Below are 59,366 nucleotides of genomic sequence, written 5' to 3'. Positions count from 1 at the left end.
TTGCAAAAAGGATGAATGTTTTGGAATATTTTTATTCTGTACAGGCTTCCTTTTTTCACTCTGTCAATTAGGTTAGGGTTGTGGGGTAACTACAATGTTATTGATCCATCCTCAGTTTTCTCCTAACACAGTCATTAAGCTCTGTAAATGTTTATTAAAGTCACCATTGGCCTCATGGTGAAATCCCTGAGCGGTTCGCTTCCTCTCCAGCAACTCAATTAGAAAGGATGCCTGTATCTTTGTGGTGACTGGGTGTATTAATACACCATTCAAAGTGTAATTAATGACTTCACCATGCTCAAAGGAATATTCAACGTCTGTTTCTTTGTTGTTGCCATCTACCAGTTGGTGCCCTTATTTGCGAGGCATTAGAAAACCTTTGTGGTTGAATCTGTGTTTGAAATTCACTGCTCAACTTGAGGGACTTTACAGATAATTGAATGTGTGGTCGATTTAATTAGCATAATACAAAAAGACTCGTTTGAAGGTCCTCCGTACCAGTTGAAAAAGTTATGGAAGCACATATGGAGACTATTTAGTGCCAAAAATAAGGAGTTAAATGTTTCCTGATCCTTCTTATATCTCTCAAATATAGAACAGACACTTCAGAACAAACTTATTGTTGCACACAGTGTGTCCGTGCTTATTATGTGACTTGTTAAGCACATTTTTTCCTGAACTTATTTAGGCTTGCCATAACAAAGGGTTTGAATACTTATTGACTCAAGACATTTCAGCTTACATTTTTTTCTTGATTTGTAAACATTTCGAGAAACATAATTCCACTTTGACATTATGGGGTATTGTGTAATCCAATGGGGTATTGTGTAATGACAAATGTAATCCATTTTAAATTCAGGCTGTAACACAACAAAATGTGGAAAAAGTCAAAGGGTGTGAATACTTTCTGAAGGCAATATAGGTTGATGGGGCCTCAGAACACTCTGGATCCAGAGATCAGAAATACTTCTGAATATTTCACCATGTTCCCTCTCTCAGCCTCTGTGGCAGAAACTCTGGAGCATAATTTAGTGCTTTTAATATGCTGTCCGACAGTTCCAGGCCCGCCTTCTGTTTCAGAAGAGAAGCCACAGAAATGATTCAATATGAAATATTTTGCCAACTGAGTTTGAGAAGCTGGTACTGGTGTATGGTTTTGATTTCTAACCATGAATTATACTGGTCTGATGTAAGTAATGGGTGTGTAGGAAAGGGGGGAGAGTTGTGATGGAATTGAAGGATACTCATTCTGACATTGATTAGGAATCTGCACGGCTCTAAACAACTCTTAGACGTACATTTGTTTTCATCATTTTATCTGCTGATCTTTTTCTCAAGAGGAAAGGAATCCTACTCCTACCATAACCATACAATTTTATGACTGATAAACCTATATGAACATGTTCATTTCCACTATTTAAATAATTAATGACAATGTAGTTACACTTCTCTCCATTTTTAAAACAGTCATGCTTTTTCGGTCTTACGTATCATAATGTTGAACACAAAACCATGGAGTCATGGCTCTCATTCTCTTCCAGCCATAGAAATGAAAGCAGGCCTGAACTACACCTTCCATTCATCTCCTTGTAAACCCTCCTATCCCACTCTGACTGTGACTCATCCTGGACAGTAAACCACCTGGTCTCTGTTACTAGCCATGATGTTCTCCTCCTCTATAACACACACACCTGTTGGACTTATGTCATCCGCCTGTCAATGCACTTATGTTTGGATCGCATTTAGCCAATCAGACATGAGCTCACCTATGAATTTCCCCTTGAGCACTAGAGCAAGAGGATGATGTCATGTACCATGGTACACTTGCAGAATAACACAAACACATATACACTGACACAAATGTTCACCATTATACAGACACACACACCTGTGTGACTCAACCTTTGCTCACCTCTCATTCGAGGACAAAGCCTGTTCCTGTGCATGTCATCGTGTGACAACTATAGGATCCCAAATCAACATCTCACCATCACCTCCTTACTCTCCCTCGAATTAAGCAAACAGCTGGAGGCAGGGCTTTCTCCTATAGAGCTCAATTTTTATGGAATGGTCTGCCTATCCATGTGAGAGACGCAGGTCTCAACCTTTAAGTCTTTATTGAAAGCTCATCTCTTCAGTAGGTCCTATGATTAAGTTTAGTCTAGCCCAGGAGTGTGAAGGTGAACGGAAAGGCACTGGAGAAACGATCCATCCTTGCTGTCTCTGCCTGGCCGGTTCCCCTCTTTCCACTGGGATTCTCTGCCTCTAACCCTATTACAGGGGCTGAGTCACTGGCTTACTGGTGCTCTTCCATGCCGTCCCTGGGAGAGGTGTGTCACTTGAGTGGGTTGAGTCTCTGACGTGACCTTCCTGTCTGGGTTGGCGCCCCCCCCCCCCCCCCTTGGGTTTGTGCAGTGGGGTAGATCTTCGTGGGCTATACTCGTCCTTGTCTCAGGATGGTAAGTTGGTGGTTGAAGATATCCCTCTAGTGGTGTGGAGGCTGTGCTTTGGCAAAGTGGGTGGGGTTATATCCTGCCTGTTTGGCTCTGTCCGGGGGTATCGTCGGACGGGTTCACAGTGTCTCCCGACCCCTCCTGTCTCAGCCTCCAGTATATATGCTGCAATAGTTTGTGTCGGGGGCTAGGGTCAGTCTGTTATATCTGGAGTATTTATCCTGTCTTATCCGGTGTCATGTGTGATTTTAAGTATTTTCTCTCTCTCTCTGAGGACCACCTGGCCTGATGACTCCTTGCTGTCCCCAGTCCACCTGGTCGTGCTGCTGCTCCAGTTTCAACTGTTCTGCCTGCGGCTATGGAACCCTGACCTGCTGTTTTCAACTCTCTAGAGACAGCAGGAGAGAGAGAGATACTCTGAATGATCAGCTATGAAAAGCCAACTGACATTTACTCCTGAGGTGCTGACCTGTTGCACCCTCTAAAACCACTGTGGTTATTATTATTATTTGACCCTGCTGGTCATCTATGAACATTTGAACATCCTGGCCATGTTCTGTTATAATCTCCACCCAGCACAGCCAGAAGAGGACTGGCCACCCCCCATAGCCTGGTTCCTCTCTAGGTTTCTTCCTAGGTTCTGGCCTTTCTAGGGAGTTTTTCCTAGCCACTGTGCTTCTACACCTGCATTGCTTGCTGTTTGGGGTTTTAGGCTGGGTTTCTGTACAGCAGCACTTTGTGACATCAGCTGATGTAAGAAGGGCTTTATAAATACATTTGATTGATTGATTGATTGATCACAAAATACTGAGTCACAATGCTCACTTCACCCCCTACTGGAGACTGAATAGGCTGTAGGGCCAACCATTGCAGGACAATTACAAGGTTTAGTCTATCAGGTTTGGTCTCCAATGTTCACATCATGTCCACAATTCTTGATTTGTTCTGATCAGCAGACAATAATCCAGATAGTTAATTGAGAATTGTCCTGAGGCATGTTGGTGACAGAAACCTGTTGCACAAGTTTAGATGGGCCTATAATGAGCAGTAGGCACACAAACAGTAATCTGATCACTCACTCGTGAAGCATTGATACCACTGGAGAGGGAGAGATTGTTTATTTCACTTTTGTTTATCCATTTTACTTGCTTTGGCAGTATAAACATGTTTCCCATGCCAAAAAAGCCAATTGACTTGAGAGAGAGTGAGATAGATCTATTCCAATTATTAATATTACCCAGATTAATACAGTAGTTATTGTATGAGTTCTGATTACTGCGTTCAGTAGGCTGTGTTTCTGTCACGACACGCTTGTGATGCTGCAAGACCTATTTCCTTAACAGGGATGATTAAGTGCTCATATCCAACCTAATGACGAGTGACTGATGACACACCAAGACCCGTGGCAATTCTCCACAGTAGTCAGTAGATCAGGAGCTTTTCTCAACATGTGAAAGTATAATTTATATGGACATGAGATGACTGAGTAATTAACTATTGTCTGGTCTGAGGAGGAATCAGGAGGTTGCTCCTCACAGAGGATGTTATGGACTAAGGATGATTTAATGTTTCAATGAGCACCTAGTCCTTGAAGTGCTCCCCCCCCCCCCCTTTCTTCACTCATACATTGCTGTCAGCTTGATTAATAAAGGTTTAGTTCACAACATTTTTTCCTTACAAAAATTACAAAATAATCTTTAAATGTTGATTTATCCTGGGGTTCTTCGGTACCTTCAGCACTCCTGCTTCCCGTGGCTATGTCTCTCTCTTCATTTCTCACTGTCTCTTCCACCCACCCCCACCCAGCCTCTCATTATTGTGTAGTTGCAATGGGCAGTCAAAGGGTTTGGAAATATCTACTGTATCCTTCATAAGGCATTTGAATCCTTGGGCTCTGACTTTTGGGTTCTTTAGTGAAACATGTAAAGCATCATGAGAGAGATGAGGAACGCCTTAAAGTATATTTAACCTCTGTTAAGTAAGGGGCCAGGTCAGCCTGGACTGGAAGGGACAGTGAAGAGAGCCGGCACATAGGGCCACACACCCGCTGTGTACAGTACATCTGGCTCTGTGGGGACTGTGCACTACTCTGCGTAGAACAGGAAACAGACCAGAAAATAACGTGTGTGTGGGGGGGGGGGGTGTGTGCGTGTGTTGGGGGGAGGAGCGTGTGTGGGGGGGGGGGGGGGGTGTGTGCGTGTGTGTGTGTGGGGGGGGGGTGGGTGGGGGGGAGGAGTGTGTGTGTGTGGGGGGGGGGGGGGGGAGTGTATGAGGGAGGAGCAGAGTGGAGTAGCCAGGACTTTCCTTGGGAAAGGGAGAACAAGAGAAAGAGAGAGGGACAGCGGAGGATGGGCAGGTCCAGGCTCTCAGTTCCACAGGCGGAGAGAGGAAAGGCCTCCCACAGGAAACCACAGCTCAACTAGGCATGTCCTTTTATGGTAAAAAGCTACCCAAAAAGATGGTCAACTGGGGAATAGAGGTAAGATATAGCTGGATTTAAAGCTACAGAGTCACAGTAAAGTGAGGGCAGAGTGTATTACTGAGGGATAAAACAGGGCTTGAACTGTAACACTGCTACAATGAACATGGTAGTCTCAAAGTATTTTTAGCGTAGATAAGATACTCTTAAAGACCAAAAATGTAAATGTTAAGTAGCAGACAATACCCAAGTAGTCACTGGCTTCATAAATAAGTGCATCGATGTGCATCTGTGACGTTGTCGCTCCAGTGACCGTACGTACATACCCCAACCAGAAGCCATGGATTACAGGCAACATCCGCACTGAGCTAAAGGGTAGAGCTGCCGCTTTCGACTCTAACTCGGACGCTTATAAAAGATCCCTCTATGCCCTCCGACGAACCATCAAATAGTCAAAGCATCAATACAGGACTAAGATTGAATCCTACTACAACAGCTCCGACAAGCTCTGCAAACTATTACGGACTACAAAGGGAAGCACAGCCGCGAGCTGCCCAGTGATGAGCAAAACTACTTCTATGAGTGCTTTGAGGCAAGCAATACTGTAGCATGCATGAGAGCACGAGCTGTTCCGGACGACTGTGGGATCTCGCTCTCTGTAGCCATTGTGAGCAAGACCTTTAAACAGGTCAACATTCACAAGGCCGCAGGGCCTGAAGGATTACCAGGATGTGTACTCCGAGCATGCGCTGACCAACTGGCAAGTGTCTTCACTGACATTTTCAACCTCTCCCTGACCGAGTCTGTAATACCAACATGTTTCAAGCAGACCACCATAGTCCCTGTGCCCAAGAACACCAAGGTAACCTGCCTAAATGACTACCAACCCTTAGCACTCACGTCTTTAGCCATGAAGTGCTTTGAAAGGCTGGTCATGGCTCACATCAACACCGTTATCCCATAAACCCGAGACCCACTCCAATTTGCATACCACCCAACAGATCCACAGATCACGCAATCTCTATTGCACTCCACACTGCCCTTTCCCATCTGGACAAAAGGAACACCTATGTGAGAACTCTGTTAATTGACTACAGCTCAGCGTTCAACACCATAGTGCCCTCAAAGCTCATCACTAAGCTAAGGACCCTGGGACTAAACACCTCCCTCTGCAACTGGATCCTGGACTTCCTGGCGGACCGCCCCCAGGTAGTAAGGGTAGGTAACAACACATTTTCCACACTGATCCTAAACACGGGGGCCCCTAAGGGGTGCATGCTCAGTCCCCTCCTGTACTCCCTGTTCACCCATCATTGCATGGCCAAGCACGACTCCAACACAATCATTAAGTTTGTCGACGACACAACAGTGGTAGGCCTGATCACCGACAACGACGAGACAACCTATAGGGAAGAGGTCAGAGGCCTGGCAGTGTGGTGCCAGGATAACAACCTCTCCTTCAACGTGATCAAGACAAAGGAGATGATCATGGACTACAGGAAATGGAGGGCCGTGCACTCCCCCATTCTCTTCGACGGGGCTGTAGTGGAGCAGATTGAGAGCTTCAAGTTTCTCGGTGTCCACATCACCAACAAACTATCATGGTCCAAACACACCAAGACAGTCATGAAGAGGGCATGACAACGCCTATTCCCCCTTAGGTGACTGAAAAGATTTGCCATGTAACCGATGTGAAATGGCTAGCTAGTTAGCGGGGTGTGCGTTAATAGTGTTTCTATAGGTGCCATCAGTCACTCTGAGACCTTGAAGTAGTTGTTCACCTTGCTTTTGCAAGGGCCGCGGCTATTGTGGAGCGATGGGTAACGATGCTTCGTGGGAGGCAGTTGTTGATGTGTGCAGAGGGTCCCTGGATCGAGCCCATGTGAGGAGAGGGACAGAAGCTATGCTGTTACATTGATGCTGTTGACCCGGATCACTGGTTTCTGCGGAAAAGCAGGAGGTCAAAAGGGGCGTGAGTGTAACCGATGTGAAACCATAAGACTCCTGAACAGCTAATCAAATGACTATCCGGACTATTTGCATTGACCCCCTCCGCCCTTTTTACCATGCTGCTACTCTCTGTTTATTATCTAAGCATAGTCACTTTACCTGCATGTACATATTACCTTGATTACCTTGACTAACCTGTTCCCCTGCACATTGGCTCTGTACTGGTACCCCGTGTATATGGCCTCGTTACTGTTATTTTATTGTTGCTCTTTAATTATTTGTTATTTTCAATTTCTTCTTTATTTTTTATTTTTTTACTTCAGTTTATTTTAGTAAATACTTTTTAAAAACATTTTTCTTAAAACTGCATTGTTGGTTAAGGGCTTGTAAGTAAGCATTTCACTGTAAGTACAATTTGATTTAGAACACCAGTAGCATTTGCTTACTTTCTCTTGCTATCCTTCGTGAAGATACTGCACCTAGTTTACAGTTTTATGAGTTGGTTCACGTCACGGTCTCCTACAGTAATATCTGCAAAAACACCATAGTAAATAGTACAGTATACTACAGTCCACAAAAACACTACTGTTTAACTATAGTAATACTACAGTATTTGTACTATAGTAAACTGTAAATACTATACTGCCCTACCAAGTAAAAAGGCAGTAACAGCTCATAGTGTGGAACTGAGAAAAATGGCTTTTATTTACCTTGGTTTCACAGTAACTTTTTGCAGTTACTGCTAACATGACCCCCATTTTCTCAAAAACACAATACAATAGAGGCAGGAGCAGTGAGCAGTTACTGCCTTTTTGCTTGGTAAGGCAGTATAGTATACTACAGTAATATAAGCAAAACACTATAGTAAATACTACAGTATAATAACGTCTGCAAAAACATTACCATTTTTTAACTATGGTAATACTACCCTATTTATACTATAGTAAACTATAGTATTTTTTCATGTGGGCTCTCACATATGACACATTTTCATAACCTTTCACTATCGAAGCATTTATGTGCAGGGCACACATGAAGCTCAGACATTTCTGTTTCCTTTATTTTGTAATACAAGCTAATGAGTCTTGGTACTGAGGACGTATTCTAAACATTCCTCTCTGTGTTGTCCTCTCCAGACGTTTACAGTACTGTATGACTCACAGGCAGCAATGTGGGAAAGAGACCAGGCACAGGCAGGTCAGGGACCCCAGCTCTTGACCATGGGAAATGTGTCATAATTACAAAGTAAGAGTAAACATGGAACATGTCCACAAAACACAGTTGATCAGTGAAAAAAACATAAAATAGGACCCTTGTGTCTGTTTCGCCTCCATGTTCCCCGTTTGGCCTCTCGTGACCAGCGATTTGCCTCCAACACTCTTTTCATCAATAACATTTACCCTCCATGCCCTCTCTATTCTGACTTGAATTATACTGTGAGAGCTGTGTTCATGGTACTGCATGAGGTTACAATAACACGGATAACTCAACTCTGACTCCCTCTTTATTGCTCTCGCCATCATTAGAGCACGTCATCAGGTAGGCACCCTACAGGGCAGTAAAAGGTTTGGGAAGAAGGCAGTCTTTCTCCATACAAAGAGCTAGCTGTATCAGTCTATATTTTACTGCTGAATCATCATATCCTGTCATGCCCTGCACTGTTATCTGCCCTTACATTTGCCTCTGGCTGTTCAACGAGACAGGGTATAAATAAATTGCTCAGTATATTTACAATGTTTATCAATTTATTACATTCATTCATAAATGGCTGCCACAAGTGGCACAAAGGCTTGGTGTTGAAAAGGAAGGATAATACATTAGAGTAGTAACATGGATGAGACATGAGTGAGACCAGGCCAACAGAATGTTTGTGCACAGCAAATTCTCCAGTGTTAAATCAACAGGGGCGGCAGGTAGCCTAGTGGTTAGAGCCTGCAGAGCGTTTGCCCAGTAACTGAAAGGTTGCTGGATCGAATCCCTGTCGCTCTAAAAATCTGTCGTTCGGCCCCTGAACAAGGCAGTTAACCCACTGTTCCCCGGTAGGCCGTCATTGTAAATAAGAATTTGTTCTTAATTGGCTTGCCTAGTTAAATAAAACTTTTTTTAAAACAGTGTTAAATGTAACACGTCCAGTGTCTATACAGTTCCACACATTTCAGAGTTAAATTAAGCCTTATTAGCAGAAGTTTACATACACTTGGTTGGAGTCATTCTTATGGATAGGGGGGCAGTATTTGGAGGTTTGGATGAATGAGGTGCCCAAAGCCCAGAAGCTAGGATATGCATATAATTGTAGTATTGGATAGAAAACACTCTAACGTTTCCAAAACTGTTAAAATAATGTCTGTGAGTATAACAGAACTGATATGGCAGGCAAAGAACCGAGGAGAATCCACCCGGGGAATTTTTGTTGTTGTTGAGCTCACCACTCTTTATAATGGCTGTCTATGGGAATATGAATGGACTTCCTCCCAGATTGCAGTTCCTATGGCTTCCAGTAGATGTCAACAGTCTTTAGAAAGAGTTTCAGGCTTGTTTTTTGAAAAATGAGCTAGAATTTGTAGTTTTTCTAATTTTGTCTGTACTATTAACTTCGTTATTTATCTTTGGTAATGAACATATTATACTCGGTCTTAAATTTGATCGTTTATTTACATATTACGGTACCTGAGGATTGATTAGAAATATTATTTGACTTGTTTGGAGGAAGTTTATTGGTAACTTTCGGGATTAATTTGTATGCGTTTTGAACGAGGGAAAACGGTGGATTACTGAGTAAGCGCGCCAACTAAACTTACTTTTTTGGGATATAAAGAAGGACTTTATCAAACAAAAGGACAATTTGCTATGTAGCTGGGACCCTTGTGATTACAACCAGAGGAAGATCTTCAAAGGTAAGTTATTTATTTTATCGCTATTTCTGACTTTCGTGACGCCTCTAATTGGTTGGAAAATGTTTGTAATGCTTTGTATGCGGAGTGCTGTCCTCAGATAATCGCATGGTGTGCTTTCGCCGTGAAGCCTTTTTGAAATCTGACAAAGCGGCTGGATTAACAAGAAGTTAAGCTTTGAAACGATGTAAGACACTTGTATTTTCATAAATGTTTAATATTACGAATTTTGTATTTTGAATTTCGCTCTCTGCAATTTCACTGGATGTTGTCAAGGTGGGGTACTAGCAGCATGCCTATCCCAAAGAGGTTTTAATACCTCTTAAGGATCCACCCCTTTTTTTCAATTTTCGCCTGGATTTTTGCCACTAGATGGCAGCAGTGTATGTGCAAAGTTTTAGACTGATCAAATGAACCATTGCAATTCCGTTAAACATTTTAGACTGCCCAAATGTGCCTAATGTTTATTAATAACTTGTCATGTTCAAAATTGTGCACTCTCAAACAATAGCATGGTATTCTTTCACTATAATGGCTACTGTAAATTGGACCGTGCAGTTAGATTAACAAGAATTTAATATTTTTGCCAATATAAGATGTGTCTATGTCCTAGGAAATGTTCTTGTTACTTACCACCTCATGCTAATCGCATTAGCCTACGTTAGCTCAACTGTCCCGTGGACAGGACAGTGATCCCGACGAAGTTGGGCTCTGACACACACAGTGAGTTGTATTGCTGAAGTTATCTGGGTAACGCTTAAGAGCCCAGGAACAATGCATGACAATATCGGCCTGCCATTCCACTGACAGGCCAGCCGCAGACAGAGTAGCCATGTTAAGTGCACCGTGAGCTGTTGAAACATAGGTAGACTGGGTTCATGGACACAGGTCACTGCGTGAGTAATCAACACTTCGACTGAAGTGTGCAGAGAGCAGTTAAGAGAGGAGGCCATCAAAATGAATCACTGTCCAAATAATTGTAATTCAATCAAACTCACAATGCAGCAACGTAAAACTGAAGGAAAATAATGTTGCTTGATTCATAGTAAGAAGGCATGTTTAAGGTAAAGAAATTCCAGATTTAGAGTTTGCAAAGATTAAATGACAATACACTGCAGCTTTCATTGAATTCAGCTCCGAGATCATCATAGGCATTCCGGGAGACCAAAGCAGTAGAACGAAAACTTGTTGTCTGCTTTTCCATTGGAGCACATTTTTCCCCCCGCCTCATTTCCATTCTCTTAGAAGCCAGTTCAGCACAACATAGCTTTGATATTCAGATGAGTTTATCCGCCCTGTCTTTTTTTCTCTGTCCTGCCCCAGCCAGCATCTCCAGAGCTGAATAAGATGTCAGTGTGTCCACTGAATCACAATCAAATCAAATGTATTTATATTGCCCTTCTTACATCAGCTGATATCTCAAAGTGCTGTACAGAAACCCAGCCTAAAACCCCAAACAGCAAGCAATGCAGGTGTGGAAGCACGGTGAAGTCCTGGATTACTCTCCAAAACAGCACAACCCAGACCTCTGTTTTACTCTTGACAGTCAAAACTGACACCTTACTGAAGACACACGTAGACTAGTCTTTTCATGATTAGTTCCATATAGGTCTGTATAAATAAATTCTCTGGAAGAGAAAACACACAGGTCCAGGAGTGAGAGGATATAGGGCTAATTTCTCAGTGTGCTACAGTAGGATAAGGGTCAGTATGTTATGGTGATGTGGGGAGTCTCAGAGGGATACATAACATAGAGCACATGCACACCCCACAGTCATCTGAACCTCAGAACTCATAAGCCATTTCCTGGCTTTGGTATTGTACAGAATTGACAACCAGGTCCTCAATCAACATTAGTCACATTCTCTTTTGTCATCATTTGGATTTTAAAATCCATGAACAGCAATACTTATTGTAATTCTGTAATCCATCGGTGTCTCAGTGTGCTTTCCTCTCTGGCCCCTATGGCCAAGTCTATTACTTTAACCACGACTCTAACAGATCAAAGGATTGTGTGTGTGTCTGTGTGTGTCTGTGTTTACAGTTCCCTGAGGTAAATCAGATTTCCTGGCCAATGGTAGTAATTGTCTGTCTATGCATCGCTGGGATTCTGTGAAGATTACAGCCTCACTAAATAGATGTCACTTGTCCTCAGCATTCCACAAGCACACAAAGAAACAACCACATTGTACAGTGACTAGCTCCAAATCAGACCTTGCCCTTACGTACAGATCTAGGATCAGCTTACCCTTCGCAAATTCTAACCTGAACCATTGATAAAAAACTATTAAAAATATAGATCAGTTTCTAGCAGCAACGTCGTCCTAATTCACCATAGTCTGTAGCCACAATGGGTTGTGAGTGTTAGTACCTCTCTCTGCTGGGGACATCTTTGGAGTTTGTTACACTGACTTAGACAGGAACTCAATGTTAAGAGTACAAGTATATCTTATGATTTATAATACTGTGGTACCCTCTAGTGGTTTATATTCAGAGGAACAGTGTCTTAAATTCCAAACACTTCACATCTCAGCATTAGTGTCCCATTCCCAATGTGTTTAAACTGGTGACAAAAATGGTGACAAATGGTGACAAATTATGGCTACCTATGTAAGTTTATTACTAATGATAATTTCTGAACAGAAGACCCATCTTGCAAACTAAACTACATTGTGAGACAGCAAAAACAATTTTGGTGAAAGGCTATTGGAAAGCAATTAATTCGTATTCACTAGACACAAAAAGGAAGCAAATGGGCCGAAATAGAGAAGGACTACCCAAACTTGTCTGTGCAAAACATTTTGCTACGGTTTGCTAAGTGTGCACTAATTAATACACCCCCTGATCTTGTGGATAGTCCAACCACCTACCTAAACCAGCAGAGAGTGCAATAGTACTGCTCATAAGAGATTGAAAAGTGTAGTTATTTTACAATGGTACATTTCCCACTTCTCCAAGAGTTTACAACTATTCAAATGACCTGTTAGCCTTGGTATGATAGGCTTACTACACAGCAGGAACCATTCAACTAGGGAATGTGACTCTGAATAAGAGTATCTGTTAAATGACTAAATAAAGGTTAAGTACAAATTTAAATAATAAATCTGCTAAATGACTAAATGTAAATCTAGGCGGGATATCAAAACCTTTAGCTTATCTCTTCAGTTCCATGAGTGAACTTTCACATTTGTCTCTCTTTACTGTGGTTAAGGGTCAGAAACTAAACTCAAAACAGACTCACTCAAAAACAAAATGACCCAATAAGATGCACTTTCCTTAGAACTCATTACTTCAGTTGCCTCAGAACCTTTAACATATGTGGATTTTTCTTTTACTGAGTCATTAACTCGTCTGAGCTCTGATGGCTCCCTGTGTGCAAAACCATTAGCAAAGTACAGTATTCAATACAAATTCCTGTAGCCATCCCCTGCACACACACCGTGGTCAAACAGCAGCTGTAAATCCCCTCAAACATAACACATGTACCTGTCAGCTGTGTATTTTCCATTTGCATCTATCCTCTACCCATCTCCTCCCGTTCCATGTCTGAACCTGCTAAAACACCAGCCATGACCAGCATCTTGGACCCTCTACATCCGTGTGTGCAGTAAGATTATAGCTACTGTATGGTTCCTTTACCTCATCCCTGAGCAACTATCATCCCAAAAGGCTCTCCGGATGGAGGGCATCTGGTCTAAAGTCAACACAACCACTCCAATACAACCTAACGGTACAGAGTGGAAGCGCGCTTGTAGACCTGGTGACAGACAACCAGCCCAAGTCAGAGGCTCCAGTCTGTACACATAATGCAGGTCCGTGTCACCCACCCACACAGCAACATCACATCACTCATCCACATTATATGGCTTTGGAAATAGTTTTGCTTATTGTTTCTGTTGATGAGTGTTTTGGACCTGAGCTTATACACACGCAGGTCTAACTAGGCCAACATCAGGACCTGCACATGTAGGCAGTCTGAGGACGCTGCACTCTGAGATGCACCGCTCTCCTGACATGCTTCGTCTAGCTCCATCTTTCCAAAACAACCACCACACCAGATGTCTGAGTCACAAGGCTCTTCCCAGAACTATCCCCCTCTCTCTCTAAGGTATAAAAGAAAGTAGGACAACATCCACGATAGAGTTCATAATCAGATTTTTTTGCCATCCATTTATTATTGATACTATTTACATCTTTCTTGTTCATAATACTAATTAATAATTCATAATACTAATTTTGGTGGTTCATTGACATTTTACATAGTTCATAATATTATGATGCCGCAGGTACCTGAGCCCCACCTGATCACAGCAGTGTGTCAGATTCATGGATACAACAGCAAAACATGGGGGGTTCTGGAAAACAGAAAGTGGAGTTGTGACGTGTTTGTTTGTAACAGTATCCATGTGTTTTCCCTATGATGTAGTGTGAAGCCAACTATTTCTACAATTTCTCTTCTTAAAATTAGATTTTCAACTTAAACCTAACATTAACCACAGTGCTAACGTTATGCCTAACCGTAACCTTACATTTTTACAATATAGGCAATTGCCTTTGTGGCTGTGGTAACTAGTGGAAACCATAGTGTTACACTACAATTGAGACCCAGATTTCTTCCTGGTCAAGTCATGAACAAGTCCTAGCCTTAATTATGATTGGTCCAAACTGAGGTGCGAGACACATCTGTATTGCCGCTGTTACGGGGCACATGAACAGCATCCACAAGCCAGAGGATGAGAAGCAGGAGGTGAAGGAGTTGAAGAGGAGAGGGGCCAACCAAAGGCCTCGCTCTGTAGATAGGTCAGGACCCTCCCTTGACAGAAGAAAGAAAGTAAAGCTGTGACAACATCTTTATTATCACTTCATGTAATTCAAGCTCAGCTACATAACTGGAGCTCCGGGGAGGCAGCATTCAGGACCATAAAGGAGACTGTCTCTGTGGTACAACAAGAGGAAGGGGAATGAAAGAGTGGTGATGGAATTGATCAACAAGGCTGATCGCCAAGAACAATAAAAGAAGCCCCAACAAACACATACAGATATATTCACATACATATGTACTCTCTTAAAAAAAATAACTTAAAAGGGTTCTTCGGCTGTCCCCATAGGCGAACCCTTTGAAGAACCCTTTTTGGTTCCAGGTAGAACCCTTATGGTTCCAAGCAGAACCCTTTTGGGTTCCATGTAGAACTCTTGTCACAGAGGGTTCTCCATGGAACCCGAAAGGATTTTACCCATGGAACCAGAAAGGGTTATCCCATGGGGAAAGCCGAAAAACTAGGCCATCCATGTAAATAAGAATTTGTTCTTAACTGACATACAGTGCCTTGCGAAAGTATTCGGCCCCCTTGAACTTTGCGACCTTTTGCCACATTTCAGGCTTCAAACATAAAGATATAAAACTGTATTTTTTGTGAAGAATCAACAACAAGTGGGACACAATCATGAAGTGGAATGACATTTATTGGATATTTCAAACTTTTTTAACAAATCAAAAACTGAAAAATTTTACAACTAGAGGCAAAAAAACTATAGATCACCTTTACTCCACACACATATCTGGCCATAACTCTATCCTCCTGATTCCTGCTTACAAGCAAAAACTCAAACATGAAATACCAGTGACACGCTCAATATGGAAGTGATCCGATGAAGTGGCTACAGCACTGTTTCGCTAGCACAGACTGGATTATGTTCCATCCGATTAATCCGAAGGCATTAATGAGTTTACCACACCAGTAACTGGCTTCATTAATAGTGCATCGACGTCGTCCCCACAGTGACTGTACGTATATGTCCCAACCAGAAGCCATGGATTACAGGAGCTAAAGGCTAGTTCAAGGCTAGAGTTGCCACTTTCAAGGAGTGGGATGCTAATCCGGATGCTTATAAAATATAAGAAATCCCACTACGCTCTCCGACGAACCATCAAATAGGCAAGCGTCAATACAGGACTAAGATCAAATCCTACTACACCGGCTCTGACACTCGTCAGATGTGGCAGGGCTTACAAACTATCAAGGATGTGAGCCTACCAGATGAGCTGAAAGCCTGCTATGCTCCCTTCAAGGCTAGCAACACTGAACCATGCATGAGAGCACCAGCTGTTCCGGACACTCTCCGTAGCCGACGTCAGTAAGACCTTTAAACAGGTAAACATTCACAAGGTTGCAGGGCCAGACAGATTACCAGGACGCATACTCAGAGCATGTGCTGACCAGTTGGTAAGTGTCTTCACTGACATTTTCAACTTCTACCTGACCAAGTCTGTAATACCTAAATGTTTCAAGAAGACCACCATAGTCCCTAATGCCATGGTAACCTGTCTAAAAGACTATCGCCCCGTAGCACTCACATCTGTAGCCATGAAATGCTTTGAAAGGCTGGTCATGGCTCACATCAACACCATCATCCTAGATACCCTGGACCCACTCCAATTTGCATACCGCACCAACAAATCCACAGATGGTGCAATCTCTATTGCACTCCACACTGCCCTTTCCCACCTGGAGAAAAGGTGAGAATGCTGTTCATTGATACAGCTCATCGTTCAACACCATAGTGCCCTCCACATCCATCACTAAGCTAAGGACCTTGGGACTGAACACCATCCTCTGCAACTGGTTCCTGCACTTCCTGGCGGTGCCGCCCCAGGTGGTCAGGGTAGGCAACCACACATCCGCTGACCCTCCACACGGGGGCCCCTCTGGGGTGCATGCTTAGTCCCATCCTGTACTACCTGTTCACCCATGATTGCGTGGCCGCTCACAACTCCAACACCATCATAAAGTTTGCCAACGAGACGACTTTGGTAGGCCTGATCACCAACAACAATGTGACATCCTATAGGGAGGTCAGAGACCTGGCAGTGTGGTGCCAGGACAACAACCTATCCCTCAATGTCAGCAAGACAAAGGAGATGATCGTGGACTACAGAAAACGGAGGGCCAAGCACGCCCCTATTCATCGACGCGGCTGTAGTGGAGTGGGTCGAGAGCTTCAAGTTCCTCGTGTCCACATCACTAAAACCTATCATGGTCTAAACACACCAACACAGTCATGAAGAGGGCACGACAACGTCTCGTCCACTTCAGGAGGCTGAAAAGATTTGTCATGGGCCCTCAGATCCTCAACAGCTGCACCATTAAGAGCATCTTGACTGGCTGCATCACTGCTTGGTATGGCAACTGCTTGGCATCCAAACGTAAGGCGCTACAGAGGGTCTCCAGCCACCCAAGTCATAGACTGTTCAAGTCTGGGACCAAAAGGCTCCTGAACAGCTTCTACCCCCAACTCCTGAGACTGCTGAACAGATAATCATATGGCTACCCTGACTATTTGCATTGACCCCCTTTTTATTTGCACTGACTGTCTTGCATCATCAACTTACTGGACTCTACCCACATACTCATACATACACACACACACACACACACACACACACACACACACACACACACACACACACACACACACACACACATATTGACGCTACACACACACTCACACATAGACACACTTTCACACTTCACCTATGCTGCTGCTACTCTGTTTATTATCAATCCTTATCGCCTAGTGACTTTTACCCTTACCTGCATTACTTCAACTACCTCGTACCTCTGCACATTCACTCGGTACCGGTACTCCAATGTGTATTTTCTCGTTATTGTCATTTTATTGTGATACTATTTCCTTTTTTGCTCTTTTTTTGTACTTTTTACCTCTGCATTATTGTGAAAGGGCATGTAAGTACGATTTTAACAGTATAGTCTACACCTGTTGTATTTGGTGCATGTGACAAATACATTTGATTTGATTTAAAATATGAGTAGTGTTTAGATTAAGACCATCGATCGTCCAGTTTAGGGGAGGGTTTGGCCGGCCGGATGTCCTTGTCCCATCGCATTCTAGCGAATCCTTGTGGCGGCTGGGCGCATGCACGCTGGCTTTGGTTGCCAGCTGTACGGTGTTTCCTCCGACACGTCAGTGTGGCTGGCTTCTGGGTTAAGCCAGCAGTATGTCAAGAAGCAGTGTGACTTGGCGGGGTCGTGTTTCAGAGGATGCATGGCTCTCGACCTTCGTCTCTCCCGAGTCCGCACGGGAGTTATAGCGATGGGACTACCAATAGACTGTAACTACCAATCGGATATCACGAAAAAGGGGTATAAAATAAAATCCTGTCATATTAACTTAAATATCTCAAAGGTACCCTTTTTGATTTAGTTTATTTTCAGACATATTGTTTGGAACAATATACTCTTAAAACACCTCAAATTTCCAGAATGATCTTTCTGGTACTTTTTAAGATACGACCCATTTTATACATAGAAGTTTACATTATAGACCATTAATCAATCACTGTTCTTGTGAATGTGAATTGCACATTCAGCAAATCACCAGCAGATGGAGTTCCCTTTGAATCCATGTGTTGGTGGTGCTCATAACTTCAAAAGTAGCAAACAGCCCGCTCTGGAAATTTGATATACTTATATAGTACATTGTTTAAAACAAAATGTCTCAAAAAGAATAACATCTAAAAGAGTACTTTTGAGATATTTATGTTTATACTTTTTACTATCCCAAAATTAATATAAATAACTTGTATTCTTAAATCTAAACAGTCATATTTCAGAACCCACGGTAAGGGTTCAGATCACATCACCACTTGGCTTTGTAGCATCTACAGACTCATCGTTGTAGTCAGTGTTTAGGCAAAAACTAAATGTTACAACTTGAACTAGTTATTTCTCAATAATTATTTTGGATACAGATTTCAAAAGGTATGCCAACCATCCTTCCCCCAAAGGGGAATTCATTTCCTGAATTCATTTCAGGAAAATCCACAACATCATGTATATGATATTAAATAACGTTGGGCCATCCTGGCATGGAATTGCCCCATTGTGAAATGGGTTAGCTGAGTGCAGGGTTGGCATGCCTCTGTCCCCTGGGCCTGGGTGGATGGGTAGATGTGATGAGTTGTGAAAGGCTGTTTCACAGTGGAGGCTGGCTGACTGGCTGCTGTGCATGGAGTCTGCTGGCTGGAGCTGCCTGAGATGGATTCCATGGCCAGTCAGCTTCCTGGGTGTACACAACATTATCCTGGTGGGTCACTCTCCATTCCCCACATAACTGACTGACAGCAATTCCTCTTACACACGCACGCGTGCGCACACACGCACACCCACACGCACACACACACACACACAAATGAATACATTAGCACTTTCATGCCTAAACTGACTTGAGCAGCATAGGTGCTAGTTTTACAGTAACGCTTATGACTTCCAGTGACAGTTTACAACAGACAGTGGAGTGGTCCTATACAAGTAGAGTTGTATAGGACCTGAGCACTGAGACGTGTGGGAATGTGGGAAACACTGCCCTGGGATCTGTAAAATTGAGATGAGGTTTAGTAAAAGGACATGGAATACCTTTGCCCTCATGAAGTCCCTCTTTGTTTTATACCAGTTACGAAGGCATGTCTCCTACACAGAGGGAGCACATGTGGCAAAACAGATGTGGCATTCAGCACATACGTTTCCCCTTTCTAAGAATGTGTATGCATTTGTATGCATGTGTGTGGGTGCGTGCATGCTTGTGTGTGTGTGTGTGTGTGTGTGTGTGCATGTCGGGGGGGGGGGGGGGGTTATATACCAAGACGGAAACTGAGTGGGGGAGGTAGCGGACATCGGCATGTAGATTGTAGAATAAGGTTTCACCTATATAACTGCAGCTGTACTGTAGTTGTCTCACCAGTCATAACTAACTCCTAAGGACTGTCCATTCAGCTCACTGTGGACTGAACACATCACTGGTTTACACCACTGGTTTACATTGTGTAAGTGGAATGAGGATGAGGCGGAGTGGACTTACAGAACAGTCTGGTTCTTATTAGAGGCCGAACTGGTTCCCCCCTGCAAGGCTCAATGTCCCTGCACTTTACCTACTCTTCCTACACTATAAAGGGGAAACCATACATTTAGAGACATATACACACACACGTGTATGTATATATATATATATATATATATATATATATATATATATATATATATATATACATACACACACACACACACACACACACACACACACACACACACACACACACACACACACATTTAGACACAGACACACACGGTGTCACTCCATACAGTCTCCATAGAGTACACAGCCTGAGGACAGAACATGATAATTTCCTTCATGTCATTTCAGGATGGAGGGAGGAAATAGGAGAGTCATTTTCTTTCTTTCTCGCTCCAATGTTTCTCCATATAAAGGCTTCACAATTCATAAAGGTCATGTTAACTGACTGATATTATCTCATAGAACAAAACGTGAAATAAGGCCACCAATTAGTAAGGAACTCCCCTCACTTGGTTGTCTAGGTCTTAATTGAAAGAAGGAAAAAAAACGTGCAGACACTGGGCCCTACATGGAATGAGTTCGACACCCCTGGTTTAAATGGTGACTCGTGTTTTTTACATTCCAACTCAGCATTCCAACTCAAGGCCTTAGCAGCACCTCAATATTTTCCTATTGTGTCTTGGTCATTGTGATACGGAGAGCGGCTGGAAATACTACAAACCCACTTTCAGATAAAGAAATCAGCATGCAGGACACATCTGCAAAACAATTATGCTATGTGACCATTTTCACTCAGCAATCAAACCTCACTGTTTTGTGCAGGGATTTCTACTGTAAGAGTCCCTCTCCTCTACCCTCCCTCCCTCGTTCAAGGTCAAGGTCCAGGGCAGAGGGACAACATGTGTTGGTGTTGTGCCATACTAGGACAGGCAGGCAGGGGTCCCTAGCAGATGGATATAATGGTCGGGGGGCTGGGGTGAGGTGGCAGGTTTAATGTAGGCTGTTTAACGTAGAGGGTTCTACATGGAACCCAACATCTTTCCACCTGGATCCAAAAAGGGTTCTCCTATGGGGACAGCCGAAGAACTCTTTAGGAACTCTTTTTCCTAAGAGTGTAGTGTGGAAAAATGCTGAATCCACTGCAGTACATCACAGACAGTTGACTTATTACACATCATAAGACCAAAGAGCATGGACATACAGCTTGGCCCACAGCTAAAGCAAAGAAGAGATAGAGTACAGTCCCTTCACGTGGAAAGCAAAGTCCTGCAGCCATACAGCGCTGTACACACCTTCCTGCTGGCTTCCTCCTGAAACGTATTTGTGTTACGTCGTGCTAAGTAATTAAGACACATTTTTACTTGTTGACAGTTTTCCCACAGCGTATCCAATCTGTGAGTAATCAGATGGGGGTTTAGCATGAGGATGCTGGACACCTTGGCAGTGGGGTGTTTGATGCATTTGGTTCTTTTGAAAAGGGTTGAACAGTTCTTTTAAACAATGGACTGACTGCAAACTCAGCTGGAGGACCCATGTGCATTTGTGTGGTGCAGAGAGAGAGAGGAGACCAGATGGAGCAGCATTCACTACCTATAAATGTTTACAATTAAGTATTTATTACTCATGTAAATGTTAGTAATTAATGCTGACATAGCTCGTTGACCTCCTTGACAGAGCTGCAGGCTTTTTAGACTGGAGTTTCTAGCATGGCCATGGCTGCAGTCAAACTATACAGAATAATGTCACAGAATGGTTTGTTGTTGTAGGTCACGCATGCTGTTTTCATGCATGCAAAGAGAACTATTTGCTCTATTCTGGATGTCCGGCTTTTTGGACACAAACGGACAGGAAATTGATCTGTTTTGTCCAGATGCTGTGAACTCACAATGAGCTTTTAATTTCCTCAGCAGAACTCACGGTCAAAGCCAAGCTAATAAGAGACAAAGGACTGCATGACACCAAACTGTGATATTAGACCTGTACAGACTCCAATACGCCCCCAGCTATCTGGCACTATGTTTGTCTGACTGCTTAGCTCTATATCTGACTGGCTGGCTGGCTGCTTGGTTCTCTCTGTCTGTCTGTTAGCTTGCCTGTATGTTACTGTCTGCCTTCCTGTCTGTCTGTTCTCTCTCTCACGCTCTCTCTGTGTCTCTGTCAATTCAATTCAATTTAAGGGGATTTATTGGCATGGAAAACATATGTTTACATTGCCAAAGCAACTGAAATGGATAAACAAAAGTGAAATAAACAATAAAACGCGAACAGTAAATATTACACTCACACAAGGTCCAAAAGAATAAAGACATTTCAAATGGCATATTATGTCTGTCTACATACAATGTTGTAGCGATGTGCAAATAGTTAAAGTACAAAAGAGAAAATAAATAAATATCTCTTCCTCTTTCCAGCTGTCTTCACATGGTGCGACTGCCATTATTTATCCTCTCTGAAGTGGTTGTTGGGAAATGTGGGTCTCCATGTTAATCATACCAATGGAGACACAAGTAGACTTATCCTCAGTGTTGTCAGGAAACCCCAGAGGTGTGTATTGTGTATTGCACAGTCATGCTTATATTTCTGCCTTATCTTCTATCAATATGCTTCCCCTTGGGCAAAGATGACAACCACAGTGGATAGTCTGTCTGAGATTAGGGAGATATAGGGGGAGCACAGCCAATAGGCATCCTTCTCCTTAATTACAACGTGTCTTCAGTGGGTTAGACATCACAGATCAAGGCTAGGCATCACTCCCATCTAAAACACTGGGTTGGGCACATTGGTAGCCCTAAGCATCAATTACCTTAGTTAGTCATGCACATAACCAGAGAAAATTCAAAGAAACAGTGTGCTATATTTGTAATGAGAAAGCTTATTGAATGATTACCAGAAAAAGTGTAGTTTATCAGTGGTTTGTATTTGGCCAGCAATGGTGTATTTGCACTCGGAAAATGTCACATCTAAATACAATATGCATTCCTAAGTACAGAGTTGATATTTCTCCACACATCTCAGTTTTACTGGTTACATAAGGTGATCTGTATACAGGGCCAGTCCTAGCCTTTTTTGGGCCCTAAGCACCTCATGGGCAAAACATTTTAATGGCCCCACTTTTAAAAGCAGAGAGAAGAAAAGTTTTAAAACAGGTTTGCTGCAATTCTACACATTTTGTCATAGGGTGGAGAGAAATGTTTGTAGTTTTAAAGATAATTTCCTTCAATTCTACACATTTTTCCATGAATTATGCCATGTCCTTTATTCCTCGAACAGTGGGGTCACGGCCAGGGTGTGCCATTATCAACAGCAACCCTGGAGCAATTAGGATTAAATGCCTTGCTCAAGTGCACATCGGCACATTTTTTACCTTGCCCCTGGGTAAGTGCCTTGTGTGCCTGGTATTAATTGATTACTACAAGTTTAGATAGCCGGCTAAACTAATTTACCAATCTAGAAATGTTTTGCTGACATGGGCCAATTGAGTGACTGTCAGTAACTGCCATAACAAGAGAACAACAGATGTGTGCTTATGCACAACCAAATTGCACCATGTGTATTCTGCTTTTATAGCTCAACAGTAAATTGAAAATTAATTTATTTTTGGGTCTGGGGCTCCCTTGCTCTATGGGGCCCCAAGTGGTCACTTATCTCACTTATGCCTTGGGCCGGCCCTGTCTGTATAAGTTACTGCACACATTAGATACACAGATCCTCCTTAAAGGTCAACTTAGATTCATATGTGGGTACTTTTGTAGCGAGGGCAAAGCACAAAGCCTCCCTGATAAATAGTACTGTACATGTTCATACATACTACTCTGACTGCGGGTTTAATCTATTTTATGACATTTTTTTCCTACAGATTCTAAGATTTAGTGAAACAATATTCCTCCAGAGTGAGATCCAGGTTTTACATGTTCTCTATTCAGTGGACAGGCTATAGATCAATAATATGACATTATATACAATCAAACAGTACATGTTATTGTTCTCTCATCAAGTTCTGTCAAGTTGACCCTCAGGTTAATAGGTTTTGCCTGATGTACCAGACAAATGTGGAGGAGAAGACAATTGGCATGCATCACTCTCTGTCCAGACATGAGTTATATACTCTCTGTTCATAACACCAGTCATACTGGTCACACAAATTTCCCACCCACACCACTGCCTCTCCCACAGTGTAATTTCAATCTCATAATTTATTTTACATGCAAAAAAAGTTGAAGTTAATAGAACCTTAAAACTGTTCAGCTGCCAACATACTATATGAATTGTGTTTTAAACATCTGGTTTTCATAGTCCAATTAAATTAGTTATTTGTTGGAGTATGCCAACCCAGTGGGTACAAACATCAAAACAATGTCTATTCCATGTTGGTTCAAGTTATTTCATTGAAATTACATGAAAACAAGGTTGATTCAACCAGTGTGCCCAGTGGGAAGAGACTGTTTTGTTGAGTTTAGTACTGCATAAATTAACATAACGCATTGAAATATGTCATTCAGAATTTCCACATAGATCTGGTATCTGACACTGAGACAGTCTTGTATCATTTGTGAGTCAATCGAGATTTGTCATCGTTTCCAAATTCAGCTGATCAACCAATGAGAGAAGGGGCTTGCTTGCACAACACACCCATTGCCCTTCTCCTTCACATGGGAATCTGGTGTCCACCACGACTTTCTCAGTAAAGGCAAGTGACAAGAGTGTATTGTTGTCCCTGGGGATGGCTGAGGTATACTTTTATGCCACACATCAATTATGTAATCCCTGTAGGATCAATGCAACATATTTTCGCGTTTAAAGTATAGCTTATTAGGCCTAACGGTTTAGTTGTGGGGGGGTTTTGTACGATATATTTCATAACAAATATGACATTATGCAAGTACATTTCAAATGATATTGACACATTTTATTCAGCACCAATAGTGTCTCTGCATTTAGCAGAATCCTACACACAAAACGTATAACTTTTCGCTATATAGAGATAGATCGAGATATAGTTAGACATACATATATTACGATTCATAAATATTGCGGGGAAAAACGCATTGTTACAATGTCACTGGTTCTTCTCCAGTTTGTTGCATTGTGTCTGGTAGGCCTGATTCACAGAAGAATACAAAACTGGAGCATGAGATTGTAGAGACTGCATAGCTCACACACCTATAGAAGCCCATTTCTGATGAATAAAAGTTTTATTTTTTTTATTTTACGAAAATGTATATTGAAAAAATGTTTTAAAACGAATTAGGCTAAAGCATTGAATCTCTAAAGAAATAGAAAGTAAATCAATTTGGTGAACATATTTTAATCATGACAAGATATTATTCTGAAATGAAGGATTACAAGTGAAAGCTATAGAACAGAAATGTAACATTTCCACATTTAATGCGCATTGGTGAAGGCACAGAGTTGCGAATGATTTTTGTTGCAATTTTGCATTTGGAACCAGCCCACACATTTCAGACCAATGGAGTTTGTTTATTCAAATGAGCCTCTTATAAAGACAACTTGGGGCGGCAATTGTGGCAGACTTCGTAAGAAAGTTATTAACTCTCTGATCACAGTCAAACCACAGTTTTTAACCGGAGCTGTGATCCTACTGACTTATACAATTGGATCTACTACTCCTAAACCAATTTTCAAGGAACTTTTCATTCGGGACTTGACAGAGAAACCTCTAGATCAACAATAATATGGGAAAAGAAAATACCTATTTGGTCACCGTTTGGATAATTCTTGCAAATATCTGTGCATCTTTTTCAAGTACACCAGAACAAACACTTTTTGGTAAGTAAGGGATATGTCTCCTGTTTGTAGAGCTGACTTTGGCTTTGTTAAAGAGAGGTTAAATGAATACATTATTTTCCTGGGGGCTGACTAGCCATCTGGCATTACGGGCAAATGCCAGATGGGTTGGTCAAGTTTTTTTGTCCACTGGGCCTGTCAATTTATTTATTTATTTTCACAAAAGTATAATTATTTTGATAATAATGGGTTCCTCAAGGAAAATTTGGTCCAGTGTGGGGGCCTCAAGAAAAATAATGGTCTTGTGTGTTAGAAATGCCAGGGCTGATTTCTGGTCCCAGTCCGCTCCTAGTTGAATTTCTCCATAAAATAAACACTCAAGCCACCTGGAAGGAGCATAATTGGTGCAGCCATCTCCCACTGACCCATAGTAACCCAGAAAATAGTTTATGAAGTTGTCAGACCCACCTACCCCACCCCTCAGGTATCTTTTGTTTAGGGTGCGCAGTGGGAGCTCTTTCCAACCATTGCAACAACAACAAAAATTGGATCCGAAAGAAAATGAGGAAGAAAATAATTATTTGCAAATTCAAGTGCAATTACAACAATACTTTGAGTACTAAAATATGTTAGCATTTTTTAATGCAAAATAACTATTTTTCATTTGTTTTACACATTTTTGCATAATAACACACATATATATATATATATATATATATATATATATATATATATATATATATATATATATATATATTATAATTATTATTAACATTATATTCGCTATTTAATGTGGTCAATAGGCTTATTTGTGATTTGTTTTGTGTGAAATAGCATTACTAGAAAATGTGGAATCATGAATGAATGTTTGGTTGGTAGAAATGCAAGTGGCAAAAGGGGGCGACACTTGACTGTTAAAAAGTTTCATGATTTATTTTATCATGCTGTTAATTGGACTAGATTATACCAATTGATAAACTGATAAATTCTGCAGATTGTGTTTTTGTAATTATTTTCTTCCAAGATAGTCAGTGTGTGAATATAAAAAGCTGAATTGCCACCACTTGAAAGATCCAATAAAAAATACTGGAATTTGTTTCCTTGTAAAGAAATTGTAGATGCTGGATTTGATTTGTCATGCAAATCAGAAGTACATTTTTTGGTGGTGGTAAAGGGTTTGAATTTCTAGTGACTGCCTTGTGCAATCATGATTATGACAAACTCTTCACTGATATGACATCTAGAATGAGTTTCAACATGTATCTGGTTGAAAATGTAAACAATAGTATAATGAATGAGGCAGATACCTATAGACTCTTGACTCCCCTGCATTGTGCATAATAGTAGCCTGTATGCTGTTAGAACAGGATTTATGTTTAAAGTGCTGACATGCAAGATTATGCATTAGTAGTAAAGAGGGCGGCAGGTAGTGTAGCGGTTAAGAGCATTTAGGCAAGTAACCAAAAGGTCACTGGTTTGAATTCCTGAGCCGACTAGTTGACAAATCTGTCGATGTGCCGTTGAGCAAGGCACTTAACACTAATTTGTCCTGTAAATTGCTCTAGATAAGAGTGCCTGCTAAATGACAAAAAAAAAAGTAAAAATCATCACTCTATGCAGGTAACAACAACTCTACTGAATGGCTTGAGGACTTCACTGACATTGTATCCAAGTTCTCCCTGAGAACCGCTGAGGTACCAGATGATGACCTGTGCTACATTGTTCCTGGCCAGCCCTTAACCATCCCAGAGTGTGAATTCAACCCTGAGACTCAGACGTTCATGGTTATTCATGGATGGACGGTAAAAAGCTTTGACATTCTATTATGATTGATTATCACTAAAGCATAAATTGTTTACCATCATTTGAATAAGCTGTATTGTTTATATTATGAGCGAAATAACTCAACAATAATTGTAGATTCAGCAATGATAACTAGATGCATGATGAGAAGCCTCCCGCTGTCCCTAGTTATAACGCTCCAGTGCTCATTCATGTGTTAAAGTGCTGACACTTGGCTGGTCTTCAATCAGTGCAGTGAGCAGACAATGGGGGACAGGGCCACAGTGGGTCATGCCAGCCACTGACCCCAGAACTGTGTCTCTTCCAGGTCACAGGGCTATTTGAGAGCTGGGTCCCTAAGCTGGTGACAGCGCTGTATGAGAGGGAGCCCAAGGCCAACGTTATCGTGGTGGACTGGCTGACCCGGGCCCAGCAGCACTACCCTACCTCCGCCGCTTACACCAAGCTGGTGGGCAGAGACGTAGCCAAGTTTGTCAACTGGCTGCAGGTAAGTGATCTCAAGGTCACTGTGTACACAGGAAAGAATATAATATTAACTGGGTGGTTCGAGCATGAATGCTGATTGGCCGAAAGCCGTGGTATATCAGACCGTATACCACGGTTATGACAAAAACATTTTTTAAAGCTCTAATTACATTGGTAACCAGTTTAAAACAGCAATAACGCACCTGGCATTGGTAATGAGGCATTGGTAATATACCACGGCTAAGGGCTGTATCCAGGTACTCGTGCTAAGGACTGCCCTTAGCCATTGTATATTGGCTATATACAACACCCCCTCGGCCCTTATTGCTTAAATATAAGCTTCACAGAATGGCCTGATTTCTAACTTGAGATCAGACTTTCAGGCAGTAGTGTAAATGGGTGAGTTGAACAAAAGTTGTATCTGAAGTTTGGAATTGATCTAGTTATTAAAAATACACTGAACAAATATATAAACGCAACATGTAAAGTGCTGGTCCCATGTTTCATGAGCTTAAATAAAATATCCCAGAAATGTTCCATAGTCACAAAAAGCGTATTTCTCCAAAATGTTGTGCACAAATTTGTTTACATCCATGTTAGTGAGCATTTCTCCTTTGCCAAGTTAATCCATCCCCCTGACAGGTTTGGCATATCAAGAAACAGCAAGATCCTTACACAGGTGCACCTTGTGGTGTGGACAATACAATTCCACTCTAAAATGTGCCGTTTTGTCACGCGGAATTGGCATGCTGACTAAAGGAATGTCCACCAGTGCTGTTGCCAGAAAATGTAATGTTAATTTCTCTACCGTAAGCCACCTCCATCGTTGTTTTAGAGAATTTGGCAGTACGCCCAACTGGCCTCACAACCGCAGACCACATGTATGGCGTCATCTGGGCGAGTGGTTTACTGATGACAACTTTGTGAACAGAGTACCCTATGGTGGCGGTGGCGTTATGGTATGGGCAGGCATAAGCTACGGACAATGAACACAATTGCATTTTATCGATGGCAATTTAAATGCACACAGATACTGTGACGAGATCCTAAGGCCCATTGTGAGGCAATAAAAAAAAAAAGATATCTGTGACCAATAGATACATATCTGTATTCCCAGTGATGTGAAATCCATAGATTAGGCCCTAATAATTGTATTTCAAATGACTGATTTCCTTATATGAACTGTAACTCAGTAAAATCTGTGAAATGAATGCGTGTTGCGTTTATGTTTTTGTTCAGTATACTGTATATTATTGGTAATACAATGTTTTAGAAGTCAGAGTTGGGGTTGTGTTTTCCTGCTGGTTCTGATTTAGTATGCCTCATAAAGGATTTTTACTGCCATGTTGTTGATCCGCATCATTACACAATACATTATTGATAGAAGCGGCACATGTGAAGCATATTGTCTGCTAGAAAAATACTTTAGGGCAAGAGAGGACACATTGGTATGATAAACCGCCTGAAATGGTTACATGTGAAAGCAGACAGTATAACTGACGTAACAGAATATACTTGAAAGGGTGTTAGCATCGCATAACCATGGCATAAGAAGTTTCACAGCTAAGTCTTTACACAGTCACACTTGACAGCCTAGGAATTAGGAATAAACCATTTTTGCTTTCCCCCCTTGTCAGAAAACACTGGACTACCCCTGGGAGAAGATACATCTGCTGGGATACAGTCTGGGAGCTCATGTAGCCGGCATCGCCGGTTTCCTCACCAACCACAAAGTCAGCAGGATCACAGGTGAGCAGACAGTCCTTCTCTGCTGAAGAGGTTTTATTGTTTGTCTATCAGTCTGTCACTACATGTACCATGGATGCAAACATACATGCACAGGCCTACAAATGCAAGTTCTACCCCAATGAATTTAGCCTCAATAGTCCCTGAGTTTGTCTCCATAAAGTTGACTCAACTATGAAATCTCTTTGACCTGCTTAGAATATTAAAATATTTATCCCTAAACCAGATCAGGCCCTGGAGGCAGCATACCATTAAACACCATTAAACACCATTAAACACCATTAAACACCATTAAACACCATTAAACATCCATTGAGTACATTGTGGCTTTACTTCAGTCCTGGAAGCACACTGAGGCTTTTGCATGCATGTTCTCATGTACAGTATTACAGATGGACTGTGACTTCTCTCTCTCTCTCTCTCTCTCTACTTCCCCCTTCTCTCTCCTTCCATCCGTCTCCCAGGTTTGGACCCAGCCGGCCCGACCTTTGAGCACGCTGACAACCAGACCACCCTGTCCCCTGATGATGCTCTCTTCGTGGACGTCCTGCACACCAACACCCGGGGCTCCCCAGACCGCAGTATCGGCATCCAGAGACCGGTGGGCCATGTGGACATCTACCCCAACGGAGGAACCTTCCAGCCAGGCTGTGACCTGCAGAACACCATGATGATGATTGCCACCACAGGCATCCATAGTACGTACTATAACTTAACACTGCAATGTAATAAAATCACACTCTGTTATTACAGTGTAGTAAATCTTCATGAGGCGTGTTTCTTAAAGTTTGAATATCTGCATCGGGTACTTTGACTCCAATAAAAGTGTCATTTTCAATGTCTTAACTTTTCTTTAACTTTAAGTCTGAATAAGCAAATGTCCCAGACATGGTTGCACAGTTAGTCCGGTGAATATAAGAGAATCAGCCAGTGATTTAGTCATCATGGTCCTAATGGTCTTGTTTTATGTGGATCCTGTGTAGATATGGACCAGATTGTGAAGTGTTCCCACGAGCGCTCCATCCACCTGTTCATCGACTCGCTGGTGAATGCAGCAGAGCATCAGACCATGGCCTACCGCTGCAGCTCCAAGGAGGCCTTCATGAAGGGAATGTGTCTCAACTGCCGCAAGAACCGTTGCAACAAGGTGGGCTACGGCGTCAACAAGGTCCGCCTGCCCCGGAGCACCAAGATGTACCTCAAGACCCGTGAGACGATGCCCTTCAAACGTAAGAGCGAGAGAGATGTAGGGGAATTGCTTTAGGATGAGAGAGCACTCATGCACAAAGGAACAATTGGATTAATCTTTCTCACAACAGAAGGTTCATTCCCTGGCACTAAAATAGATTTTCATAAGTTAAGACTTGATTTACATTTGTTACCAAATCCTCAATGCATTGGTCCAGAAGGCTGAATGTAGTTACTGTAGTGGTGGCATGGAGCTTAGCTCAAGCTGGCCTTGAAAGCTTTAACTGAACACCGAGTCTCTTTACCAGGCCATGTATGTTACATTAGTACAACGGGGCCCCAGTGCACATACTGTACCAGTACTAGATAACCCTGTTCAAACAGTGTAACTTCTGAAGTCTACACAAGTCCCTCCTTTATCAGTTCCTCCTGACTCCCTATCCATAAAAGATTCCATAACATATGCCCAGCCTGCGTCAATTTTTAACCCCCCTCACCCCACTATTGTAGGATTGGCACAGTCTAACACATCTGATACGTTGGTGGCATCAAGGTCAAACCAAAACAAGCAGGGGGGATAAAACAAGGTTTATGGTGCAAGCCATGAAAGTCACATTAGAGTGAGTCTATTAGTATTTTAGTAGTGGCTGTAGTTTGGTAACTTGAGACCACTGCACGTGATTGCTTACAGTGTAAAGTTAGAGGATACTTTACATGCCAATTCTATTCGTTAATGCGTAATCTGAAGTTAAGCATTTTCCTTCCCTTAGTCACCCTTAGTCATGGCAGTAAGCAGAGCTATAATATGGGTATGTAAAGACAGGTCATAATCATGGAGGTACTACAGTTCTGTGGGAGCAGAATAAGGATCTTTAGCTTTAACTGTGGGCATCAGTGATGGGATAATGTCCACATGCCACAAACACTTCAAACAGTTGGAGAATGTGTCTCAACTGGGCACACTGCAGGTATTTGCATAGGCAAACATACTCAGGGTTTCAGACGTCTGTGTGGCGTGGTTCTAAATTAAGGTCTCCGTCATTCTTTCCACAGTTTTCCATTACCAAGTGAAGGTGCATTTCTTCAGCAGCGAGAAACTGGACTACACTGAGCAGCCCATGAAAATCTCTCTGTACGGAACCCATGATGAGAAGACAGACATTCCCTACATCATGTACGTATAGTCTGATATTAAAGAAAATAATAAAATCATTATTTATTTTTTTGTCTAGAAATGCTTGATATCATTTCTAAACATATCCAAACGTACAAATATTATACACTGACATAATTAACCCCAGAGATATCACCTCATCGCCTCTCCTCAGCTGGGTACTGTATACAGTACAGAGGGTGAACTGACCCCCTAACCTTTGAACTGTGTGTGACCTCTCAGGCCGTTCCTGAACACTAACAGCACCGTGTCCTTCCTGCTGACCACTGACGTGGACATCGGGGAGCTGCTTATGGTCAAGCTGCGTTGGGAGAAAGACGCTTACTTCAGCTGGTCTGACTGGTGGGGTAACAGCAACTTCCACATCCGCAAAATGCGTGTCAAGGCCGGGGAGACTCAGTCCAAGTAAGTTATGATGATAATGATGAACTGAATATTCCAATTGATGAGATGGATCAATCAAAACCCAGCAGTACTGTGGACCACATATGAATATCTTTGACACTGCACATCATCTTTCACTTTGCCAGTCTTTGAAGTTGTATGATACATGTTTCAGAAGGCTTTACTGATAGTATTTACTGTCTGACTACAGGGTGATCTTCAGCGCTAAAGATGGAGAGTTTGCCTACCTCGTCAGAGGAAAAGACGACGCAGTCTTTGTCAAATCAAAAGAGGACAACATGAGCCGGAAAGAGAAAACGTAAGAAATCTAGAACATTTTGGAAACTTTGTGAAACTTTGAATGCATAAAAATCTATCATATCCAAAGATAGGATTCAGAACTTCCTTCCTCATTTTCTTTTGAACTTTTTTTTCTCTTCTCTCTTATCTTTAGGATGCACAGGCTCAAGATGCAGGGAAGCCTCTTCAAGAAGAACACTGCATGAAGCAGCACTTGAATACAGTCTGCACTGCACCCCACAGCCAAAGCTGGATGAAGCCAGGGAGAACGTGCTGGAGAGAAGATAAGAGATGTTAGTCTCTGACATGTACCGTTTTCTGCCTTCCATTCTGTCATGTCATCTCCATCCCCAAGCACAATCTATATCACTATATCCACTGTGCTGGGAGTCAGTTTATGGGCTTTTTCTTCTATTAACCGTCATCATGGAGAGTGTTACAAACGTCATTCTAAAATCAGCTTTTTCATGGTTTTGACTTTGTCTAACGTTGCTACATTATCTTTGTAATCCTTCATCTGTGTCCATGTATACAAATCACATCAATGTATTTCTAACCCTATACTGGGTAGTTCCGATTCAAACTTTTGATTCAAAGAGATTAACATAGCTTCTGCTTTTAAGAAAGCTTTTTGACACATTCGGTATGCACACTATAATAGTCATGTCACTAATGCCATCGTGCCTAAACAACTAACTGCCACCACCACAGAGACCAAAGATGGTGACACTGTCTACTGAGTTGAATATTACAGTGATCTGTGTACATGGCTTTTCAATCAGTGTTATACAGTATATATATGAGTTGTTGTAGATTAATTCCCTGCCTGTTCTTTGTGTGCATTTGGTTATTGTGTTTGGCAGGGGTCACTTTAAGGGCGTTAAACCACGTCAGTCAATTTGATCATTCAACAACTAGTCAAACTGGATTGTTGTGTTTAGATTAATATTTAATTGGCCACTTGACTTGAGAAGATAGAGGTCACAAGCAGAAGTTAGCATTTCCTGAAAACTTTTATAACTTCCTTTATAGGACAAAAATGATGTGGAAACAATTACCTTAACCCTATTGGTCAATCATGCCCTTTTGAAAGGTCAAACAAAATGCTACACTAAATACAGAACATATCTGTGAGCCTTTGCAAACATTGGTGGACAGCCCTACATAATAGCCATAATGCATCCCAATAATGTTTCATATTCTATTTATTGAATGTACCTGTATATATTTGTATATTAAGCTGTAATATATTTGGGCAAGTTTCCATTGCTGTCTTTGTTTTTATAGATTAATCTTTGTGATTTTACACGTGTGGCTTTGGACAGACTGATCAAATTGGTCTCCATGCCAGCTGATGAGTACATTTACTTTTATGAACTGAAATGCAGTGCACTGTATGAAGGAAAATCATGATACTTTAATAAAGTGAGTACATTATACATCTGGGTATTATTGGATTTACTACTCCCCTGATCTACATATTGTGTTCTTGAATTCCTTAAATCTTGTTCTAACCCTAGAACATGTAACTAGATACAAGCTATTCTTATGACATTATTAAAATCTCTGTCAACATCACTCAATAGTGTATAATTGTTGGCAATACATAATTTACAAGACTGACTATATAAGCATATATTCGGCAGGTAGTCTAGTGGTTCGAGGCGAACCAGCAGCCGGAGGGTTGCCAGTTCGAATCCCGGGTCTGATGGGAAAAATCTGGCGGGAAGTGAGCTGGCAACTGGAATCTGGTCTCAAACCCTAGATGCCATTGCCTGCCATTGTTCCCTTGAGCAAGGCACTTAACCCAAACAACAACAGCCCCCCTGGGCCCAGTGTGGCAGCCCCACGCACCGCTCCAAAACTTTATAAGTACAGTATGTGTGTCTTTAGGAGGGGTTGTGTTAAAAGCGGAACTCAAATTTCAGTTGGACGTTGAGTACAATTGACCAAAAAAGCGTTCTTAATCTCTTGATATAATCACATGCTGAATCTAGTGCCATCAACATAGAGGCAGTTGTCATTCACAGGTATTGTCAATATTTGCAAACAGGCATAAGAGAAATAACACTAATATAATTTGATGTGGATGGCTACTGTTGTAATAGTAGTGTTATTACTCCTGTGCTTAACGCACAGTGGTCTCATTGTGCCTAATCTGACACCTGCGGCTCATTAAACCTTACGTCTGACATGTGCTAGTAGCACAACATCCACATTAGAGCCTATCATCAGTACCCTAAAATACCAAAACAAGTTATGCAACACATAGTGGCAATACACAGAGAAATAGTTTTGGACCCCAAATTCCCTGAGTTGGAAATACATGGTAGTATTCCATGAAAACAGGTTATTGGGTAATTATTGGAATTTGGACCATCCAAAAAATAAGGAAACATGATAGGATAGATATTTTCCCATGACTCACTACTGTGAGTACTGTACAAAACAACATGAGATAGATGACACATTGTTAACATTTTGCTTTAAATCATTCATTAATACACATTTTTCATGGAATAAGAAGATATATCTTGAAAGTATGTGGCAAAAACATGGAAACCATCTGTCATCCGGTAGATTACAGTCGGATTGAGGAATGACACTGATGTGTTTAAGCAATCCGGTCTGCCTGTGTTCCCTCGGGGGTGATGGGTCTAAGTAGGTACTGGACAGAGATAGGGTTAGGAAACCTCTTCCCTCCCTTGAGGTCATTGAAATATTTCCTTATTGTGTTTTTGTGTTTGTGTACGACTGTAACCCCTACAAAGATGTGGTTAAAACCTTACTTTACACTGAACTTATTGTCCCCAGAATGCCTCTCTAAGATGTTATTGTCATTTTTCCATTGGAGTTCTTATGAAAAGCTCCCAAAAAAAAGCAAACAACGTGAGACAAATGTTTGCAGTGAAGATGTAATAGTTCTGAAGAATTTTACAGATGTTCCTAATGGGAAAATATCCACTTCTGGCTCATTTAGCTACACAACACACTATACATCACAACCATGATAAATAAACTAGGATATCTTTACACATGGTAAGAACTTCCTGAAGCCATTAGAACCACACATGTCATTCTTAAAAAGAACCCTGGAAAAAGCAGTCCAGAACAATTTATCACTTCCAAAACTTTGGACAGCAGTTGGCTTCCAAACCACACCAATTTACTGGCTCTTGCAAATCTCTACAGTACAGCTTTCCAACATTATCTCATCAAAACGAACTACGTCACCATAACACTGAATGAGATGCTTCCCTCCAAAATCGAATCAGCTTCCCTCCAGAATTGCAGCACCGTAGCAATGGGGAGTGATTGCATCTGTTTTTCTAATACTGCTGTTCCTGCTTTACAGGGAAACTCGGTCAAGTTCCTAGAAAAGCAACATTAGATTGGATGACAACTGGAACGCTACAAGAGCTGCTTTTTCTGGGGGGAGCAGCAGGGGATATGTGTGTTGAATCTGGCAACAGTACAATAAGACAACTGCTGTGGGGATTTTCCCCCCTTTGTCCCACTTGTTCCATAACAACAGCGACAAATACCCGCATCAGAGCCAAACTTTGTTTCTCATTCTGAGCGACCAGGGGCCTCTGATAGGTTTGTCAGGGCGTCCCCTGTGGACTTTTCCTTGGCGCTTGACAACAATGGTCCACCATAGAGGCTAGACACACTTGCCATGTGCACATTCTTGAAGGAAAGCATGTGACCCTAGCAGGTGACATTATTCTTAGTCCTACGTACACACTTGTGCACTGCTTAGATAATGGAAACACGGGACTGGTCCAACAGACCTCTGAGGCTGACCAACCACAATTCACACGGACTCCAGATCCCTACTGACTGATACAGTATGTCAAATGTTGAGAAGATCAACGGTCTTAAGTGAGGAAGCGGGTTCAAATCAAACTAGGCCTATGTCATGCTGATTGGTTGTAGACCTATTTCTCCCATAGTACAACCAGTGGGTATCCCAGCATAAAGAGTCAAACACCAACTAACTAAAAGCATGCATTTGTTCATTTGTTATTAATCTCCCACAGAGATCACATGATAGTTAGGCTACATCTCTGAATGTACCTAAGCAAATGATCAAACTAAACATCCAATTGAAATTGGCTTTGCAACAGAAAGCAAGTTTGGATAAGCTCAAATGCTGTTTTGTTAGAAAGCAGGGGAGAAATGTTGTTGAAGCGATCTTGCATCATTACTAGACCACAATTTCTACGTAAGTCAAGGGGCTATGGATGTATAACATGGTGAATGGTTTCTAGGGTAAGAGGCTGGGGGAAAGGGGGTAGAGGTGTGGTTGGTTAGAATTGGACTATGATTTATACTGGCCCATCTGGCTTCCTCCACTCAGAGCAGTCTTCTGGAACTAAAGACAGTAATGTTGATGACATCACAGGTTTCGCACATTGCTTCTCATAACATGATGTTCCACTTTAGTTGTGCACCTAAACCCCACATAGCTCACTTAACACATACCTGCTACAGGAAACAGTCCCCTCAAGCAGACCTAATGTGGGCTGAGGTTCCCCTTGCATGGAAAAACGCCATAAAACCCTCTGCACTGTGATATGTTGTAAAGGGAAAAAAACATGATCATATGTCCAATAGTTATGGCATCATGTTATCATAAATCAATTGACAAAATAACTCAAACCCAGCTAGTACATTTGGTTCCTTGGAAGTTGTGGGAACGTATGTTTTTGGTTTCCATTGGCTGTAGGAACGAAGCCATATGTTTCCTGAATGATGAAACTGAAGTGAAAATTTCACCTGTTCCAAGAACATTGGTTTTTAGGATGTAGGGAGATTCTGAAAACGTTTTACTCTGGTTCCTTGACATATAGCTAAGGGCTATTCTTAGCACTACGTAACGAGGAGAGCCTGGATACAGCCCTTAGCCGTGTTATATTGGCAATATACCACAAACTAGTTACTTACGTAATTGGAGAAGTAAAAATAAATGTTTTGTCATACCCGTGGTATACGGTCTGATATACCATGGCTTTCAGCCCAGTTTATAATTTGAAATAACATTCTTAGAACATTCTCTGAGCGTTACTAAAGGTGTTGTTATGGTTTTTAATGGAAAGTTTTCTTAACGTTCTCGGAACAATTTGAGAACAGGACTTTTTAAATAGAAATGTTGTAAAGGGTCATGCCACTTCTACGGGCTTCAATTTGTTTACAATTACCCTAGACCACATCCCTTCCCTCCACATCTGTTTCCGCTCCCTTAATCACCTCTACTCTACCCTTTTCACTGTTTCCCGATATAAACTGCATGCTCCTTCCTACCTACCAGTTCAGATTATGCTTGGTGTTGCCCTATCCTTCACCTGTCCAGTGTGCATGATATGATGAAGTAAGTTCCCTATGTTATTTTATTGTAGGAGAAATGTAAGTGAACTGTATTATGAGGCCTAAACTCATAGCATGTCCTTTATATCCATGCTATTGCTCCTTTATGTTATTCCTGGCAGTCTCCTTAGTTTATAGATGTTATGTCAAGCCTTTTTCCCCATAGACACCTGGCACTACTTTGTCATGTCTGCACCATTTTGTTGTGTTCCTAATGTTTCCCTTTTGTATTTCCCTTCCAGACCACCACATCCAATCTATCTCCAAGGCCTTACAAGCCACAACTTCTAACACATCCTTCCCACCGGCTTTATAAAACCATCCAACCCCACCCCCACCCACAATCTCCTTATTTGCATTTTGACCGATGCGCCATGGTGGCAGCAGAAGTTAGTCCACCAAAAGCCTAGTCCTTTTCTTCAAGAACCATGAGGAAATGTTATGCTGAAGTACTGAAATTCCCACAGAACGTTTCGTAATGTTCTCTGAACTATTTGAGAACATTCCCAATGTCAAATCAATTAGAGAACTACCTGCCCCAGACCTGATGTTTTCAACTCTCTAGAGACAGCAGGAGTGGTAGAGATACTCTTAATGATCGGCTATGAAAAGCCAACTGACATTTACTCCTGAGGTGCTGACTTGATGCACCCTCGACAACTACTGTGATTATTATTATTTGACCATTCTGGTCATTTATGAACATTTGAACATCTTGGCCATGTTCTGTTATAATCTCCACCCGGCACAGCCAGAAGAGGACTGGCCATCCCTCATAGCCTGGTTCCTCTCTAGGTTTCTTGCTAGGTTTTGGCCTTTCTAGGGAGTTTTTCTAGCCACCGTGCTTCTACACCTGCATTGCTTGCTGTTTGGGGTTTTATGCTGCGTTTCTGTTCAGCACTTTGAGATATCAATACATTTGATTTGATTTGATTTTAGAGAACATTACACAAATCTAACTGTTTGAACTTTTAGGAAAGGTTCTGTCAAAGCAATGAAATAGGAATATTATTTTGTTTGGTCAAGTTCCTTAAATGTGAGTGTTCCCTAAACCAAGCAACTAACCTGCACCATTCCCAGAAAGTTGTATGATGAAGCGTTAAATGAACAATTTATTTTCAGGCATGAAATGTTACGGTGCGTGAATGAGGACCCAAAAGCGAATCAACTTAAACAGAGCTTCTTTAATTACCACACACAGGTAGGCTCAGATGGACCGGCAGATTCCGACAGGACAGGACAAGGTTACAGCAAACATGACGACAGTCTGGTTCAGGCATGAATGACACAAACAAACAAGAATCCGACAAGGACAGGAGCAGAAACAGAGACAGATATAGGGACCTAATCAGAGGGAAAAAGGGAACAGGTGGGGAACGGGGTGACGAGGTAGTTAGGAGGAGACAGGGCACAGCTGGGGAAAAGAGGGGGAGAAAAGGTAACATAACAACGACCAGCAGAGGGAGACAGGGTGAAGGGAAAGGACAGAGACAAGACAACATGACAGTACATGACAGTACCCCCCCACTCACCGAGCGCCTCCTGGCGCACTCGAGGAGGAAACCTGGCGGCAACGGAGGAAATCATCAATCAGCGCACGGTCCAGCACGTCCCGAGAGGGAACCCAACTCCTCTCCTCAGGACCGTACCCCTCCCAGTCAACTAGGTACTGATGACCACGGCCCCGAGGACGCATGTCCAAGATTTTACGGACCCTGTAGATAGGTGCGCCCTCGACAAGGATGGGGGGGGGGGGGGGAAGACGAGCGGGGGCGCGAAGAACGGGCTTAACACAGGAGACATGGAAGACCGGGTGGACGCGACGAAGATATCGCGGAAGAAGAAGTCGCACTGCGACAGGATTAATGACCTGAGAGATACGGAATGGACCAATGAACCGCGGGGTCAACTTGCGAGAAGCCGTCTTAAGGGGAAGGTTCTGAGTGGAGAGCCAAACTCTCTGACCGCGACAATATCTAGGGCTCTTCGTTCTACGCTTATTAGCAGCTCTCACAGTCTGCGCCCTATAACGGCAAAGTGCAGACCTGACCCTCTTCCAGGTGCGCTCGCAACGTTGGACAAAAGCCTGAGCGGAGGGGACGCTGGACTCGGCGAACTGAGATGAGAACAACGGAGGCTGGTACCCGAGGCTACTCTGAAAAGGAGATAGCCCGGTCGCAGACGAAGGAAGCGAGTTGTGGGCGTATTCTGCCCAGGGGAGCTGTTCTGACCAAGACGCAGGGTTGCGAAAAGAAAGACTGCGTAAGATGCGACCAATAGTCTGATTGGCCCGTTCTGCTTGACCGTTAGACTGGGGGTGAAAGCCGGAAGAGAGACTGACGGAAGCCCCAATCAAACGGCAAAACTCCCTCCAAAATTGAGACGTGAATTGCGGACCTCTGTCCGAAACGACGTCTGACGGAAGGCCATGAATTCTGAAAACATTCTCGATGATGATTTGTGCCGTCTCTTTAGCAGAAGGAAGCTTAGCAAGGGGAATGAAATGAGCCGCCTTAGAGAACCTATCGACAACCGTAAGAATAACAGTCTTCCCCGCTGACGAAGGCAGTCCGGTGACAAAATCTAAGGCGATGTGAGACCACGGTCGAGAGGGAATAGGAAGCGGCCTGAGACGGCCGGCAGGAGGAGAGTTACCGGACTTAGTCTGCGCGCAGACCGAACAAGCAGCCACGAAACGACGCGTGTCATGCTCCCGGGTGGGCCACCAGAAACGCTGGCGAATGGAAGCAAGCGTACCCCGAACGCCAGGGTGGCCGGCTAACTTGGCAGAGTGAGCCCACTGAAGAACGGCCAGACGAGTAGGAACGGGAACGAAAAGAAGGTTCCTAGGACAAGCGCGCGGCGACGGAGTTTGAGTGAGTGCTTGCTTTACCTGCCTCTCAATTCCCCAGACAGTCAACCCGACAACACGCCCCTCAGGGAGAATCCCCTCGGGGTCAGTGGAGGCTACTGAAGAACTGAAGAGACGAGACAAAGCATCAGGCTTGGTGTTCTTAGAGCCCGGACGATAAGAAATCACGAACTCGAAACGAGCGAAAAACAGCGCCCAACGCGCCTGACGCGCATTAAGTCGTTTGGCAGAACGGATGTACTCAAGGTTCCTATGGTCAGTCCAAACGACAAAAGGAACGGTCGCCCCCTCCAACCACTGTCGCCATTCGCCTAGGGCTAACCGGATGGCGAGCAGTTCGCGGTTACCCACATCATAGTTACGTTCCGACGGCGACAGGCGATGAGAAAAATACGCGCATGGGTGGACCTTGTCGTCAGAGAGGGAGCGCTGAGAAAGGATGGCTCCCACTCCCACCTCTGACGCGTCAACCTCGACAACGAACTGTCTAGAGACGTCAGGTGTAACAAGGATAGGAGCGGATGTAAAACGATTCTTGAGGAGATCAAAAGCTCCCTGGGCGGAAACGGACCACTTAAAGCACGTCTTGACAGAAGTAAGGGCTGTGAGAGGAACTGCCACCTGACCGAAATTACGGATGAAACGACGATAGAAGTTCGCGAAGCCGAGAAAGCGCTGCAGCTCGACGCGTGACTTAGGGACGGGCCAATCAATGACAGCTTGGACCTTAGCGGGATCCATCTTAATGCCTTCAGCGGAAATAACAGAACCGAGAAATGTGACGGAGGAGGCATGAAAAGTGCACTTCTCAGCCTTCACGAAAAGACAATTCTCTAAAAGGCGCTGGAGGACACGTCGAACGTGCTGAACATGAATCTGGAGTGACGGTGAAAAAATCAGGATATCGTCAAGGTAAACGAAAACAAAGATGTTCAGCATGTCTCTCAGGACATCATTGACTAATGCCTGAAAGACAGCTGGAGCGTTAGCGAGGCCGAAAGGAAGAACCCGGTATTCAAAGTGCCCTAACGGAGTGTTAAACGCCGTCTTCCACTCGTCCCCCTCCCTGATGCGCACGAGATGGTAAGCGTTACGAAGGTCCAACTTAGTGAAAAACCTGGCTCCCTGCAGGATCTCGAAGGCTGAAGACATAAGAGGAAGCGGATAACGATTCTTCACTGTTATGTCATTCAGCCCTCGATAATCTATGCAGGGGCGCAGAGACCCGTCCTTCTTCTTGACAAAAAAAAACCCCGCTCCGGCGGGAGAGGAGGAGGGGACTATGGTACCGGCGTCAAGAGCTACAGACAAATAATCTTCGAGAGCCTTACGTTCGGGAGCCGACAGAGAGTATAGTCTACCCCGGGGGGGGGTGGTTCCCGGAAGGAGATCAATACTACAATCATACGACCGGTGTGGAGGAAGAGAGGTGGCCCTGGACCGACTGAACACCGTGCGCAGATCGTGATATTCCTCCGGCACCCCTGTCAAATCACCAGGCTCCTCCTGTGAAGAAGAGACAGAGGAAACAGGAGGGATAGCAGACATTAAACATTTCACATGACAAGAGACGTTCCAGGAGAGGATAGAATTACTAGACCAATTAATGGAAGGATTATGACAAACTAGCCAGGGATGGCCCAAAACAACAGGTGTAAAAGGTGAACGAAAAATTAAAAAAGAAATGGTTTCACTATGATTACCAGAAACAGTGAGGGTTAAAGGTAGCGTCTCACGCTGAATCCTGGGGAGAGGACTACCATCCAGGGCGAACAAGGCCGTGGGCTCCTTTAACTGTCTGAGAGGAATGTCATGTTCCCGAGCCCAGGTCTCGTCCATAAAACAGCCCTCCGCCCCAGAGTCTATTAAGGCACTGCAGGAAGCTGACGAACCGGTCCAGCGTAGATGGACCGACAAGGTAGTGCAGGATCTTGAAGGAGAGACAGGAGTAGTAGCGCTCACCAGTAGCCCTCCGCTTACTGACGAGCTCTGGCCTTTTACTGGACATGAAGTGGCAAAATGACCAGCGGAACCGCAATAGAGACAGAGGCGGTTGGTGATTCTCCGTTCCCTCTCCTTAGTCGAGATGCGGATACCTCCCAGCTGCATGGGCTCAGCACCCGAGCCGGCAGAGGAAGATGGTAGTGATGCGGAGAGGGAGGCGACGGAGAGCGCGAGCTCCTTTCCACGAGCTCGGTGACGAAGATCAACCCGTCGCTCAATGCGAATAGCGAGTTCAATCAAGGAATCCACGCTGGAAGGAACCTCCCGGGAGAGAATCTCATCCTTTACCTCTGCGCGGAAACCCTCCAGAAGACGAGCGAGCAAGGCCGGCTCGTTCCAGCCACTGGAGACAGCAAGAGTGCGAAACTCAATAGAGTAGTCTGTTATGGATCGATTGCCTTGACATAGGGAAGACAGGGCCCTGGAAGCCTCCTCCCCAAAAACAGATCGATCAAAAACCCGTATCATCTCCTCCTTAAAGTCTTGATACTGGTTAATACACTCAGCCCTTGCCTCCCAGATTGCCGTGCCCCACTCACGAGCCCGTCCAATAAGGAGAGATATGACGTAGGCGACACGAGCAGTGCTCCTGGAGTAAGTGTTGGGCTGGAGAGAAAACACAATATCACACTGGGTGAGGAACGAGCGGCATTCAGTGGGCTCCCCAGAGTAACACGGCGGGTTATTGATTCTGGGCTCCGGAGATTCGAAAGCCCTGGAAGTGGCCGGTGGATCGAGGCGGAGATGGTGAACCTGTTCTGTGAGGTTGGAGACTTGGGTGGCCAGGGTCTCAACGGCATGTCGAGCAGCAGACAATTCCTGCTTGTGTCTGCCTAGCATCGCTCCCTGGATCTCGACGGCTGAGTGGAGAGGATCCGAAGTCGCTGGGTCCATTCTTGGTCGGATTCTTCTGTTACGGTGCGTGAATGAGGACCCAAAAGCGAATCAACTTAAACAGAGCTTCTTTAATTACCACACACAGGTAGGCTCAGATGGACCGGCAGATTCCGACAGGACAGGACAAGGTTACAGCAAACATGACGACAGTCTGGTTCAGGCATGAATGACACAAACAAACAAGAATCCGACAAGGACAGGAGCAGAAACAGAGACAGATATAGGGACCTAATCAGAGGGAAAAAGGGAACAGGTGGGGAACGGGGTGACGAGGTAGTTAGGAGGAGACAGGGCACAGCTGGGGAAAAGAGGGGGAGAAAAGGTAACATAACAACGACCAGCAGAGGGAGACAGGGTGAAGGGAAAGGACAGAGACAAGACAACATGACAGTACATGACATGAAACTTCCCTCATGAAGTCAAGAGCAAGGCCATTTGTAGCTATGGGCAACAGCAAATTCAGTCTACTCAGATCTGATTTAACATTTGCCTATGCTATTTCACATAGTAAATAACAATCGCTTGAATAAAATTATTAACTTCATTGCCAGTTATCAATGTCTTACATTATACCCTAATTCCCCGCGCGGGGTAAAAGCAACCAATAGGTTTGCGACAGAGGGAGAGGTCCTATTTAGGAACCGGGCACTTCAAGGTAGTTCAGATAGCAATACTACGCGCTACATAACGCACCGGATCTCTTCTAACCGGTGGAAAATTGTCACGGTTTACATTCGATTAATTTTTTTAGGGTCTGTGATTGCAAACTTGACATTTCCCCAAATAAGAATTATTAGGTTGAAAAGAAATGAAAGGGTTGCAAGTGCAATGTCTTTACTTTCTTGTGTTAAATTCAGTATTGTCTGTCTCGTTTTTGGAAGAGGACCACTCCGTTCATACCCTTGGTGAGTAGCTAATCCATGAAACTACTGTTGAGAATTACTATTCTCCGTTTTGTGATCTGATTAGAAAACAATGCATTTGTGCCGCTAAAATGACATTGTCTGAAGAATCGAACTTTTCAGATTATTATAAATGTAATTGACAGCCTTTAGATACTGTCACTTAAATAATGAGGCTGTATCAAATTTCTGGGATTTTGTGATGACGTAGACTAAATTGTTAGTATAGGATATGACCTCAAGTATTCGACTGAACGCCCATTCATTCATGCGCAATTTGAGTAAGGTTACTATAAATAGGGATTCAAAAAATTCCTAATGTTGATGTATATTGGACATAAAAGTAGACAAAAGATAATGAACAAAAATAAAAATGCAACATGTGTTGGTCCCATGTTTCATGAGCTGAAATAAAATATCCCAGAAATGTTCTATACGCAAGAATATTATTTCTCTCATTTTGTGCAAAAATGTATTTAAATCCCTGTTAGTGACCATTTTCTCCTTTGCCAATATAATACATCCACCTGACAGGTGTGGCATATCAATAAACTGATTAAACAGCATGATCGTTACACAGGTGAACCTTGTGCTGGGGACAAAAGGCCACGTTAAAATATGCAGTTTTGTCACACAACACAATGCCACAGATGTCTCAAGTTTTGAGGGAAAGTGCAATTGGCATGCTGACTGCAGGAATGTCCACCAGAGCTGTTGAGTTAAATTTTTCTAACATAAGCCGCCTCCAACGTTGTTTCAGAGAATTTGTCAGTAAGTCCAACTGGCCTCACAACCGAACACCACGTCTAACCACACCAGCCCAGGACCTCCACATCCGGCTTCTTCACCTGCGGGATCGTCTGAGACCAGCCACTCTGACAGTTGATGAGTGTTTCTGTCTAATAAAGCCCTTTTGTGGGAAAAAACTCATTCTGATTGGCTGGGTCTGGCTCCCCAGTGGGTGGGCCTATGCCCACCCATGGCTGTGCCCCTGCCAGTCATGTGAAATCCACAGATTAGGGCCTAATGAATGTATTTCAATTGACTGATTTCCTTAAATGAACTGTAACTCACTGAAATCGTTGCAATTGTTGCATGTTGTATTTATGTTTTTGTTCAGTATAGATAGGCTGCAGAAACTCAAAAGTTTTACACAAAACTTGTTGTAGGTCTTCTGCAATTTTGAAGTAAGACATAGATGTTGTCAGATTGCATATGAATACAAAGGCTATGGTCTATTTATTATTCAAAATATAACATATTTGTGTCTGCTTTAACCGTCATGGAATGCAACCTCCATTCATTGCAGTGCAGTAGCTTAGTGCTTACCTATAGCCTTGGCCAAGGAGTACGCTGACCCACTGTGAATGCAGCTACTTTTATACCCTGTGTGATTTGTCAGAGCTAGAGGAACAAAGCTGGGAAAAGCTGTGGTTTCTATGGGGTCTGTCTGACCAACTGAACCCTAGTAGCCCCCCTGGTACTGAGGGGCCTGTGCAGTCAGGCATCCCAACCACCACCAGTGTGATTTAAGATTAGAAATAGCAGCATGGATCAAAACATTTTATAATCCATAGGCCTACAGCTACTTTCCATTGTCTTGCATTCTGCCTGTCTGGTTTATGGTCCAATTAATATACAAATATTTCTAAAGCCAATGTGTTGTGTTCACATTCCTCTCTTAGATAATTTAATGGACAACTTCAAGGACTTGTTTCAAAAGAACGATGCCACTCCTCATGCCTACACCAAATTCTCCCTCCGGAAGCCTTTGATGCCAGAAGATGACATCTGTTACATCATCCCCAGAAACCCAGAGTCTCTCAAAGAATGCACTTTCAACAGCACCTCTAAAACTTTTCTTGTGATCCATGGCTGGACAGTAAGCCCCTCCAACCTGTAGCAGCATGTCTGTGACATGAAGTCCTTCACAACTATTGCTCAAGGGCTTGGATTCCCCGTCACTAACAAAAAAAAATTGTGCTTTCTCTCCGCTGCAACAGGTGAGCGGCTTGTTTGAGAGCTGGGTGGCCAAACTGGTGTCAGCGCTATATGAGAGAGAGCAGGATGCCAATGTGATCGTGGTGGACTGGCTGCACACAGCCCAGAACCACTATCCTGTAGCCGCCCAGGACACCAAGATGGTGGGACAAGAGATCGCTCACTTCATTGACTGGCTTGAGGTTTGTACGGTGACTCAACTTCCAAGTCACTGCACTGTTTTTCAGAGAAAGTATAAATAACATGTTATAAACATAGGTAACAAAGTACAAAGATTTACTGTAAATTGTTTCTATTAGGGATGTGACAAATGGAAACATTTTCTTACGCTTATACTGCAATTTGTTTGTATGAGTTTTCCATTTAAAACGATTAAAAACCCCCATTAAATTCCATGTTAATTCACAATGCAGAATAATGGTGCTATTGAGTATGTACAGTGGCTTGCGAAAGTATTCAACCCCCTTGGCATTTTTCCTATTTTGTTGCCTTACAACCTGGAATGAAAATATATTTTGGGGGGGTTTGTATCCTTTGATTTACATAACATGCCTACCACTTTGACGATGCAAAATATTTTTTTATTGTGAAACAAACAAGAAATAATACCAAAAAAAAGAACTTGAGCATAACATAACTTTTCACCCCCCCCCCCCCCCCCCCCCCCCTAGACATTGCATTTTCCTTGATGGCCAAAAAGCTCAATTTTAGTCTCATCTGACCAGAGTACCTTCTTCCATATGTTTTGGCGAACAGCAAACGTGTTTACTTATTTTTTTCTTTAAGCAATGGCTTTTTTCTGGCAACTCTTCCATAAAGTCCAGCTCTGTGGAGTGTACGGCTTAAAATGGTCCTTTGGACAGATACTCCAATCTTATCTTTGGTCTCTTTGTTGTGGGTCCATATTCTTTCAATTTTTAAAAAAAATAATGGATTTACTGGTGCTCCATGGGATGTTCAACATTTCAGATATATTGTTAGAACCTAACCCTGATCTGTACTTCTCCACAACTTTGTGTCTGACCTGTTTGGCGAGCTCCTTGGTCTTCATGGTGCCACTTGCTTGGTGGTGTTGCAGACTCCTTTCAGAACAGGTGTACATATACTGAGATCATGTGACAGATCATGTGACACTTAGATTGCACACAGGTGGACTTTTTTAAAACTAATTATGTGACTTCTGAAGGTAATTGGTTGCACCAGATCTGATTTAGGGTCTTCATAGCAAAGGGGGTGAATACATACGCACACACCACTTTTCAGTTGTTGTTGTTTTTTATTTATTTTTTACTTCACGTCACCAACTTTGATTTCCCGTCACCAATTTTGATGTCCATTACATGAAATCCAATTAAAAATCTATTTAAATTACAGGTTGTAATGCAACAAAATAGGAAAAACGCCAAAGGGGATGAATACATTTGTAAGGCACTGTATGACCGCTAGGGCTGGGCAATGAATTTCTATCTACGGCAACCCTTTAGGGTAGCTAGATGTGGTTTCTTTCTACTAAATGTAAGTTGCGATATTTAATTAACTATAAAGTACTTTTTTTTAAGGAAAGAGTGATCTGCGCCCAGGCGGCAGGCTAGGATTGACAGTTTTTGTTGCGTAGTGATGGAAGTTAGTCCCACTTCAGAAGCGGCAATACTTTACAGCAGTAGCGGTGTATGGGTAAAATCACTGGGGAAGCCAAGCCCCCCCCCCCCCTCCAAAAAACCCATATGACAACCTATGTGTTGTGATAATTGCGTTGTATGCTCTATAACCCGTTAGTTCATATGCCTTGACATCGTGATATATAGGCCAAGGCTGAGACAATAAGTGTAAATTAATAATAATAAATTCAACCACACATCTGTTTCATACCGAACCAGAGAGCAACATCTGTCCGGTGAAGTCCACAAAACATATTGCATGTTAAATAAAGGTTAAAAAAATGTTTTAAATACATGTAAATGTAACAAACAGTTACATGACCTACAGTATGGTCAAGCAAGGTAATGTTTCTGACATTTTCGGACTAATTAACAGCTATTAATTTAGAACCATGGAGCGTTACCGCTATTCCAGGACCATTTCAATATCATCTAATCACCTCTGCTTAGTCTAATACAGTGACAACTAAAAGATACCAAAAACGATTTAGTCCAATCAACGTCAGCTTAATATGAGGCTGTCCATGGTACTGATGTATTTGAGCGTGCAAGTGGAAAGAAACATGTTGACTCACCCTACTTGTAGAGAAACGCCAATGCCATCCTCTTTCATGTTGCCTAAATGGTCTATGACTCTGTCTTACAGTACATGCTTTTTGTTGTCCTCAGTTACCTGGCTAAAATACTTGATCGTTAGCCTAACTTCCTTTCATGAGCAACAATACGCCAGGCCAGCTAGTTAACATCAGCATACTACAACTTCCTCCCTTTCACAATGTATACATTTATGGTTGGATCACAATCACAGTAATAATCATTGGCCAGTATGGAGAATTAAGTAAAACCACAAGTCCAAATCCCTATTTTATCCATCACTAATTTAGGAAAGGGATGATTTTAGCTAGTCACCGGAGGACAACAACACAACGAGATACAAAAATGCACGTTTTTTTCTGTCAATAATGACGTTTGGCCTGTGATGGGATTGGTCTGAAGCCAAATCCAAACTGGCTTCCCTTTACACTTTTTTGGTGTGCCAGGACCATTCACATCTGAGCTCACTTAGTTTAGCTCAACGCTGATTGGCTATTATTTTATATATTTTTTTATGAAAGGAGGCCAAATACTTGCTGGCTTCTCTTTCATTCAATGGTATAGGCAGCAACATTGTCATACTCTTTCTGACCAGACAGCATCAGGCTACACATACTGAGATAGAAGGGCGCTGTTTAGTTTGCTCAGATGCTTTCTCTGGTGAGATACTTGCAAATTGAAAGACATTTATGAAACACAGAGAGACAAAATAAATCATTTGGTTTTTATTTTTTTCTTGGTCAAAACATTTTTGGAGAGGGAAGCCTGGCTTCCCTTGGCATCCATGAATACATGGCAACAATGTTGCCTCTAAACTGTGCGTGCACAGCCCCGGGACTGCAATGGGACTGCCATGCAGAAAAATCAGAGAGAAACACGAGATTGAACTTCACTCAACTTTCTAGAGCAGTAGTCACCAACCAGTCGATCGCCTTGTGTTTAGAGGTCGACAGATTAATCGGAATGGCCAATTAATTAGGGCCGATTTCAAGTTTTCATAACAATCTGAAATCGGTATTTTTGGGCGCCGATTTGCCGGCCCCCCCACACACATTTTTTTCCCCCACCTTTATTTAACTAGGTAAGTCAGTTAAGAACACGTTCTTATTTTCAATGACGGCCTAGGAACGGTGGGTTAACTGCCTTGTTCAGGGGCGGAATGACAGAGATCACCTTGTCAGCTCGGGGGATCCAATCTTGCAACCGTACAGTTAACTAGTCCAACGCAATAAATACCTGCCTCTCTCTCGTTGCACTCCACAAGAAGAGTGCCTGTTACGTGAATGCAGTAAGTTGCTAGCTAGCATTAAACTTATCTTATAAAAAACAATCAATCATAATCACTAGTTAAATACACATGGTTGATGATATTACTAGATATTATCTAGTGTGTCCTGCGTTGCATATAATCTGACTGAGCATACAAGTATCTGACTGAGCGGTGGTAGGCAGAAGCAGGCGCGTAAACATTCATTCAAACAGCACTTTCGTGCGTTTTGACAGCAGCTCTTCGTTGTGCGTCAAGCATTGCGCTGTTTATGACTTCAAGCCTATCAACTCCCGAGATGAGGCTCGTGTAACCGAAGTGAAATGGCTAGCTAGTTAGCGTGCGTTAACTAACCAGCATTGTGTTGCTGGTTCGAGCCCAGGGAGGAGCGAGGAGAGGGACGGAAGCTATACTCTTACACTGGCAATACTAAAGTGCCTATAAGAACATCCAATAGTCAAAGGTTAATGAAATACAAATGCTATAGAGGGAAATAGTCCTATAATAACTACAACCTAAAACTTCTTAACTGGGAATATTGAAGACTCACGTTAAAAGGAACCACCAGCTTTCATATGTTCTCATGTTCTGAGCAAGGAACTGAAACGTTAGCTTTCTTACATAGCACATATTGCACTTTTACTTTCTTCTCCAAAACTTTGTTTTTGCATTTTTTAAACCAAATTGAACATGTTTCATTATTTACTTGAGGCTAAATTGATTTTATTGATGTATTATATTATGTTAAAATAAGTGTTCATTCAGTATTGTTGTAATTGTCATTATTACAAATAAATAAATAAAAATCGTCCGATTAATCGGTATCGGCTTTTTTGGTCCTCCAATAATCGGTATCGGTATTGAAAAATCATAATCGGTCGACCTCTACTTGTGTCCCTATTTGATTTGGATTCATCTCGTGCTGTTGGCGGTAGGTACACCGGATTCAGCTGCCCTGCTCGCTGGGTAGGCAAACTGTTGCTATTTTGAAACATTTAATGTGTCTGAAGGTACAAACTCTGCCTTCTCAGTGGGCCTACAGAGCAAATCAAGTGCACTATAGGTCTACCTCTGGCCAATCGGATGGCTCAGATGACTGTGTCTGCAGTGACATAGCAGACATAAAAGAAAGCTACAGCAAAGTTGATACTGTAAGATTTCAACATGTCACCTCCTGGTCTGAAGGCCAAGTGGATAAACAGATTAATGTCAAGCCCTCTTTTTTTTGTCTCATGGAATGTAGGCATATATTGAACACCACACATTGGCTGTTACTGTAGGCTAAATGATATAACAGCTATTTCCATGTTAAAATGTTATGGGATGCATTTTCTCAATTGTTGTTGATGGTAGGCCACTCTGGTAGGCCTACATTATGAGCAAATAGCCACAGTAGCCTACATGGCCACTGTTAAAACTGTAATTTAAAGAGGATATAGCCTCAATTTTCACAGTAAATGTACACTGGAAGTTGCACAGAATTTTCAGAATGTTCAAGTTTGTGCTCAGCAGACCTGAAATTTGCTCAGTGCTTTAATTTATTTTTGAGGGAACATTGCACGCCACTTACAGACAAGTAAAATGCCTTCCAGAGAAGGTTTAAAAAGCTGTGGTTTGGCCTACCCTAACATAAACGAACATGCCATAGCCGAAGCGCTTTCAAGGGGCCACACACCATTATATCTGAAAAGTGTAATCGATACAGGCTATACCAGTAGCCTATTGTAATTTCCTATTATGAGACAAAAACACCCCCACCCGCTCAGCAACGAAGAGGAGCTTACCCCATGCTCACAAGACTGGCCCGAAGATAGCTCTGTATCCTGGCGACATCGGTCCCATGAATAGCCTAAGCCTAGATATTATACATACAACAGACCGACGACTGAACACACACTCTTGTCATTAGCAAAGAGAAAGAGCAGGCAGGCAGAACCGTGACCATATGTCTTACTAATCTGAATCTCGCAATGTCTTAATTGTCTTGCATGCCTCGCAAATTCACCTAAGTAGCCTAAAGTTCGCCTCTTCCTGTCTGGTTTATTTCAATTCGGCAACTTTCCCCCAGGCCTTTTACAGCTGTATAGTCTAGTTAGGCTACAACACGGAAGATAATGTTTTGTGATAACTGCACTGTGATTTAAACTGTGAGTTAGGGATTTTTCTTAACGTTAAGGATCCCAACTTTGTTTTAACTTTTAAATGTTCACACTCCTAGTTTCTATGGCAATGAACTTGACACTTTACTCCAATGTGTTTTATAGGAGGCAACCAATATCCCTCTTGATAACCTCCACCTCATTGGCTACAGTCTGGGTGCTCATGTGGCAGGATTCGCTGGGAGTCACGCCTCTAATAAAGTGGGCAGAATAACTGGTAAATATAATGTCTTATAGAGAAACAAAGACCAGATAATAGCACTGTTGCTAATCATTAGTTGCTTCTTTGGCCTGCAAGAACTTTCCTTCATAGGGCTTTGGCTTGTTCCACTACTCACTGATTGGCCCCCTTCTCTTTACAGGTCTTGACCCAGCCGGGCCAGACTTTGAGGGAGAGCATGCTCACCACCGCCTGTCCCCAGATGATGCTCACTTTGTGGACGTTCTTCACACCTTCACACGGGGCTCTCTGGGCTTCAGCAGCGGCATCCAGCAGCCTGTGGGTCATGTGGACATATACCCCAATGGAGGCAGTTTCCAGCCAGGCTGCAATCTGCAAAGCACCCTGGAGACTATTTCAAAATATGGTCTCTTTGGTGAGAATCACATCTAGATATTTTTCTGTGTCACTATAAAATTGGTGACATATTAGACATACACTTAGTGCACAAAATATTAAGGATACCTTCCCAATATTGTGTTGTAGCCCCCCCCCTTTGCCCTCAGAACAGCCTCAATTAGGGTTGATACACAAGGGAAACTGTTGAGTGTGAGACCCAGCAGCATTGCAGTTCTTGACACAAACCTTGCACCCACTACCATACCCCGTTCAAAGACACTTACATCTTTTATCTTGCCCATTCACCCTCTGAATGGCACATATACAAAATCCACGTCTCAAGGCTTAACAATCATTCTTTAACCTGTCACCTCCCCTTCCTCTACACTGATTTGAAGTGGATTTAACAAGTGACATCAATAAGGGATCACAGTTTTCACCTGGATTCACCTGGTCAGTCTATGTCATGGAAAGAGCTGGTGTCCTTAATGTTCTGTATACTCAGTGTATATAACAACACTCACAATCACTTTCCACACAATTACTCTGTTGTTAATTTGGATACTGATGTATCATTGGCTAAGGCAGACATGTAATTCTCTACTTGTAACTTATTTGAAGATGGCAGGGCTTGTGAACAATAGGGTGGTGAAGTCAGTACAACAATATAACAGAAGTTGCAGTAACTTTGCAGCTAGTCGCTTATCTGTCTTTACGACTAACATTGTAGCTGTCAGCCTGACAAAGGCCCATTCATTACTGTTAAAACAGAGGCCCCCAAACATCACAGCTAGAGATAATCCCTTCAGAAGGTCACCAACAACATAACTCTTATTGTAGGGCCCCAGATCAAGGTTGATATTACTATCTATAATGGTAATATTAGGGAAGGAAACTTTCTCCTTCAATTGAGAATCTCAACTCTGGTTTTTGAACGTGGACCAGTAATGCAACTATACCCTTTATGTTCACAGCCATCACTGACATTCCCAGATGTTCCCATGAGCGTTCCATTCACCTGTTCATCGACTCCCTGGTCAACGAGCAGGAGGCCAGCATGGCATATCGCTGCGGGAGCAACGATATGTTCGACCGCGGAATGTGTCTCAGCTGCCGCAAGAACCACTGTAACACCGTGGGCTACAACATCAGAAAGATTCGCATGACACGCAGCATCAAGATGTACACCAAGACCAAAGACTCCATGCCGTTCAGAGTCTATCATTACCAGCTGAAGATCCACTTCTCCAGCAAGGTGGACAGGTCTGAGATGGAGCCTTCACTGACAGTCTCTCTGATTGGAACCAAAGGAGAAGTTGAAGACCTCAAGCTGACACTGTGAGTACCTGCTCCAACAGGTAGTTAAATCCTAAACCATACAACAAAGCACATGCTATATCAACATAAGACACCATTTATCACATTTATAATGACATAAGTCTTTATGGTCTGTAGCTCAAGTTTTCGTGCTACTGTATTCTATGATTAGAGGTAAATTAGTTGTTCTTGTGAAGTGAGGTGACATTAACCTGTTGAGCATCTATGCACTTTCTCATTGGCAGAAAGGAGAAGATAACGACCAATAAGACCCATTCCTTCCTGTTGGTAGCGGAGAAAGACATAGGTGACCTCCTGATGGTAAAGTTCAAGTGGCAGGAGTCTACTAACTGGTCAGCCTCGTCCATGCTCAAAATGGTGTCATCTTGGTGGTCAGGTGACTCTGCGGATTCTGAAGTGGAGGTTCACAAAATACGCATCAGAGTCGGGGAGACACAGAAAAAGTGAGTTTTGAGAGGCCTAATTTCTTTTAAAATCATGAAATTAAGACAATTGTCATCCATAAAATCATCAGAAATATGAACGTTTTGAAAAATCTGCAGAAATGGACTGTATTCTGTGTGATGCATATGATGCAAAATGCATTATACCGGCTGTATTTCTGTAATTTGAAAGTATTATATCTTGAATTTGATTGCTGACATTTAAAACATTTTGGCACTATACCAACGATGGGCTAATAGTTTTTGTGTGGAATTTTCCTAAAAAATGTTGAAGTAGTGGACTTGACCTTTAATATTCTATTCTTGTTTGACCCTTTTCCAGGATGTTGTTCTGCATTAAAGGTCCTCATGCCCTCAGCTTACAACAGGAAGTGACATTTGTAAAATGTAAAATTAATAGAAAAAAACAAACATAAAAAAGGTGAAACATTTTTTTATTTTTTTTAACAGCTATTTTTTTTCTTCCTTCAATACTTTTTTCCTGCATTATTGCCAGATCCATTGACAAAAATCCTGTTTGTTTTACAGAGTTAACCTCAGGAATCGCTAATATTGAATGTATGGAGCAACAGACAATTGCCCTCCTTCCACTGCCAAAGCACTTAGAAAAATAATGTATGCAGCTGTAAAGGATTTTGTCGTTCAAACTATACAAATACATTTCCACCTTGTATATAGTGTACAGAAATGTGTTATTACAAATGTGTGAATATTTGTATTTATTTTTTAAGCACTGCTTTTGTGCCACATCAACTACGATGTGGTGCTAAAGGATAGTGAATGCCATCGTCTTTGCTGATTTTCTGGCAACCCCAAAGAGATGGTTCTTATACAAAGTCGTTGGTGCCTCTGACTGACAGCGACCCATAGACAGAATGAGAAGAGGCCTCGAGGTACCTGCAGTTAAAACCTCATGTGTTGCCTATGTTATGCTTAAACTGACAGAGCATTCACCTTTGTCGTCCTCAATACTATGTGATTGTAGGATCGGACTCAGTGTGCCTTAAAATAACTTATTGTCAATAAACTTGTCTTAACCTACTGCATGTATTTGTTGATACTGTATGTTTTTTCATAGTTAGTTGTATCTTTTACATGGTCTTTGAGACAGTAATATTGTGAGGTCCGAAATGCAAATGATTCCCGATAACTTTGATTATAGTCAAGCTCTTGAGCAATAATGCTGCTGTTTTTATACAAGCCTTTACACTACATATCAGTGGGATAACCGTTATTACAATGTTATACAATATTATACCTTTTAAAACAAAAATAATAATTACATCGATTTATACAGAACCCTTACCTCTGTTTCATTGCAAGTGCTTATGTGATGTATTTAACTGACATGTCCATGGTTGCTGCTGAACTATAACCCAAATAATGTTCATTTAGCTGTGGATGCCATTTTATAACTGTGAACAGGTAGCTTCTCTGAAATAAGTCAATGAGTGGTTCTTGTAAAGTGAGTCGACATCAACAATAGAAACATGACAGCCTTCCTCAGTAGACTGCACAGTTTACTTTGCATCATAGTTTAAGTTACAGGTAATAATTGGCAGGTAATGAGGATATTAGAAACAATGTTATTGTGATCATATCTAAATGTCAGACTATTCAACAGCACTGAGTAGGCTAATTATAACAAATATGATATATTTTGAGGTCGGTATTGTAAATCATTGTGACTCATTTAATTTCTGCGTGTTCTATTGAGCCTGTATAAAGGGGGAGATGAAACACTTTTGCACTGAAAACAGGGAGGAGGTTACTAAGGTGGTTACTTGCTAAGTGCACCATGTGTAAATACCATGTTGGCATATACTTCTATGGTACAGAATATTACTATATATATTTTTTTTTACCCTCTTACCTCTGAAAGTATATCTGCACTCTGTTTATACCTGTAAATACTGTATGTGACTATATACATATTTGAATAAATTGGAACTGCTATTTTGAAGTGGAATGAGTGCTTTAATGGAAAGATAGTTGTAAACATGAACATTTTTCCAGGATCCTCCTTAGAAATGCTATAAAGTAGAAACCCATTCACACATCCAAGCAGAGATAAACAGACAATATCATTCAATAATACACAATCTACATTCAATTTCAGAACATATAACAAAGCTTCCAGTGACTTCCCGCTCCTTAATCTTATCCAAGTAAGGGGTGGCAGGTAGCCTAGTAGTTAAGAGCATTGGGCCAGTAACCGAAGGTCTCAAAATCCCCCAAGCCAACTAGGTGAAAAATCTGCTAATGTGCCCTTGACCAAGGCACTTAACCCTAATTGCTCTTGTAAGTCATTCTGGTTAAGAACGTCTGATAAAAAGTAAAAAGGGGTAATCGCATCTTTTTACTGGAATCTTCAACAATAGAAACACAGCCTTTCCAATGTTCAAAAGGGGGCTTTTGACGATATACAGATTAAAACCAACCTTTTCCGGTGGATTGACTATGGAACCCTGTTTAAATGATCCTCCTTTTTAAATGAAGCCATACAGAGTTGGTTAAAATTCCAATTTCATCCTCCAGAAGAGGCAGAACAAATATTACAGCAAATACTGTCACTAAACTCTAACTCGTAAAATGTATATGTTTAACTTAAGGTTGAGAGGTTTGACAACTATGCCGCATAAAATAAAATATGTTTTATGTCCCAGTACCATAGCATTGGGTTTATGAACTGCTATACAAAACAACAACTGATTCATCAATCCATGCTTCTCAATTTAAACTATTATATAACATTCTTGGCACAAAAATAATATGGGGCATTGAACAGTCAGCCTTGTGCAGACTCTGCCAATCAATAGATCATCTATTTTGGTACTGTCCTTCTGTGGTTTGCTTTTGGAGTCAGGTCCAGAAGTGGTTGTAAGTCATAATATCTGTGTTCAGATGGATATACAGATGGATATACAGATGGATATACAAACCTGTTAGGAGATCTGAAAAACCATGATCAATCAATGAGAAATATTATTATACTCTTAGGTAAAGTGTTTATTTTTAGAGCAATCTTGGTAGAAATTGTAAAAATAGAGGCTCAAGACCCTCATAAGACATCACAGTAAAATAGAAGGATGTATCGCAAAAGGAAATAGTAAAATGGTATTGTACTGGGAAAGATGGTGTCACGCACTGATCTGTTTCACCTGTCCTTGTGATTGTCTCCACCCCCTCCAGGTGTCATTTATTTTCCCCGGTGTATTTATCCCTGTATTTTCTGTCTCTCTGTGTCAGTTCATCTTGTATGTTTCCAAGTCAACCAGCGGTTTTCTCTTTCTCCTGCTATTTGCATTTTCTAGTCCTCCCGGTGTTGACCCTTGCCTGTTTCTGGAATTTCTACCCACCTGCCTGCCTTGACCACGAGCCTGTCTGCCACCTGGATTTTGATCTGGTTAGGACCTTTTTGCCTGTCCACGACCATTCTCTTGCCTACCCCTTTGGATCAATAAACATTGTAAGACTCCAACCATCTGCATCCTGTGTCTGGATTTGGGTCTCGCCTTGTGCCTTGATAGATAGGTTAGTCTGGGAACATCTGCGGATTGGAATTAAGATTATGGATTGATTGGCCAACACACTTGGAACCAAGTAAGATCAGGAAATAAACGATATACAGTTGAAGTCGCAAGTTTACATACACCTTAGCCAAATACATTTAAACTGTTTTTTACAATTCCTGACATTTAATCCAAGTAAAAATTCCCTGTTTTAGGTCAGTTTGGATCACCAACTTATTTTAAGAATGTGAAATGTCAGAATAATTGTAGAGAGAATTATTTATTTCAGCTTTTATGTTTTTCTTAACATTCCCAGTGGGTCAGAAGTTTACATACACTCAATTAAAATTTGGTAGCTTTGCCTTTCAATTGTTTAACTTGGGTCAAATGTTACGGGTAGCCTTCCACAAGCTTCCCACAATAAGTTGGGTGAATTTTGGCCCATTCCTCCTGACAGAGTCAGGATTGTAGGCCTCCTTGCACGCACATCCTTTTTCAGTTTTTCTGCACACAAAATTTCTATGGGATTGGAGTCAAGGCATTGTGATGGCCACTCCAATACCTTGACTTTGTTGTCCTTAAACCATTTTGCCACAAATTTGGAAGTATCATTGGGGTCATTGGCCATTTGGAAGTTCCTGACAGACGTCTTAAGATGTTGATTCAATATATACACGTAATGTTGCGTCCTCATGATGACATCTATTTTGTGAAGTGCACCAGTCCCTCCTGCAGCAAAGTACCCCCAAACATGATGCTGCCACCACCGTGCTTCACAGTTGGGATGGTGTTCTTTAGCATGCAAGCCTTCCCCCTTTTCCTCCAAACATAACGATGGTCATTATGGCCAAACAGTTCTATTTTTGTTTCATCAGACCAAAGGACATTTTTTCAGAAAGTGCGATGTTTGTCCCCATGTGCAGTTGCAAACCGTAGACAGGCTTTTTTATGGCGGTTTTGGAGCAGTGGCTTCTTCCTTGCTGAGCGGCCTTTCGGGTTATGTCAATATAGGACTTGTTTTACTGTGGATATAGATACTTTTGTACCTGTTTCTTCCAGCATCTTCACAATGTCCTTTGCTGTTGTTCTGGGATTGATTTGCACTTTTCGCACCAAAATACGTTAATCTCTAGGAGACAGAACGTATCTCCTTCGTGAGCGGTATGACGACTGCGTGGTCCCATGGTGTTTATACTTGCATACTATTGTTTGTACAGATGAATGTGGTACCTTATAGTGTTTGGAAATTGCTCCCAAGGATGAACCAGACTTGTGGAGGTCTACAATTTTTCTTCTGAGGTCTTGGCTGATTTATTTTGATTTTCCCATGGTGTCAAGCAAAGAGGCACTGAGTTTGAAGGTAGGCCTTGAAATACATCCACAGGTACACCTCCAATTGACT

The 59,366-nt window shown here is 42.3% G+C and overlaps 2 protein-coding genes across 4 annotated transcripts; both read left to right on the top strand.

Moving 5' to 3' along the window:
• The first annotated feature begins 25,091 nt into the window (after nt 1–25,091).
• LOC110501969 (lipoprotein lipase) lies at nt 25,092–33,827 on the top strand. The gene is made up of 10 exons (XM_021579881.2): nt 25,092–25,370; nt 26,949–27,130; nt 27,439–27,618; nt 29,234–29,345; nt 29,807–30,040; nt 30,326–30,571; nt 31,584–31,704; nt 31,927–32,109; nt 32,300–32,407; nt 32,543–33,827. Exons 1-10 carry the CDS (start codon nt 25,277–25,279, stop codon nt 32,592–32,594), a joined length of 1,512 nt encoding a protein of 503 aa, XP_021435556.2. The 5' UTR covers nt 25,092–25,276; the 3' UTR covers nt 32,595–33,827.
• Nucleotides 33,828–44,176: 10,349 nt separating this feature from the next.
• LOC110501773 (lipoprotein lipase) lies at nt 44,177–55,498 on the top strand. 3 transcript variants are annotated; one of them, XM_021579701.2, is made up of 9 exons: nt 44,178–44,436; nt 46,119–46,315; nt 46,437–46,616; nt 52,218–52,329; nt 52,475–52,708; nt 53,646–54,009; nt 54,234–54,452; nt 54,775–54,873; nt 54,981–55,498. In XM_021579701.2, the coding sequence occupies exons 1-8, from the start codon at nt 44,340–44,342 to the stop codon at nt 54,866–54,868; spliced, it is 1,497 nt and encodes a 498-aa protein (XP_021435376.2). In that variant the 5' UTR covers nt 44,178–44,339; the 3' UTR covers nt 54,869–54,873; nt 54,981–55,498. The 3 variants fall into 3 exon arrangements, with proteins under 3 accessions (XP_021435448.2, XP_021435376.2, XP_021435306.2); XM_021579631.2 differs by having other exon boundaries at nt 44,179–44,436; nt 45,194–46,315; XM_021579773.2 differs by lacking the exons at nt 54,775–54,873; nt 54,981–55,498 and having other exon boundaries at nt 44,177–44,436; nt 53,646–54,029; nt 54,234–54,372.
• Nucleotides 55,499–59,366: the final 3,868 nt, after the last annotated feature.

Source organism: Oncorhynchus mykiss, chromosome 1 (assembly GCF_013265735.2).
Source record: "Oncorhynchus mykiss isolate Arlee chromosome 1, USDA_OmykA_1.1, whole genome shotgun sequence".
Classification (NCBI taxonomy): Eukaryota; Metazoa; Chordata; class Actinopteri; order Salmoniformes; family Salmonidae; genus Oncorhynchus; species Oncorhynchus mykiss.
The sequence above is the reverse complement of the archived record's forward strand: the minus strand, read 5'-3'. Positions and strand labels throughout refer to the sequence as shown.

Bases quoted from the DNA above. Each gene is read 5' to 3' on its own strand.
- LOC110501969 (XM_021579881.2), top strand. From the start codon at position 25,277: ATGGGAAAAGAAAATACCTATTTGGTCACCGTTTGGATAATTCTTGCA. The intron at 29,346-29,806 runs GTGAGCAGACAG...TCCGTCTCCCAG, and splicing joins CAAAGTCAGCAGGATCACAG to GTTTGGACCCAGCCGGCCCG. The intron at 30,041-30,325 runs GTACGTACTATA...GATCCTGTGTAG, and splicing joins TGCCACCACAGGCATCCATA to ATATGGACCAGATTGTGAAG.
- LOC110501773 (XM_021579701.2), top strand. From the start codon at position 44,340: ATGAAAGGGTTGCAAGTGCAATGTCTTTACTTTCTTGTGTTAAATTCA. The intron at 46,617-52,217 runs GTTTGTACGGTG...TGTGTTTTATAG, and splicing joins ACTTCATTGACTGGCTTGAG to GAGGCAACCAATATCCCTCT. The intron at 54,010-54,233 runs GTGAGTACCTGC...TCTCATTGGCAG, and splicing joins GAAGACCTCAAGCTGACACT to AAAGGAGAAGATAACGACCA.